The 72,089-nt window shown below is 39.2% G+C and overlaps 3 protein-coding genes across 10 annotated transcripts in view; 1 reads left to right on the top strand and 2 right to left on the bottom strand.

Moving 5' to 3' along the window:
- The first annotated feature begins 31,783 nt into the window (after positions 1-31,783).
- tecrl2a (trans-2,3-enoyl-CoA reductase-like 2a) lies at positions 31,784-37,433 on the top strand. The gene is made up of 13 exons (XM_077245050.1): positions 31,784-31,807; positions 34,339-34,389; positions 34,483-34,534; positions 35,136-35,180; positions 35,717-35,820; positions 35,898-36,013; positions 36,112-36,217; positions 36,426-36,498; positions 36,575-36,618; positions 36,808-36,865; positions 36,947-37,035; positions 37,122-37,167; positions 37,250-37,433. Exons 1-13 carry the CDS (start codon positions 31,784-31,786, stop codon positions 37,375-37,377), a joined length of 936 nt encoding a protein of 311 aa, XP_077101165.1. The 3' UTR covers positions 37,378-37,433.
- A 422-nt stretch (positions 37,434-37,855) lies between these two features.
- abca4a (ATP-binding cassette, sub-family A (ABC1), member 4a) lies at positions 37,856-70,134 on the bottom strand. 2 transcript variants are annotated; one of them, XM_077245048.1, is made up of 51 exons: positions 70,017-70,134; positions 69,397-69,508; positions 69,058-69,151; positions 68,598-68,739; positions 68,365-68,504; positions 67,428-67,555; positions 63,504-63,701; positions 61,192-61,281; positions 59,624-59,864; positions 59,383-59,522; positions 57,589-57,705; positions 57,038-57,235; positions 54,916-55,121; positions 54,522-54,698; positions 53,319-53,541; positions 52,317-52,538; positions 52,012-52,216; positions 51,852-51,932; positions 51,547-51,780; positions 49,865-50,042; positions 49,654-49,785; positions 49,419-49,558; positions 49,161-49,298; positions 48,252-48,442; positions 48,073-48,178; positions 47,789-47,994; positions 47,380-47,434; positions 47,173-47,247; positions 46,223-46,398; positions 45,908-46,032; positions 45,719-45,817; positions 45,453-45,642; positions 45,282-45,376; positions 45,164-45,196; positions 44,931-45,036; positions 44,445-44,519; positions 44,188-44,357; positions 43,897-44,074; positions 43,216-43,331; positions 42,489-42,636; positions 42,181-42,304; positions 41,087-41,216; positions 40,893-41,013; positions 40,749-40,811; positions 40,569-40,675; positions 39,912-40,053; positions 39,690-39,824; positions 39,511-39,614; positions 39,318-39,410; positions 38,951-39,200; positions 37,856-38,572 (listed from the first exon to the last, which is right to left on the bottom strand). In XM_077245048.1, the coding sequence occupies exons 2-51, from the start codon at positions 69,460-69,462 to the stop codon at positions 38,456-38,458; spliced, it is 7,020 nt and encodes a 2,339-aa protein (XP_077101163.1). In that variant the 5' UTR covers positions 69,463-69,508; positions 70,017-70,134; the 3' UTR covers positions 37,856-38,455. The 2 variants fall into 2 exon arrangements, with proteins under 2 accessions (XP_077101163.1, XP_077101164.1); XM_077245049.1 differs by lacking the exon at positions 47,173-47,247.
- Positions 70,135-71,413: 1,279 nt separating this feature from the next.
- Positions 71,414-72,089, bottom strand: part of arhgap29a (Rho GTPase activating protein 29a) — a 44,162-nt gene continuing 43,486 nt past the window's right edge. For all 7 annotated transcript variants that reach the window (XM_077245041.1, XM_077245040.1, XM_077245042.1 and 4 more), the window contains one exon: positions 71,414-72,089. This exon is cut by the window's right edge and continues 1,410 nt beyond it. The gene's annotated coding sequence lies outside the window, so the exon portion shown is untranslated.

The following is a 72,089-nucleotide window of genomic DNA, read 5'->3' as shown; positions in this document are numbered from 1 at the left end:
AAATGAAGGCTGTTTATTTTTTTCTTTAGCCTTTCACTGATATATTTTATGTTTGAAAAGTTAATAGAAACAGTCTAAGGATTCCTGGGAAACAAATGGCTCTGTTTTTGAGTAGCTACAGTTATTTGGGGTCCAGACTTTTAGAAGGGAGAAAATCATATTTGAGAGAGAGAGAGAGAGAGAGAGAGAGAGAGAGAGAGAGATAGAGATAGAGAGAGAGAGAGAGAGAGAGAGAGAGAGAGAGAGAGAGAGAGAGAGAGAGAGAGAGAGAGAGGAATCAATATTGAATCACAGGATGTATCTGACATCTCAATGCTCAGCCAAAGATTTGTGATGCAATGGATTTCTTAATGTCATATTATATTTAGCTATTTTATTCAACAGTTAAGTTTTATATGTAGGTCCTGTTAAATATACCATAATGTAATTTAGCTACCTCTTTAGACTATAGTGACACATTCCATGCGTTGTTGGACTCCTACAGGAAAAATTAGGAAAGTTGTGTCTGTATAAATGAAAACTGATTAGATATTATTCATAGCCTTCCTAAAAAATGCAACACAAACTGGTTGCGTCACTTTTCGGAAAGAAGTAATCACTCAGCTGTTATTTACATTCTAGTTTAAATTAAATTGTCCTCATAAATCTTAGTTTCGCCACTATATTTCCTACTGTGTTCTTTCGAAGCTTTAAAAAGTTGTTGTAGGGCTTTATTTTTTATGGATTTATCTTCATTGGAGAATGTTTGTGGGGGGTTCTGAAAATATTTTTGTTTAATATGCTTGAGTGGCTGGTCAGCTAATAGTAAAAATAAGTGCTAAACATGTCTGTATATCCAGGCTGTGAAGCACTATAAATGCAAATTGAGGGAACAATGTAAATACCATCACATTTGCATCAAAAGGCAGACTGAGCAAAGCACTTAATTGGAAAATTAATAGATACCACATGATCAGTTCTAATCAAAGTGACACCGTTTGATCAAGTGTTGTTCGAAAGAATTGCTGTGTACACATTACACATTTTTTTAAAGGGTTTTTTAAATGTCAGTTGCTATCACTGTATGTTGTTTAGGTGCTAGGGCATTGCTCTATGGTTTCTAAGGTGTGCCGAGTGGTTTTACAGAAGAGTGTTGCTAGGCAGTTGTTACTGTGTCCTATAAAATCAGTTTAATTTTTTCCCAAATTCCATTTTATTTTTGTCCAAATTCTTTTTTTGGGGGTAATTTTTTTTTTTTTTTTTACTCAATTTTAATGGTTAAATTATATTTTAGTAATCAAAAAGCATGTCTAACTAATTACATTTATAAAAACAAAGATTATTATATATAAAAAAATTATATGAAATGGTGGGGTTTTCTTTCAGAAATTCTGTTAAAAAAAATTCCAATCAAATGAAGGCATAAAACATTAATTTAATTGATCTCTTAATCATATGAAATGAACAAACTTTTTTTGTCAAACAAAGTGCTGCACAACAGAGCTTTAGTTTTAAAATTAAAACATGGAAGAATATTTTTGCCTTTTATATTTATACCTTAAAAAATAAAGTTTTAATAATAATTATTGCTATTATTAGTGTTAGTATTATTATTACATTGAGACATAGCTCAATTATACTGCACAACAGTAATATATTTCTGTCACAATTTTTTACTTTCACAAGTTAAACCAAACTTGTATTTTGACAGGTTTTATTTTGACTGTTGTCTGCGATTCCGTCCGGGTCGGGTCCTATAGTCGGGTCGGGTCGGGTCCTTCCGTAGGGTCCTATAGCTGCATTTGGTTGTTTGAGTGTTAATGTGTTCAGAGCAACCTGATTTCACAGGAAAATATAACTATGTTATGAGATTTTGTTAGAATTGTGAATGTGAATCGTACAAAATTGTACGATTATTAGAAAATAATAAGCACAAATGTACACCCCAACCCAAATCCTGATGTGTTGTAAGCAGGTTGAATGAAAATCTTACAAATTCATACAAATTAGGCACCAATTGGCCAAATGTAAAATAGTTACGAATTGTAAAAGTGCAACTTTTACAAGTAGAATATAGAGTGTAAAAAGCAGCAGTTGAACCTAGTTGGCTGACTACTGCACACAATCCCCTTATCATCCCTTTGGCATTGACTTACAATGGCAGCTTGCTATAAAGCGATGCTTAAAATGTCATTGAGAATAATGAGTCCAGTGCCTGTCTCGGCCTGCAACTCCAAACTCATCACTCCCATGTTGATCTCTCTCCTGGATGAGTTCCATAAGCGACTCCCTCGACTTGAGCAGAGCATCATTCGAACAAGCTCCCAAGGGAAAAAAAGCAGATTGCCAAGAGAAGACGAAGGAAATGTTGCAAAGTAACAGTGAATAATTGTTGCAGCTGCAATTAAGCCACTAAATGTGAAAATGCATTTTAAAGACGCCCATGTAGTGGAAATCAAGTTTCTAATGTTGTACTGTATGTGTATGTCTGGTGTTTTTAATATGCTTTCAAATAAACCGTGTGCAAATTCATGTCAACACCATTGCTGAGTATTTTCTCCTTAACAGTCCAGTGAACCAAAGACAGCCTCAAAACGACAGTTTCTGAGGTCACAAACTACCCTGTAACCAATCACGTCAACGTGCAGGCAGGCTTTAAAAGCAGGAGAGTCTTAAGAGAAGCCAAACCAGTGTATTTTTCTGTTGATATGAAAAATCGTGTACATTTAGCAATATAGCAGGTGAATTATGTATATGATGTATATTACGAGGTTATGATGAACTATATGCCTTTCTCCACTGACGTTCTATGATGTTCAAAGCATTTCTAAGGAAACAATTTTTTAGACGGCGGCTGTCTGACTCGGAGGTGGCGAACGGGAACATGGTTTGTGTAACATTAGCACATTATTAGCTGTTTGATTGCAAAAAGGTAATCATATTAATTAGTTATGTGTCCGACATTGTAAAGAGTGATACATTTGTGCAGGGTTTAGTACAGTAACTTGAGTAAAAGTCTGAGCTGGTGTGAGTGAGTGGAGGCGGGGCTAATTTGCATATTTATGGTTCCGCATATTCTAAATGAAGCAAGGGCGTAGAGTTACATTCAAGCTATTTTAAGGCAAAAATAATTTTTTTTTACAGGAAAAGGTATTATTTGCTTTGCATGTGAGGTCAAATGAATTCACAAAAGGTCTGCTCCAAAAAGACCATCCATGTTTGCCCTGAGCCCTTATCTTGTCCCAACAGAGGGAGATGAACATGCATGTTTGTGCAGGGACTGTGTTGTTTATTGACTGACTGTGTTAACATTATATTGTGTTAATGTACATGTGGTTGCCAAGGTCACATTTGCATGCAGTATGTTGGTCAGTTCCCATCTCGAAAAACAAGGTATGAACAAGATAATATCACTTGCACATATTCTAGACACATTGGTGCAAATGCAGGGGATGTTAGTTCAAGTATGGACTGTACAATGCCTGATCATGGATCTTAGTCTCTTTTTCATTAATGTCCAATCAAATACAGTGGCTACTTTTGACTGTGATGAGTAAAAGTACAGTTTAGTTTATTCTGTTGGTATATATGGGTCATTCAGCCCAAAAATATGTATCAAAAATACATATATATATTCTATATATATTACTGTATTCGTCATCTGACTGTATGCACCAAACCATGACGTCCATACCGTGATGGTTCGGGTCAAAAAAAATAAAATCAAAAAAAATATTATATATATATATATATATATATATATATATATATACTGTATGTACATAAAGCCCATCTAACGTCATAAAGCATCATTATTACTAAATGTGCCACAAAAGGGAGGACTTCAAATGAACATCAATAATTTCAACATGTTGATTTAGTCTCCTTGGAAATTAATTACCGGAGTCACTCACCTGTTTTTTCATTAGTGAACAGTTTGTATGGCATGGAAAATGTTCTTCGGCTCTGTAATTACTTTCCCCTCTATGCACAGACTTTAAACAAATTAACTTTTTGTTCCACGCCAAACAAGAACATGCGAATGTGTCACCGACCGCATGGTTCAGCGAGTGCCTTTCTTTGATAACATCATGTAATCTTGCTTCTCGTCCGAGAGAAACAGCCTGTGACATGATAGATGGGCCGCAGAGATGAAAGATGCTTAATCACGTAAGATGCTGCATTTCAAGGACTAGATGTTCAGTCTCTGCTACGATAAATAAACCTCATTCTGAAGTCCTAATTCTATTTTGCTGAAGCAAACGAGAAAGAGAGAGAAAAGGAAAATGCAGAAATGCAGTGGTGAAAAGGAATGCAGTAGCAAGGGCTGGCTGTTCATCTGCTTTGTTTTCTTCATTTTAGTTCTCATCAGACGGTCCTCTGGGATTGCTGTGTTCAGAGGAAAGGTCTGTGGGTCCGGCTTGACCTAACACGCTAGTGCCATGGTAACCGCCAGCTAGAAGGTGATGAAGGGCTTACCGAAAGCTAAAGGCAAGACTTTCTTGAAACACAAACATAAAAACACATCAGTGTGAGACTGTCCTCCATCACCCTTATGTAGTGCCCTGCTTTGCCTGTCTTTGCCTCAAAGTGTGTGTTGGGTCATATTGTGCCCACACTGTATTTCAGCGAATCACCCTTTTTATGCATTTATTTCATTTGACCTTATTTGTGCTGCTATTTTATTGCTTATACTTTTTAAACACAAACACTTTATAATAAGTATACGGTAATAAAGTATTTACAAATCAGTTGCAAACTATTAGTTTATAGTTAATTAATAGTTTATCAACTTCAGTTAATATATTAATAGACTATATTCAAACAGTGAGTTCCCTTTCAGTCGATAACGTCAGACGTAGTCGACGGTCAACTGAATGGGGATATCGCTAGAGAGCCTATCCTCTTCGAGTACTATTGAACAAGCCAATGTAATTGGCGTGCGTGATTCGCATCACACACTCCGCCCCCGCGGCGCGGGTATAAATACGGAAGTGGATGCATGCACTAGTTGCCTTTCGCTTCGGAGCCGATCGTTTGATGTCTCTGAGAGTGCTGTTGTCTACAACGAGCGAGTGTGTCGGTGTTCTTCAGGAAGACTCTCCCAGTGCTGGTGTTCTACAGTGCGAGTGCAGCGGTGATCGCGAGCTTTGAGCTCTCAACTGCTGTTTTAACAGCAACAAATTTCTAAATGTTTGTGTGTGTTGATGGCTGTTTAGAGGGCGGAAAAGTGAGTGCTTCACTGTTTCAGTTTTCTGTTCAGTGTTGCCGCGGTCATTCCCCTGTGTGCTCCGGCACTGGTGACGGTCCTATTTTCTGAAAGAGCAACACGGGTGCGTTTGCGTCTTTTTCAAGATGTCATTCCACCCGTGCGTTTCTGGGTGCGGTCGTTCCCTGTCTCTCTCTGATGGTCACAACTGTTGTGTCAAGTGTTTGGGCTTACAACACGCTGAGACAGCTTTTGTGGACAGCTCATGTCTTCACTGTGGGTGAAGTCATGTTGACTGTCGCAGTGTTGAGGGCGAGACTCGCCTTCGTTCGCGGAGAGCGAGTCCCCATTACCATGCCCCACCCTTGGGTGCTGTGTGAGATGGGTGACCGGAGGATAGTGTTGGATGTCCCGCCCGGTAACCATTCCCTGTGGGCTCCTCACTCCTCCCTTCCACTGCAACCACTGGAGCCTCCTGTGTTGTCTGCTGGTCCATCTGTAATGGGTGGGCCAGCGGTTTCACTCAGGGCTCCCCTGGAGGACAGGACACCGATTGCCGCATCGGAGGGTGAGCTGACTTCTAGAGATGATGACTCGGCTGCATTGTCTCCCTCCGGGAGTTCAATGTTGCCCGAGTCGGATCCAGAATTATCAGCTATGCTGAAACGGGCCGCCGAGGCTGCCGTGCTCGAGTGGAACCTCCACCGTGTCTCGTCAGTCTCGGTTGGAATCTGGAATTTGGTGTCTTGGGGCGGGCCGCGCTGGTTCTCAGCTCGCCGCCCCAGTGCCTTTCTTTCCCGAAATGCATAGAGAGCTTATCAGGTGGTGAACAGCATCTTTCTCTGCCAGAAACTGCCTGAATAGCTTTTCCCCCTCATTACCCTTGATGGAGGAACGGTGAAGGGTTGCGAGGTGTCCCTCCATTGGAGCGGTCTGTCGACACAGGTGCACCTGTGTCCGGCGGCCGCTGCCTTTTGGGGGGATCCTCGTCTCCCCCCTAAGGCCTGTGAGTTTTCGTCCGTTCCGACGGTCAGAGCTTACAAAGCCTGTGGGCAAGCCGCTTCCTCTTGCGTGCCATGGCGTTGCTGCAGGCTAGGGCACCCATGGCATGCACGAGGGTAATCCAGACTGTTGGTATGGTGGATGCGGACAAGGTTCGGTTCCTGGTCTCCCCAATTTCCCAGGTTGGGCTGGTCGGCGACGCGGTGGAGAACTGCATCCAACAGTTCTCTGCCGCTCAAGCGCAGACGGAGGTCATCCGGCACATCCTGCCCCGGTGGCCAGCTGCTGCCTCCACCCGCCGCCGGTGGCAGCTCCTCCGCCTGCTCGTCGCCGTGGGCGTTCCCCGGCCGCCGCTCCTGCTGGCCCTCCGCAGCAGCCTCCACCCAGGCCTCAGCATGAAGCCGGCCGCAGTACAGACGCCCAGCCCAGGAATGGATGAGATGCTCTTGGAGTGGCACGATCACTCCCTCCCCCCGGGTGAGGGCCGGGTGGAGCCTTTGTTTGTATGTGTGTCTGTTCCGCCGCTGGCTCCCTAAAAAAAAAAAAAAAAAGCGGAGCAAGCGGTACCCACACTTCAAAGAGAGAGCAATTTCATCTGTTCCTGGGTCCCAAGAGGGCCAGTCTGGCGAATGTGACCCTGTATAGCCTTACACCCCTCAGCTCCCCCTTGGTCGCCAGCAGGCAGCTTATCTTAACCTGCTGGCGAAGGATTTGAAATAGCCGCTCCTCCAGCCGGTACGAAGGCCAGTTGTAAACTCGTTCTTCGTGCTACTAGGTGGTGGGTCGTGACCATCTTGGCCCAAGATTGGTCTGCAGCTCCGACCTGAAAGACATGTGATTAAAAACAGATATCTACCTTCCGCACCGCAGGCCATCCTGTGGGTTGCGTGTAAGGGTGGAGTATCAGTACAGTGTCCTTCCCTTTGAGTGCTCCAGAGCCCGTTGGGTCTTCAGGTCAACTGGAAGAGAGTAATCTCGCCCACGGGCTGAGTATCTCTTTTTCAGTTTTGGAGATGGACTCGGTCTAACACGTCTCTCCAAAGAGAATGTGTTCAGCTGGTGTTTGAAGTGAGAAAGGGTCCCACTGAAAGAACTTTCAGAGGCTCCTGGGGTATATGGTAGTTGCAGCCATTGGCTTCCTCCATATGTGACCGCTTCAGCGCTAGCTTCATGATCGAGTCCCGAGGTGCCCGTGGTAGAGCAGCTCACCCTGTGTGACTATAGTTCATCCCGGTCTGCTGCCAAACCCTCTTCAACAGAGGGGCCATGTACAAAGGGCGTGTTTTAACGGGCGCCTGGGCGACCCTCGACTACACGGGCATTCGTTCCTAGAGTTGTTAGACATTGCGACCGTTGCGCAAGCTTCCCTTGCATGTCACAACTCACCCGTCACCTCCTCCTTGGAGTCAGAAGCTTCTGAGGACGCTTTGTTCCACTCTTCCCGCTCTACTCAATCGTACCGCCATCGAGCCTCACGACAGTTATAGCCAGGCCAAGTGGAGACTCCATCCACTGGGTCCAGCTGGGTCATGACCATTCCGGGGCCGCTCAGTTGCCCCTCCGGTTTCGTCTTCCCAACAGTGTTTGTACAAACCGAGCGGACTACCCTTGGACAAACACTGGCTCTCAGCTGCCCCAGGGGCCCGCAGAAATGCATTTAACCCCAGTTAGCCTTCTAAAAGCGACTGCGACTCATGGTCGTCTTGCGCCTGCTCAAGTCAGTGAATTCATCACACTTCATGTTGAGCAGAAATGCTCCTGAAACTCAGTGAAGTTCATCGCACTCAGGTGTTGAGCAGCAATGCTCCTGTAGCTCAGTGAGTTCATCACACTCAGGTGTTGAGCAGAAATGCTCCTGTAGCTCAGTGAATTCATCACACGCAGTGCTGAGCAGAAATGCTCCTGTAGCTCAGTGAATTCATCACACGCAGTGCTGAGCAGAAATGCTCCTGGTGCTCAGTGAAGTTCTTCGCACTCAAGGGTTGAGCAGAAATGCTCCTGAAGCTCAGTGAGTTTATCACACTCAGGTGTTGAGCAGGAATGCTCCTGAAGCTCAGTGAACTTATCACACTCAAGTGCTGAGCAGAAAATGCTCCTGAAGCCCAGTGATCTTCACATGTTGTGTTGAGCTATGCTCCTGTCTTTTTGCGCCCGTCGCTTGCACCTACGTGCCAAGTCAGGAGAGGAACAGGTCTCAATAGTTGCCCCTTATTGGCCCAACTAGACCTGGTTCCCATCGACAGCCTTCCTGACTTCCCCTGAAAACTCTTTCAGGGACGGGGCACGATGGCACCCGCGTTCTTCCCCCAGAGATTCCGGGCGGTCTTACATCTGAATGCGGAGGTTCAGGTGGCTATCACAGGGACATGTGATAGTTACCATCACTTCTGCGAGCACCCCCTAGAAATGGGTAGCGTGCTTACGCCTTTAGAAGTGGAACCTAGTCGTTGAGTGCATCTTCTCTCCAGAGGAGATCCTGAAAGCTTTCGATCACTTCAGTGCTCTCTTTCCTGCAAAATGGGTTGGAGTAGGCTGTTGTGTAAAAATCCGAGATGCAACATGTCCACTTAGGTGTTGAGCTCCTCTATGATGAGTGTAAAGTGCTCCGCCTGGGCATGATGATATGCTTTGCTAAACAAATTCCAGAGTTGGGGGCTGGACGACACCTAGTTGAACCGCTGCTTCCCGTGGGCTCCCTTCTCATGAAGCCAGTTTCACCGTGAGCCCGGTTCAAGTGTCGGCTTGCTGCGGCATTCCCCTCCTCTGGATTGGATACGTGCGCCTTTCTACTCCAGTTGAGTTTCCTTAAAATTGAACCCTGTTGAGTTCCTCCACACCCCTCCAACGTCGGACGTGCGGAACGTATGGTGTTAGGCCTACCACTCGTAAGCAGTGTGGAACCTGTGTTAGGCTGGGTCCATATGTCGCGGTCCCTACGGCGACCCCATATGTGTATTCTTCCACGATACGGCTCCCTGCGGCGAGCCCGTGTCTTCCCTCGGCAGAGTCTCTCTGCCGTCACTGTCCGGTGTGTATCCCCCCGTCTTAGGCTGGAGCCACCCCAGTGACATTCCATATGTTAGACTGCCCGGTTTCCGCCCAGTTCATATGTGTATTCTCCACGTTACCTCCCTCTGGGTTGGATGTGGCTTCCGCAGTGTCCCTTCCTTCCAATGTACGGGGAACGCTTTCCCAGTGGTCCTGTAGGAACAGCAGTGACTTCCCTGGCCTAAGCCCTGTCCTTCCCCGCCTTAACTTTGCGGGGGCATCAGGAGGCTTTGGTTTAGGCACTGGAAGGTGGCAGCGTTAGTGGCGTTTTCAAAGGTTATCCCCGTTCAGTCGACCGTCGACTACGTCTGACGTTATCGACTGAAAGGGAACGTCCTGGTTGCGTATGCAACCCACCGTTCCCTGAAGGAGGGAACGGAGGACGTAGTCCCCTTGCCACTACCGCTGGACCACCGCTGACCCCGGGTTACTCTCAGCTCCTCAGCGAAAAGCAACTAGTGCGTGCATCCACTTCCGTATTTATACCCGCGCCGCGGGGGCGGAGTGTGTGATGCGAATCACGCACGCCAATTACATTGGCTTGTTCAATAGTACTCGAAGAGGATAGGCTCTCTAGCGAGATCCCCATTCAGTCGACCGTCGACTATGTCCTCCGTTCCCTCCTTCAGGCTAATTATTATTGTTTATTAGCTCATATATAAAGAGGTAGATAATGCTTTGTTAACAACTTATTAACCGTAAATTGTTCTCACTTTAGATTAGGTCATGGAATGTCATTAGTTAAGTGCTTTAAACCAAACTTTATTGGACATTAATTACATTAATATTAAGAGTACCTTAAAATGTTTACAAAATTAACAGGCAAAAGCAGTGAAACTGCATGCTAGGTCAAAACAATACCGTTCAATGAACAGAACAAAATGAGGGACTTAAATATAAAAGGCTATTAAACTAAAATACAAACAGGTATGCTAATTATTAAAATAACGAATAATCATGGTAACTAAAGACTGGCGGGTCACTGAAGACAGGAAAGAGAAACAAACATGACAATTCCATGAAAAATTGAAAAGTCAATGAAAATTAAACTAAACACCAACTACAAGATAATCGGGCCGATTTTGGGCCGAATTCTCCCCTTCCGACAATCGTAGGTAAAGTCACGATTATCTTTATGGTTCTACAGATTATCTTATCAGATTTTGATGTGGTGGGATGTGTGTTAAGAGAGATTGAATCTGCTCGGAAGAAAATTACGATCTCTCACATTTTGAAAATCTGATAAGATTTAAAAATCTTAATGTGGGCAAGCCTTAAGATTGCAAGCTTTAACTGTGCAGTGTTTTATACCTTTGAATCCTGTGTACTTTCCTGTGAGCACACACGTGTCTGAAGGTTTTTTTATATGTGACATGGGCCAGTAAACAACCACCCAGTAAGCAGATTGGTATGCTATTGTTTTTTATTCAGCCTTGGAATTTCTCTTGCCAATGATCAGCAGAGGTAAGTTCAGCTGAGGTTATTTGCCTATATCTTTCTCATTCAGCACACAGCTCTGCCAGGTCCCCACCTCTACTGAGCTGAGAGTCTGGAGCCCATCCAGACGTTCAATATGCCAGGAGCAATGATGTACTCTGACATAGCAGGTGTGGAAGAGCTCTAGGTCTCTCTTGCTTTGAGTGAGGGATCCTGCCACGCTGTTAATAAGAGCTGGACTGTCATGGTTGACCAGGCTGGAACAAGCAATGACTTCATCATAAAACAGTGAGTGTGGACTGACCGAGAAAATGGGCCAAAAAGAGAAATAGAACATGATGCATTCAACCCTCGCTATTCATATATATGAATGAATGAATGAAACTAGGCTTGTAAACATCGGAAAGAATATCAAACCGGCACACATTTGAGTGCTCAGATCACTCGCGTCTAACTTCAAGTGGCAAAACCTGGTTTGTGTAAAAAAGTATATATATATAAAAAATGAATTTCATCATAAATTCATTAGGCCTATTATTTTCATATTGAAAGATTTAAAATAATAAAATACTGATTATGATATCGATTAATTAGATACTAAATATAAATTTGATAGCATATTTTGTAAAAGTGTAAAAACAAAAAATATAAAAATGAAAGAATTCATCATATTTAATTTCCTGCAGAATATAAGTCTAATACTTTAAAGCAAAATATTTAAAGCAATTAAATGCTGTTTTTAAATCACTGTTTTGAATATATAAGCATATTTTAGCTTAATTAAGTGAAAGAATATGTACATATAATGGCAGTACTCTAACTGAGATAGTATTGTTTTTGTGCCTAAAAAATATTGCTATCATTGTAAAAAGAAATTACATCATCTGTGGAGAGTATAATAAACTGCGGAGAGTATAATAATTTGCGGACGTAAAAGTGAGAGTTGAACCCTAAAATAAGCTTGTGGATCAGCAAAAAATGAATAATAAAAAAAGTCAAACCAAAACTACTGTAGACAAACCAGTTTGAACATTAAGGCTAGATTGAACGTGTTAGAAACCATGCATATTTTCCAAACAGAACAATAATGTCTGCAGTAGATCAGCATATGTTCAGCAAAATTACAATTATGGTTATATAATGAAATTTCCATCTGAAATAGCTGCCCATTATCCAAAATACTTCCCTTTTTTCCATGTATTTTATATAGTATTAAACTGAGCATGTTCTCTGCCTGAATCATTTTTAAGGGTACACAATCTAAAGTTTACTTTTAATTCAAAATGTTTTATTTTAAATTCTAAACTGCTAGGCTAACTGACAGAGCTCAGTTTGATAATCTGTTGGGTCCAAAAAGCTCACTTTAACTGCAGATGCTCATAACAGCAGCTCTTTTACAGCCCATCTGGAAATGCTTTTGCTGCAACACATGAGTATTGCTGACTCGCTTCACCATTTTTTTATCCTCGTCATGTGAGGTATATGTCTGCATGTAAACGCTAATGGCCACACAGTGCCCCCCAACTGTCACCCACCCATTTTATCGTATTGGGACTCAGATGCCTCTGGCAATAAATCTGATCACCACCAAAACACCAACAGCGCTCTACACATTTCACAGCGCTGGATGCCTCTGTGCAGTGCATGACTGCTCACTTTGCATGCTAATGCAGGTGAACGGAAGAAGGTGGGGCATCCAGAGAGCACCACAGGTTTTTCTATTGCCCAGCATGCTCACAAAAAGACCAAATGCCTGGGAGCACTCACATGTGAAACGGCGAAGACAGACACGAATGATTGGGAAAGATTCAGGAGTTTAAACGCAAGGTGTGTGAGCAGAGTAATTGGGTAATAAATCACCGGAAGTCTGTCTGGCTGATGCAAGTTACTGAAATAAGTAAATTATTTTAAAGTTGCAAAAGACTTTTATACTTGCCAGAATTCTGGATTTCTGTCAGACATAGTCAGATGAAAGAAAAGAGGTCGGACTGTGATACACGTCCTTATGGTTTTGGAAACACAGACGTGCCGTTGTTAGATAGTTTAGTGCAGGGGTGTCCAATTCTGCTCCTGTAACACACCAGAACCAGCTAAACAAGGTCTTAATATGCATACTAGAAACCTCCAGGCAGGTGTGTTGAGGCGGGCAGGAGCTAAACTCTGCAGGACATTGGCCCTCCAAGACCTAGTTTGGACGCCCCTGGTTTAGAACCTGTGTCAAGGAACGTTCTCAGAACGTTGGCTAAAATTCTAGCAAGGTTCTCTCAAAGTTATGAAGAAACGTTCTTCCACATTAACAGAATGTTCGTTCAAAGTTATCTGGTCTATAATAATGTTCTCAAAACTTTAGCACAAAACGTTATTTATACATTGTTCATGCAACTTTTCTGAAAAATTTTAGTTTGTCTAATGTTTTTTAAATGATACTACTACTTTTAGAAATGTTCAGAGAACATTCAAAAGTGACGTTCACATAATGTTAGCAAAAGGATCAAATGGAATGTTACCTTAACATTGACAGAAAAAATCAGAGTGTCTATTTACACTAAGTGCAAATAGCCTGCCTTGTTAGCAGAGGCTATTTACACTAACTCCTCCCACTGACGTCTGATTGGGCCAGACAACATTACGGATAACTCGCTCTACATCCTTTTCTCATTACATATGAGATCGGAAAGACATTTATTTGAAAAAAAATGAAGAAAATATTGGAAAAGTGGAAATAAAGTTTCTAACGTGTTTAATAATAAAGTGTTTATCATAGTGTTAGGGTTAAGGGTAGGTGTAGGGAGGTCTTTATTGTCCCAATAAGGAGGCATCCATTTAATAATTGTAATAAATATAATTATTTACAATCAATGTTATTATTGTATACCGTTTAACGTACAACAACACTGAGGTAGTAAATAGTATCTGCTAATATTTAAGTATAAATAGAATCGCTGTTTTCACTTAGTGTAAATAGAATCTATTGCTATTTAAACTTAGTGTACATAGCATCTATTGCAAAGAAAATGTTATTTTCACTTAATGTATATATAATCTAGTTGATTCACACAGTGTAAATGGGAACATTAGCAAAACGTTCTTAGAACATTTTAGTTAGCTAGGCTCTCAACATGGTTTTTTTAAATGAGAGATATTGAATACATTTGTTTACATCCTCTCTCTCTCAAAAAAAAGAAAGAAAGAAATGTAATGCTTTAACGACATAAAAATCTATAAAAATCTCCCTAAAACAAGGAACAAGAGGGATTTCCCTGCTGTGCCAGCTCACTAACATTCATTTACAAATTAAGTTCAGTCACTTGTACTGAAGAAGGGAAACTGGCATGAAGCACAACGGTTGCTTTTAGTGCCATATCAGCTCTTTTTATTCACGTTAGTCTCGGTGACATTAAGATGAGGCAGCAATTAGCCTTCTTCTGGCCCTCCATGAAAATTTAATTTAGCGCTCCATCCACTGCAGCCAAAAACGCACCTACCAGGAAACACTCAGCACCTCAGATCTATATGGATTTTCTCTAATGAGCCATCTTAAACCTCACGATGGAAAGCAGACAGATGGTGAGGGAAGCAAATGAACAGGTGTTGGGTAGTTTGGAAGAAGCCTGTATGAGTTCAGGCAAAATTACTAGTGATACATAAAACAAAATACTTAAGAAGTCTCGAGATTGGAATCCTATCAAAGACATCACAATGGAGAGAAAGACATCTCACTAAAATCAAAGGGAATACCAAAGAGCATAGAGTTCATGGATATGTAAAAAAGCCATGGGGTAAAACAAACACTATCATACGCATAAATATCAAATTACAAAAAAGCAGCACCAGCACAATACATGGTTAAAATAGATAAAGTGCCAAAAACGTCTCGGTTACATAAGGTAACCCTCGTTCCCTGAAGGAGGGAACGGACACATATGTCGTGACCGACAAATAGGAATCTCGCTAGGGAGTTCAATCTACTTCGAGTGAAAGTAAACAAGCCAATGTAGAGCTGCAATCGGGCCTTAAAATTTAGGTCCGAGCCCAAAAGAATTTGGCCCGAGCCCGACAAGTACAATTTGATTGACAGCTCTTTAAAAGCCCGAACCCGTTTACAGCCTGACATTATTCAAATGTGCGCACGCACACAGCTCTTTTGGCTTTTGTCAATAAAAAGTTATTTATACATTTAACATAATTTATTCATGACTAACGTAGGCTATAGGCCACTTGGAAGTTGGAACAAAGAAATTAAATAAGTCCTCTGTAACATCGTAACTGTCACAAATCAGAATGACACAAACAGGTAAAGTTAACAAGACGTTTATTTGAATGCACTCAGGGACAGATACGGCAGGTGAGTAGCAGGTTTGAAGTCAGATGAATATGGATGGTAGCGTTATGGTTGATTAAGTCTATTATCTGATGCAGGTAGTAGAAGATCTGGTCGAAGGCTGATGGAAGACTGGCTGAAGAAGGCCCGGACTGGAGAGGAGAACTGGATCGAGGTAGCAGACGGGTAAGTATCACAGCAGGTAGGTAAACAGCAGGTTGGAAGGGTCCTTGATAGTGAGTCAGGTTTGTCGTGTGGATAGACGAGACCAGACAACTGGGAAGGTTAACTGGTGTGGCTTTTGAGCAGTGGGTGAAGTGAATGTGGATTGCAGACAGGTGGTGATGACAGGTGCGGATGATTAGAATTCGGGTGAGGCTGAACGAGTGGGCGGAGTGTAGAAGTCTGGCGCTGAAACTGGTGTACCCGTGACAGTAACATCTCAGCACTCTAAATAGGCCTAGGCATACACTTAGCCTATAAATAGGCCTACGGGCCTATAAAAATATGTCTTTCTTAACTAATTAAATCGAGATAAATTCTAAACTAAGATAGGTATTTGGCAATAACGAAATAAAGTGAAAAGTTACATAAAACTGAGTTTAGTCCTAAGACAAACGAAAATGGGACTTGCTTGCGGCCGACTCTCTCCACAATATAAATATGCCAACGCGCGAATAAAAAGGAGTCTAACAAATTAAATTAAGATAAATTCTAATTTAAGATGGGTATTTGGCAATAACGAAATTAAGATAAAGGCTCCGTGGGATTCTTTGCATTTCACATACCAACTGGCTCATTATTCTCATTATGCACATGGTCAAAAGTTTTCCACACCTCAGACTTTGCTTTCTTTGCCGGTGCAACCAAAACGTGCTCGCCAGAGGCCAGACTCCGTTTCACCTCCTCCGCATCCATTTTCTCACTAATCGAAATGCATCACCTGACCACTCATTTACCACGCAACCCGGAGCGCAAGCTCGTGCCCGGCCCGAGCCCGTGTAAAATGCTAGAAATTAAGAGCGAACCCGACCGAACCCATCGGGTCCCGTAGGGTTCGGGCAAAGATCTTCAGCTCTAAGCCAATGCACATTGGTGTGCAATCATTTGCATCAGCTGTTCAGCCTCGCAGCACGGGTAGATAATGAGCAGCAGGCGCGATTGCACTTCAGTTTTTTGCTGAGCCAAGCCTGATAAGCTGGCCGCCCCGGCGGGCTGCAGCAGATGTGGCAACGGGACGTATGCCATCGTTCCCTCCTTCAGGGAACGAGGGTTACCATGCACTCTCTGCATACGTCGTGACCTACGAATAGGAATCCCTACCAAAGTGCCATTTGGTAGCGTCCCATTCCAGTGCCCTGTGCAAACCTCTACCCCTTCTTGCCTGGGAGGACGACAGCAGAGGGTTTACACAGAGTGTATCTGTCACTGTTGTTCCGTGATAACCCATTCAGTGAGATATTGGATAATACTGGGTGTTGGAGCTATATTTTTATTTTTGTTTATTTTGGGCTTAAGTTAATTTATAGCTTAATTTATTTCTTTTCTTTTCTTGTTAAAGTTAATTTGGTTTATTTTGTATTTATGTTTTACTTGTATTGTCGTTTATTGGTCACATGGTGTTATGTTCATTTGCATAAGTAGGTCAAGGTGGGAGGTACTTCAGGCACGAGGGCATATGGTTTTTTACCAGCGTGAGAGAGGCAGCAGAAATGTCTGTGAGCTTGCTTATGTGTGTGAATAAACCTCCTCAAACTCAATCTTGTTATGGACATCACTTTGCTTTGGTACCTCTGAACCTGCGTAAAGCCTAACCATGACGTAGCCTCAAGTGGCCATTTGAGAAGTTTGTTATTATTTGTTTGTTTAAGTTTATGGACAAATAGCCACTACATTAAGTAAAAAACCCGCCCTGGATATATCGTTGGTTTACGTGGATACTGGACTTGTCGTTTGCTGGATTACCGTTTCGAAAGTGGATTACTCACCTGGAACCGGGAGACAAACAAAGGAAAGGGCCTAGGAGTGACGGAGGCGTGGGCTGGATACAGTGCAAACATCGAATAATACGACCCATCCGACAGTGTAAAGTTTCCCTGGACACTGTACTGGATAACGGTGAAGCAACTGGAGCGCTGGAGCTGCACTACGGAGTGGAGGATATTATTTGCTGTAATTTGAATTCGCAAAGGCCCAAAGCCTTCACAGGTGACGCGCACGGCCGCGCGCAACAACAGCTACTGCGTGCATTCAACTCCGTGTACAAAGGCAACCACCGCAACAAACAAAGTTCCACAAGGTATGTTCTTTATTCAATCTTTGCAAACAACTGTGTGTGTACATGACCGACATCAACAAAGGGTAAAATGTCTGACGTTGCATCTAAAGCCACAAGTGACACGGCGCTTCCTACAAGAAGACGCACAAGTTTTACTGCTAAAGGAATGATGTTTTTTATGCAAACGTGTCAGGAAAAGAGATCGATGCAATGCAGACGAGCCAAATCGTACATGAATCAGATGGATAAGTTGATGCATTCTGCAGACAATATTGATGCAGTCAAGTCTCTTTTGGATCAAATAATAATATGTTTTGATGAGGCAAAACAACATCATTTGTCATTTGTGTCACTGGACATACCTCAGGATGAGAAGGAGAAACAAGATAAATATTTTGAACAAAAGGAAAAGTGTTTTTCAAGCTTTATTGATGACGTCAAAGGTTGGTTATCAAACACAGGCCATTTATATGAACTTCCAATTAAACCACCTGATAATCCAACTGATATTGGGCCTGAGGACAGTGTATCCAATAAAGGTTCTGCAACGTGTTCAAAGACTGGTTCTAAACTGTCAAAGACTTCATCCAGTGCATCTGCAAAAATATTAGTGCAAGCAGAAAGAGCAGCGTTACAGGAACGCATGGCTGCTCTAAAACAAAGGCATATTTTGGAGGATCAGGAGGAACAAATACGACTTGAACAAGAGGACTTACGGAAGAAACGGGAACATTTAAGGAGAGAAAAGGAACAACTTGCTTTGGAGGCAGAATTAAAGGTGACAAATGCAAAGTTGGAGGTTATGGAAGTAAGCTCAAAGTGTGGCTCTAAAGTGTCAAGATGTGCATCTCAAACATCAGATGGCATGAATTCTTACTTGAAAAGGTCAGAAATTCAAGGGACATATGAACTAAATCCGAATGCTGAACGCTATGTGCCCACCAATAAAAGCTCTGAACCTACCTCCAGTCGCTTGTTAAATTCTGTCCCTGTTGGTGTTCAACCCAAACATGTTGTAAAGCAAATACCCATACCTAATGTCATTCCTGTGTTTCAAAGGCAAGGTACGCAATCACTGGGTTTGCAAGATGTTTGTGACGATAATCAATCCACCAATTCTCCGGACATTTTGAATATCATGCAGCGTCAAAATGAAATAACTGCGCTGTTGGTCCAACAAAACACAGCCTCTGTTCTGCCTATGAGAAATATACCTGTATTTGATGGTGATCCCCTGTATTTCAAATCTTTTCTTAGAGCCTTTGAAAATTGTATTGAGGATAAAACTCAAAATTTCAGTGATTGTTTGTACTTTTTAGAACAGTACACTAGGGGGCAACCAAGAGACATTGTAAGAAGTTGTCAGCATCTGCCCGCCGAACCGGGTTATCAAAGAGCAAAAACACTTTTGATTGAACATTTTGGCAGTGAACATAAAATCTCTTCTGCTTACATGGACAAAATCAACAACTGGCCCTCAATAAAACCTGAGGATGTTAATGCTTTGCAGTCATTTGCTTTGTTCCTTCGAGGCTGCTCCAATATAGTACATCATATAAAGTATATGAAGGAGTTGGACATGCCAGCTAACCTCAGGACGATCCTAATGAAACTCCCATACAAGCTGAGGGAAAAGTGGAGAAATGTGGCATGTGACATACTGGAACAAACTGGAAGCAGAGCAGTGTTTGTTGATTTTGTGAATTTCATTGAAAAACAAGTCAAAATTGTTTCAGATCCTCTGTTTGGAAATATTAATGATGTTTCTCCAGCCAGCTATACAAAGCTATCCATGCAAGTTAAGCAGAAAAGGAAAAGTGGTACATTTGCCACCAGCATTAATGCACCAAAGGATGGACATAAAGAAATGGAAAACTTGACAGCTCACAGTAACCAGCTCAAATGTATGTTCTGCTATCTTACCAATCACACTCTGGAAAAATGCTTTCAGTTTAGAAGAAAGACACAACAGGACAAGATTCAGTTTCTAAAGGAGAAGGGCATTTGTTTTGGGTGCTTGAAACATGGACACACGAGCAAAGACTGTAGGAGTCGTTTGGATTGTGAAGTGTGTCACAGGAAGCACCCATCTGTCCTGCATGTGGAGAAGGAGGATACTACAAGGATAACCTCCAAAGAAACTGTGAGCACTGTATCTGGGAAGCAGCAGACTTGTGGTCATATTGGGGCTGGTGAAGAGGATACTGCTGTTTTTTCCATTGTGGCTGTGCAGGTGAAAAGTCAGAAAAGTAATAAAGTTGTGCATACTTATGCTTTCCTAGATCCTGGGAGCTCTGGTACCTTCTGTACTACAAGTATGGCTGAAAGGCTGGGAGTATCAGGAAAAAACTGTAATGTAGTGTTAAGGACAATGGGGCAGACTAAAACCATTAGCACTACTATAGTAACCGGTCTGGAGGTGTCTGGATTTGACACCGATGACTTTATTGAGCTACCATCTGTTCTGACACAAACAAAAATGCCTGTATCTAAAGTCAATGTGCCATGTCAGGATGATGTTGCCAAATGGGCGTATTTGAGCAGCATTAGGCTACATGAAGTAGATGCAGATGTAGACTTGCTCATTGGAACCGACTGTCCTAAAGTTTTGGAGCCATGGGAACTGATAAACAGTCAATGTGGTGGACCGTATGCAGTGAGGACCAGAGTTGGCTGGGTCATAAACGGGCCTCTTCGTGCTGGAGCCTCTGAAGGTACTGGTGTCAAATCAGGATGCATTGTTGTAACTGCTAATCACATATCTGTGGAACACTTGGAAAGTATGTTGATGCAACAGTATAATCATGACTTTACTGAAAGAACCAGTGATGAACAACTTGAGATGTCAAGAGAAGACCTTAAATTCATGAAAATTGTGGAGAGTACGACAGTGCTTAACAATGAACATTATTATATTGACTTACCTTTCAGAGTTGACGATCCTGTTTTGCCAAATAATCGCTGCATTGCACTACAAAGACTCCAAGGCCTGAAGAGGAGATTTAATAGAGATATTTCATTCAAGGCTCAATACGTTGATTTCCTTAACAACATGTTAGAGCAAGGATATGCAGAAAAGGTTCCCATAAATGAGCCCACTCTGGAACAAGGAAAGGTGTGGTACATTCCCCACCATGGTGTACATCATCCAACCAAAGGAAAGTTGCGTGTTGTGTTTGATTGCGGCTGTACTTACAAAGGTACATCATTGAACAGTCAGCTCTTGCAGGGCCCAGACTTCACTAACACGCTAATTGGTGTCCTCCTTCGGTTTAGAGAAGAGCCCATCGCTGTTATGGCTGATATCAACGCCATGTTCCATCAGGTCCGGGTTCCATATAAGCACGTTAACTTCTTGCGCTTTCTATGGTGGCCCAATGGAGACGCTACAGCGGAGCCAGAGGAATACAGGATGTGTGTGCATTTGTTTGGAGCTGTATCCTCTCCAAGCTGCTCAAACTATGCACTGAGGAGAACTGCTGAGGATAATGCACTGCAATATTCACCCGATGTCCTCAGTACAATCAAAACAAATTTCTATGTGGATGACTGTCTTAAGTCCACGGCGACAGAGGAAGATGCAGTGAAGCTCATACATGGATTAACATCTCTCTGTAAAAAAGGCGGCTTCCATCTCCAAAAGTGGGTCACAAATAACTCAAATGTGTTTGCACGTATTCCTAGCAACATCAGAGCGGTGGGTTTGAAGAACATGGATTTGGACAGGGACCAACTCCCTGTGGAAAGAGCTCTGGGGATGCAATGGTGTGTTCAAGGAGATACGTTCAGCTTCAGGACTGCAGTGCAGGAACGTCCACACACTAGGAGGGGCATCCTTTCTGTGGTGAGCTCTCTTTACGACCCGCTGGGTTTTCTGTCTCCTTTCATAATCCCTGCCAAGTTACTGTTACAGGAGCTGTGCAGAATGAACTTCAAATGGGATGAGCCAGTTCCCTGTGATGTCTCCGAACATTGGTCTGAGTGGCTCTCTGAACTTCAACATATGAGTGGATTTAAAGTGGAAAGGTGCATTAAACCCAAAAATTTTGGAACACAAGTGAAAGCAGAACTGCATCATTTTTCAGATGCTAGTCAAACAGGATATGGCACTGTTTCATACTTGAGATTGGAGAGCACTGACAATGTGCATATTTCATTTATCACAGGTAAAGCTCGTGTCGCTCCTCTAAAGCAATTAACCATTCCACGCCTTGAGCTTGCTGCAGCTGTGCTTGCTGTTCGAGTGAACACAATGCTGTTGAAAGAGCTACAGTTGCCATTGCAAAGGTCATTCTTTTGGACTGATAGCACTACTGTTCTCAAGTACATCTTTAATGAAACCAAGCGCTTTCACACATATGTTGCCAATCGTGTCAGCACCATAAGAGAATCCACAGACAAAGATCAGTGGAGGTATGTAAACACCAAAGACAATCCTGCAGATGAAGCTTCTCGAGGACTAAGAGCTCAGGAGTTTGGGAAAGGAAAATGGCTAAAAGGACCGGACTTTTTGCACTTGCCCCCCACCAGGTGGCCGAAACTCGACTTGGACTCCTCTTCCATTCCATCTGATGATGCAGAGGTGAAAAGGGACCTTAAGGTGAATGTTGTTACAATACACAGTGACAATCCCCTCAGTCAGCTCATTCACTATTTTTCATCCTGGAGAAAGCTTAAAACATCAGTGGCCTGGCTGTTGGAGCTGAAAGAAAGACTTTTACTTTTGAGCCGAAAGAGAAAAGAATATGTGGTCAACCAGAATGAGAACGTGGAAAAGGAGATTAAAAAATTCAAAGCCACACTTGGAAAAGCCAGCTTGACACCAGAGCGCTTGGAGGAAGCCGAAAAGGCAATAATTCAGTTTGCGCAAAACCAAAGATTCAGCACTGAAATTTCCTCACTAAAACATGACCCAAAGACTGTTTTTAAAGACAGTCCTCTGTATCGCCTCGACCCCTTCGTCGAAGATGGCATCCTCAGAGTTGGTGGACGTCTGTTTAAATCTGCACTGCCGTGGGAGGTAAAGCATCCTGTGATTCTGTCAAAGGATTTGCATGTTTCCCAGCTCATATTGCGTTACATCCATTATCAACTTGGACATGCTGGACGCAATCATATGCTGCACAGATTGAGACAGAAGTATTGGATTATAAATGCCAACTCTGCGGCCAGGAAGATTCTCTCACAATGTACAGTGTGCAGAAGGTACAGAGGAAAGCTTGGAGAACAGAAGATGTCCGACTTACCGGAGGAACGAGTTGTGCCTGATAACGCACCCTTTACAAATGCGGGAGTGGACTATTTTGGACCATTGGAGGTGAGGAGAGGTAGAACTGTGCTGAAGCGATATGGAGTGATATTTACCTGTATGAGTAGCCGCGCAGTACACCTTGAGGTGGCGCACTCCCTCGACACAGACTCCTGCATCAATGCTGTGCGAAGATTTATCTGCAGAAGGGGACCTGTGACAAGTATAAGGTCAGATAACGGCACAAATTTTGTTGGTGCGAAGAAGGAACTGAGGCAGGCATTGGCCGCTTTAAATCACTCTAAAATTGAAAGGACTTTTGTGCAGGAAGGAATGACGTGGAGTTTTAACACCCCAGCTGCATCTCACCAAGGTGGTGTTTGGGAGCGTCTGATTCGCTCGGTGCGCAGTGTACTTGCCTCCGTTGTTGGACATCAACTGCTGGACGAGGAAGGCCTGCAAACGCTGTTTTGCGAGGTGGAAGCGATACTCAATGACCGGCCAATAACTAAGGCTTCAGAAGATCCCAATGATTTAGAAGCGCTTACTCCAAATCACATTCTCCTGTTAAAAGGCAAGCCCATTCTGCCATTAGGTATGTTCGAGAAATCTGATCTGTACATTAAGAGGAGATGGAGGCAAGTGCAGTACGTTGCGGAGCTTTTCTGGAAAAGATGGACAGCGGAGTATTTGCTTGTAATGCAAGATAGGCAAAAATGGACGAAGCAAAAGAGAAACTTTATTCCAGGAGATATTGTCGTAATCGCTGATGCCACAGCTCCAAGAGGCTCATGGATGATGGGCAGAGTTCTAAGCACCACAGCTGACTCCAGAGGACTGGTTCGCTCTGTGAAGGTCCAAACGAAGACCTGCGTCCTGGACAGACCAATAACCAAGCTCTGTCTTCTCTTGGAGGCTAATAATTGACTATATAACTCATTCTTTCTCCTATCTCTGTCTTCCATCTGTTTGTTTCTTTCAGATATGGAGAATCCGAAGATGTGAAGATTCCAGTTTAATGCTTAAGCTACAATTAGAAAATAGCTCCTTTGTGTTAAAGCTAAGGTTAATTGTGGGTAAAGTACCGTTATAATTAGGGGCTGGGTTGTTGGAGCTATATTTTTATTTTTGTTTATTTTGGGCTTAAGTTAATTTATAGCTTAATTTATTTCTTTTCTTTTCTTGTTAAAGTTAATTTGGTTTATTTTGTATTTATGTTTTACTTGTATTGTCGTTTATTGGTCACATGGTGTTATGTTCATTTGCATAAGTAGGTCAAGGTGGGAGGTACTTCAGGCACGAGGGCATATGGTTTTTTACCAGCGTGAGAGAGGCAGCAGAAATGTCTGTGAGCTTGCTTATGTGTGTGAATAAACCTCCTCAAACTCAATCTTGTTATGGACATCACTTTGCTTTGGTACCTCTGAACCTGCGTAAAGCCTAACCATGACGTAGCCTCAAGTGGCCATTTGAGAAGTTTGTTATTATTTGTTTTGTTTAAGTTTATGGACAAATAGCCACTACACTGGGAAAGCGTGCCCTTTCTGTTAGGAAGGAGAACGCTGCAGAACCCACATTCTTCCCTGAAGTAGTTATGTGGCGATATACATATGGACTAACCCGAAGGTTGTACTGCAAATGAAATACTGGGTGACTTAGCCCAAGGGAAAGACAATGGCTTCCGTTTAGGAGGAGCCACGGAAGAAATACACATATGGGATCCCCGCAGGGTCACATATATGGGACCGAGCCTAGACCCGGTTTTCAAGGATTCAACGGATAAAGGCCTGGCGCCGGACGCTTTGCCATGTCCGGTCCGAGGGTGTTGGAGAACTCAACAGATTTTTCACTCTGGAGCAATAAGGGTGCACAGTAGGGTCTAGCAAGCTGACATAGCCGGGCCTCTCAGTGCTTCTACCCATTTAGGGTGTTGGTTCCCCGAAGGAAGCAGCTCACCATAATTCTAAGGTCTCCCATGTCACTGCCCGAAGCAAGCCCTTGGGGAGGGTTGGATCGAGGCAGAGGCACGGGGACTCCGCACTTTTGCAGGAACGAGATTCTCAACCGCAGCTCCGCGATGGTCACAATGGGTGCATGACTCATCCACAAAAGCTGCCTCAGCGTCTTTGAGGCCCAGACACACTAGGCAGCAATCGTGACCATGCCGTGACCCCAGGTAACGACCGCATCCAGAAACACACAGATAGAAAGTCATTTTTAAAAGATGCGATCTATCTGTGTAAGCTCTTTTAGGGACTGCTCTTACAGGTGCAGCAGGGGAACGGTCACCGCGTACACAAATAGAAATGTGCACCTGTCTGTGCGTTGTCTCTCTCTCAATGGCAGGATCTTACCAGCTGTAAAAACTGCTTTTGAGCACTCTCACTGGTGCACCTTACCAGCTGTTAGAACAGCCTTCTTGTTTGCTCAAAAAAGCAAAGGAAACAGAAAGGAGAGAGAGAAAAAAAAAAGACAGCTTGCGCTGCTGTGCTGTCATGCCCGCACCAGGATGGAGAGGTCCAGGAAAGCTCGTGGTTTCACCTTTAGTAGTAAGTGCTTGGCTCCAAAGCAAAAAGCTGAAGTGCAATTGCACCTGCTGCTCATTATATACCCGCGCTGCAACTAGGGCTGTGATGGTATGGAATTTTTTCTTACTGCGATGAAGAAGCAACAAATCTAGCGGTTTGGCGGTTAACCGTCAATCTTCCCCCCGCCCCTCCCCCCCCCAAAAAAATCACCCGCGGCCGCATCACACACTGCAGCGCGATCAAGAACGCATGTAACTTGTAAATAACAATGGAAATGAATAATTATAAAGTAGTATTCTTCATTGACAAATAAACAAATTAACATTTATATTCAATTGTAAATATTAATAATTAATTAATTAGGCTAAACTTAAACAACCTTTTTAAATAATTCTAAAGCAGTTTTCTTTATTATTAACAGCAAATTAACATTTATATTAAATTGAAAATATTACAAGTATCTCGCGAGACGGATACTTTTGTGCGACAAATATGGCATACTGGCTCGTCCAAATTCACCGGCTGCCCCTTGTCACCTGCCTCAAAGCCAAAATTTGCCCAAATACAGTATTTGGCTTAGACACTAGATTCGTGGCCATTTTTTGAATAATGTCATTCGAGTAGCGCCGTCAACTGTTATTGCCTATACCACATAAGAGAAGTTTTGCTACTTGCAATTAAAATCTAACTCCAACTGTTTACGTTATGCTTTTGTCTTTTATGCCTGTGTTTGTGTGTATTTAATTGAACATAATCTGTAAACATCACAAGTACTGAAACCTAGCAGTTAATTAATAATAATCAGACACAAACAAAAAATAAATCCCCCATATGTTTAATGGACTGTCCCTCCCTTGCGCTTGAAGCGTTTTATTTTCTCCAGAAGCCTTTGAACATATGACTCGCAGAATACAGTAAATTATAAGCAAAGATGAATGTGTTTATAGTTCATATCACACACCATATGCACTCCTGTAACTTTCAGCAGAAAAAAAAGAAAAAGTGCGGTGATGACGTCACACTGCGGTAGGCATCTCATTAACGCAATATTACGGTGATGCAGTTATCGTCACACCCCTAGCTGCAACGCTGAACAGCTGATGAATTGAAATGATTTCACGCCAATGTGCATTGGCTTGTTTAGTTTCACTCTAAGTAGATTGGCTTCTCTAGCGAGATTCCAATTCGTCGGTCACAACGTACGCCAAGAGTGACCGACTGATAGGGAACAATATTAGAATATTACAAAAAGCAGCTTTCTCATATTTTTTTTTCTTGGATTTTCAGAGAAATGGTTTTCCCATGTATGAAATACAGCTAGATATTATTCAGAATGATGAAAAGAATTATTGAAAATGCACAAGTTCAAATGTCAGCTTCACAAAGGCGTCACTATTACAGGCTTTAAAATTATATTGCAAGGTTATTAAGTTTTCTATTATTTAAGATAATCAGGGTAGATTTTAAATCAAAATTGATTCCTTACCTGGGCAACTGAAATTGGCAGTGCTTTGAGATGCTAAGCAGATAATAAGCAGCAAAAATCAAGGATAGAAAAGAAACATAATTAAGATGCAGACCGAGTAGACTTACAGGTTCAAGGGCAAAACTCTTGACTGCTGTGGACTGAAATAATAATTTTTTAAATAATGAATTAATTAAGCCTTCAACTAAAGACCTAAATGTTTATTTTCAAGTTGCAGAACACTAAAAACCATCAGAAGGCCATCTTTAGAGTTCTTTCAAAGGTGAAGGACCCAAGGGTTCAGGGATTGGCTGATTAGCATGGCCCAATTAGTCCCTGTTGATGCTATAATTACACCATCTAGCATGCATTCACAATTAGTTCTGCATCAGCCACATAAACTGCCACTGGGTTAACTGAAATGTTATTCAATAGCAGGTATTAGGTCAGCATATCTTCAGAAGGCCACTTTCTAATGGTATGGTATGTTCAAGTCATTTAGAAAAGATTGCAAATACCAGTGGGAAGCTTAGTAACGAGTTGGGGACGTGTCAGTAAAAAGAACCATTGAGATGAACACAACTTTTATGAATTTTGAAACCTAAATGCAGTAGCCAGGAGTAAAAAGCCAAATGCTATAGACCTTATGTACCCACGCCCCTTTTCAGCGCTGAGCTTGTTGTCTTTTGACTTCCGGTCTGTATTTTCACAGCGATTTTGCGTAGCTATGAATGAACGGCTCGTTTAAAAAAATTCCAAGGTCCATTTGTTAAGACATATGCTTTATAATGCTTATGATAAAAATTGCAATGCTCATGATAACTTTCGTTAACTCTACAATAAGTAAATCCACTTCACCAGCTAATTACTCCTGGACAGCGATGCCATAGAAAAATCCAGAGCAACCGCAAAAACGGAAGTTCAAAGAAAATATTCTAAAGATGGCGGCGCCCTCGTTTCTCTGGTGCATAAGGTCTATAAACGAACTACACCACGGTCTCACGAATTCAATGTCACCACCACTAAGCTTCACACAACTCTTTTAGTTTTTATCTAAACAAACAAACATTTTCCTATAAAGTTTAAGTTTGCATAGTTTATAAGAGCACAATTATAAGTATAACGTGGCTGCAAAAGCATACAGTGGGGCCAAAAAGTATTTAGTCAGCCACTGATTGTGCAAGTTCTCCTACTTAGAATGATGAGAGAGGTGTGTAATTTTCATCATAGCTACACTTCAACTATGAGAGACAAAATGAGAAAAAAATCCAGGGAATCACATTGTAGGATTTTTAAAGAATTTATTTGTAAATTATGGTGGAAAATAAGTATTTGGCCACCCACAAACCAGCAAGATTTCTGGCTCTCACAGACCTGTAACTTCTTCTTTAAGAAGCTCTTCTGCCCTCCACTCGTTACCTGTATTAATGGCACCTGTTTGAACTCGTTATCTGTATAAAAGACACCTGTCCACAGCCTCAAATAGTCACACTCCAAACTCAACCATGGCCAAGAGCTGTAGAAGGACACCAGGAAGAAAATTGTAGACCTGCACCAGGCTGGGAAGAGTGAATCTACAATAGGCAAGCAGCTTGGTGTGAAAAAAATCAACTGTGGGAGGAATTGTAAGAAAATGGAAGACATACAAGACCATTGATAATCTCCCCCGATCTGGGGCTCCATGCAAGATCTCATCCCGTGGGGTCAAAATGATCATGAGAACAGTGAGCAAAAATCCCAGAACTACACGGAGGGACCTGATGAATGACCTGCAGAGAGCTGGGACCAAAGTAACAAAGGCTACCATAAGTAACACACTACGCCAGGAGGGACTCAAATCCTGCAGTGCCAGGCGTGTCCCCCTTCTTAAGCCAGTACATGTCCAGGCCCATCTGAAGTTTGCCAGAGAGCATATGGATGATCCAGAAGAGTATTGGGAGAATATCATGTGGTCAGATGAAACCAAAATAGAACTTTTTGGTAAAAACTCAACTCGTCGTGTTTGCAGGAAGAAGAATGCAGAGTTGCATTCCAAGAACACCATACCTACTGTGAAGCATGGGAGAGGAGACATCATGCTTTGGGGCTGTTTTTCTGCAAAGGGGACAGGAAAACTGATCTGTTTTAAGGGAAGAATGAACGGGGCCATGTATCGTGAGATTTTAAGCCAAAACCTCCTTCCATCAGTGAGAGCCTTGAAGATGAAACGTGGCTGGGTCTTCCAGCATGACAATGATCCCAAACACACCGCCCAGGCAACGAAGGAGTGGCTCCGTAAAAAGCATTTCAAGGTCCTGGAGGGGCCTAGCCAGTCTCCAGACCTCAACTCCATAGAAAATTTGTGGAGGGAGTTGAAAATCTGTGTTGCCCAGCGACAGTCCCGAAACATCACTGCTCTAGAGGAGATCTGCATGGAGGAATGGGCCAAAATACCAGCTACAGTGTGTGCAAACCAGGTGAAAACTTACAGGAAACGTTTGACCTCTGTCATTGCCAACAAAGGTTATGTTACAAAGTATTGAGTTGAACTTTTGTTATTGACCAAATACTTATTTTCCACCATAATTTACAAATAAAATTCTTTAAAAATCCTACAATTTGATTTCCTGGATTTTTTTTGTCTCTCATAGTTGAAGTGTACCTATGATGAAAATTACAGACCTCTCTCATCATTCTAAGTAGGAGAACTTGCACAATCAGTGGCTGACTAAATACTTTTTGGCCCCACTGTACCTTTTCGCTGTGATGTTTAATCTCCTCAACTGCCTCTGTAGTCCTATTTAGCACGAGTGGGGTAATACTAATGTATTTTATGTCATAGAATAAAATGTAAAAGCATCTTGAGCTTGTGTTAAAAGTGCTCTAAGCGATATCGGGTGACGTCACTTCTTGTTCAAAGTATTGTCAAACAAAATGGAGGCTAGCTAGACTCTCCCTCCTCCTCATCTGCGCACTAACCCCCCAAATCCTTCTTGTCGGTTATTGGCTGGAACAGTTTGTTATGTTTCGTGGTGCGGGTCAGCCCAGTTTGTTCTTGTTGTCATTTGTGGAACATGGGGTGTCTTCAGAGACCGTGTTTTTTTACAGTGTGTTCAGGAGACAGGCAGCTAGCGGATAGTGAGGAGGTGTTTGCTGTATGTGACGACAAAAATGTTGGCCTAAAAAACGTGTGACATCGCTTACAGCACCTTTAACCACAGACCTTTTTTCAGTCATTTAACCAATAACCCACTCAAAAAATCTATCGACTTGTGATTATGGAACCGGAAGTGCTAAAATGCTAACTTCTAACTTAAAATGCTAATGTCATACCTGCACCACAATATTCATAGTTATTTAGCAGTGACATTGTCAGGCTTTTGTATTTACAACAACATATGCTAATTCCCTGCACAAAAATATAATGGCATTGTAATATTACAATAAAAGAGCCTATGATGAAGTTTACAGTGACTTCATAAATTAATTAAAACATTAAAAAGCAAAACACGCCTTATGCACTTTCTTTGTTCTTCATTTTCTGTAAGTAGAGTTTAACCTCATAAATCCAAACTCCCCAGGAGGACTTGAAGTTCCTGTTTCTCCACAGTTGAAGGATTACAGAAAATACAGATGTATTAAGAAGATTACAGCACCCTCTAGTGTCAAATTTAATAAGCACTTTTAATGTCAAACAGTGATAAAAAAATATTTTCCTGCTCACCTTCCTTGTTTTGAATAAATTCACTAATACCTTCACATTTCACGCTATTTGTCAGTTGGACACTTATGAAGTTGTTATACAGCCCTTTATCATATAAACACTCTCTGTGCTGTACTTGTGTGCTCACGCTGAATAGGAACTCTTTCTGTCAGCTGACTTCCTGTTCACTTTCCCTGAAGTGGCCCTAGTGCCTTTGGCAATTCAGAGTGTCTCTTCATCTGAATTTCACATCTCAGTGGCTGCTGGGTCAAAGATTCGGAGAGGGGGATTGCTTGTGAGGCTGAGCAACCACAGATGTGGGAAAAGATGAGAAATAGAGGATTCCCATCATGATAGGGGAGCCAGTCTGACCTTGAGAGATGTCACACGACATCTGAAGAATAAAAATGATTGTATCTATCTGTCTGTCTATCTATCAGTGTGTGGTCGTTATGAGGTTTGTTCAGAATGGCAGCAGATGCTGCATGGACACTGATTGTGGTCAGCACAGCAGATTTGTGAGCTCTCTGAAGTGCAGGCAGCTTTCTGAATACATGCTTTGCACTCATGAGTTTGCTAGGCTGTGACCAAGGGCCCTTTGCCTCTGCACTCCACTTGAACAAAGAGTGAAGCTTCAATCACCATATCTAAGCCACTAGACGTGACCAGACTCTATATATCTATATATATATATATATATATATATATATATATATATATATATATATATATATATATATATATATATATATTAAGCTCTGTAGAATAAAGTCTAAAGTCTACTTTGTTCATGATATATATATATACATTTACATTTATTCATTTAGCAGACGCTTTTATCCAAAGCGACTTACAAATGAGAAGCAGTTATACTAACAGTAGGACAACAATACATAAGTGCTATAACCCCTCTCAGTTTAATTTTAGTGCAGTTTTTTTTTTTTTTTTTTTTTAAATAGAATAGAAGAGAAGAGAAAGTGTTAGTATTACTGAATCAAGTGCTGCCGAAAAAGATATGTCTGCAGCAGTTTCTTGAAAGAGTAAAGCTCAGGTTTCCCAAACGAAAACATATGTTGTCATAACTTATTGATCATATAATCTTTTACAGTGTAATTACTTAAGTATTACCAAATCCTTCAGAAGGAACAGCATTTTAAAGTAAAAAGCGTGTTAACTCAAGTCATAAGATTTTTAAGTTTTTGTAAGGTTTTGGATTTGGATTTGGTAACACTTAAACTGATTATATTATACTTATTGATTATAAGTGGTTAAATGCTAATTAAAGTGGTGGTTAAAATCAGAAATCACCAATTCACATTAGGTTAAAATTGAGGGCCTACAGAAACACTGAGGACAAGATAACAGACCAAGACAGGTTTGAAGAACGTATGCTCTTCAAAGAGCAAGACGAGAGAAAAAAGACAGTGAAAGCAGAGGCAGTAGGAGGGGGTGAGTGTGGGAGGGGAGATGAAGAGTGAAGGACGAGGGTTAGAATGGAGAATTAACACTGACATTACCACAGGAAAGGACGGAGCTCCCTGTCCAACTCTGGGGGAACGAACATTACGTCAGACAAGGGCCTCGGAATGAGCAGGACAATATTTTTTGAGGTAAGGCATCAAGTTAATTTACAAGATTACATGCTTTATGTACAAACTTTAAACTATGGGTTTCGAGGGCCATTCATTTCTGTTTCTAAAGAGTAAATAGCCTCATACAGTACATTCCCACAGAAACAATACAAAGAGGAGGAGAATATATATATATATATATATATATATATATATATATATATATATATATATTTGGGTTTGTTCATGAAATTAATTTGAACAATCCATGATCTAATCATAAATATGAGTGACAGTAAAAGTGATTAAATATTTTAAATGTTTGGCTAATTAAAAACAATCACAGCATTTTTAAGCTGAAAATTTGTCTTACATCAGTCCTCAGTTCCTCCAATCGGGTGTCATACTGTAAGAGCAAATTTGCTGCACGCTGGTTTGCTTTAATTTTACACTTGCTGAACATAAACAAGTAAATATAATTTAGCACATAACTGACCGGCCTGTCAACTGAGTTTTAATGACCCTCTCATGCATTGCCACTGCCTATGTAAAACACCACCAGAGACTGCTGTGCTATTGATTAGCACACACTCTACTGTATATAAACAACTTTAAAATCAAACATTTAAATGTAATGTACAGAACTGTTTACTGTCAGCAAGATGTAAGCAAAGAGAACGACAAAATCGAGGTTACAGACTGGGAACAGAATAATGTAATGTTTGAGCCTGGTACACTCCTCAACATTACTGCTGTATTTACAGTACTGGGGGATGGGTATAACAGAAGCAGGACGTCCTGTCAATAGCACTCAGAAATCCACAGACTGGTTTTATTGATTACTCTGCCTGATTGAAAACAGGACGATTTTACTGCTTGGTCTTTATACACGAGCATTACGGTGAGTGAGTCATTTAGTTCTCTAAAACTAAAGGCAGAGCGAAAATACTGTATGCTGAAATATCAAGAGTCCAGACACTTTATATGAAAAAAAAAGTTTCAGAATCAAATAATCAAATTTGAGCAAATTTAGTTATGAATCCAATTATTTAATGTATGTGATAGTCTGAGCGATAATAGAGTGATGTTTGCTTTATTGAATATTTATATATTTTATTTTACTTAAAAGGACACACTGCTCTTTTTTTTAATGATAATTATGTTTTCACTGGAGATACTCTAGCTGCATTTTCAACAAACACCTTCCGTAGAAAGTGTAAGGGGTTAGAAAACTAGCTATTGAATTTAGACAAGGACATCAATTCTGTAGAACAACTTCAACCACTCCATTGGGATTCTTACTTTAAGTTGAGCATTAGGCTAATCCTATGTGTCCATTAGAAGATTATTACACTAGCCAGTATAAGAGCAGTTGCAGGGTGACAGCTCTGCTGAGCTCCACAATATGTAGTGCTTTCAAGGCAAATTGCAGCAGACTCACTCAACTCACAGTACTCTGTAGATCAACGCTGACACCTTTTAATTAAGATTAAAAATATCCCGTAGTGCAAAAAGATGCATCCCCGGAATTCAGAGCTCAGACAGGTCGGAAACAGACAATGGAAGAGATTGTTGTTTTGGGGTGATGAAGTGAATACAATGAGCTAAACAAGGCCAGATCTGTCAAAACATAAGCTCTGATCAATAAACAGCATATGGACTGTGCTGCCCTCATTAGGTGCTCATTCACTTCAGCGATAGCCTACACAAAAGCTGTGTCAGAATGAATTTGGATATTCACTTCACAGCACGTTTTTTTGCAATCACTCAAGGGGAGACATGTTGCAAATTATTCCTTAAACTCCTAATTTTCTATTAATATGAAACTATGTAAACAGCTAAAGATGTGATTGCTTTTCTCAGTTGTCAGTTATGTGATGCATCTTTGAAGCATACAATTCTGGGAGAAGTGATTGACAGCTTCACCCTGAGGCCAGACCTTCACGAAATTAACTTGATTTATGTTGATTGAATGGAGAGAAAAAAAATATGCTTCACACAGTGTCTGTGCCATGGAGCTATAGACCTTATTTAGAGGGAGTGCCATGACTGAAAGTGAGGCTGTGAGGGATAGAATTGGCATGAAAAAAATTTGTATCACTTATAATGTTATCAGGTGTTTTTTTTTTTATAGTGAAATATCTTCGAAAGATATTTTTTCAGTGTTTCGTCAGCAGAACAATCCAAAAACACATTACATAACACGTACTTGTTACACGTTATGTACACGTACATAACACGTACATACACGTACGTAACACATACTGACACAGACATGGAATATATACACACACAGATCTAACAAGACTAACAATGAACAGCTGGGACAATGATTACAGGGAACAGCTGAGTGTAATGAACAGTGATAAATGAAGGACAGAATGCTGGGAATTGTATAATGTGAAGGACACTGTGAAAACGGGGATCTCTAGTGACACCCGGGGAAACACAAACTAGACACTGTGACAATGTACACCCAGGATGACTTGAGGATGGGTAAATCATTGCCTAATTTAAATTTTTGGGTGAACTATCCCTTTAACACAGCTAATATGACTCTAATCTTTCAGGTCGAAATTCTAGATTCAAACACCAAAGAACAGCTCTGTTTTCTTGACAAGGTAAGCAGATTTCACAACTAACAATCAATGACAGTGATTGCTGCACTCAGCTAAAACGTTAAGGTAAATTATTTTATTTTGTTTTTAATGCAGGTTGATCCCCATTCAAGCATAGGTGACATTAAGATTTTGTTTCACAAGTCATGTAAGTTTTTTTTACCCCACAGTGTATTGTAGGTTATTATTGTAATTTTGTCCTGTCATGTATGTCACATTTTACCTCCGCTCCGCCTCAGCCTCATCACCCTGTCCAGGTTTATTTAATAAGGAATTTATGGTGGGCATTTCAATTATTAGAAACAGAATGCACTCCTGAGGTTGTGCGGTTCAGTAGCCTACTCACCCTGTTGTTCTAATGCCGTATCAAAGATTTTTCCGTATGCCCTCCTTATTTCACATCGAATATACGACATTAAAAAACCTTGATGCTCTGTAAAAATATATCCGCTGAATGCCTCGATTGACCAATCAGAATCAAGTAGGCTATTCCAGAGCGCGTGATGAACACTACAATAATTTGAAAATTATATAGCAGGACAGGTATTAATAATGTAATATGTAATATGTTTAAAACAGAAATGTTATTTGATATGTATACTATTTACATATCAATTATTCCATTATTGAATTATTTAGGAATTAAATGATCCTTAGCCTCTTTTTATGACAGCATTGTGCTGTAGATCTTAATATTTGATATACGATAAGTAGGCTATGTAATATTGTATGATTTTTCTGTCTGTCAGATCCCAAATGGTATCCAGCCAGACAAGCCCTAAGGCTGGACCCCAGTGAGTATGAGGAACTCATAATACATAATTTATATATGTATACAAAAACATAAACGTCCAGATGATATCCTTACAGGGGGGATATGTTTATATATATATATAATCCATAATTATAACCACAAACATTCGTATTATGTCTTTTTGCTTTTCTCACCTCTGTCTTTAGAGATAACAGAGAAAATATTTCAGGCTTATTCCTTGGGTAGAAATGGAATCATAAAAATTCTTTAATCTGCTCCATTTCTACCAATTGCTAAAGCCACACATTGAATTGAGGGATATTATTCATCTATGTTGCTTTAAAAACTGACCAGATGAAGGCAACTTAGTAGACAGGATGTTTCTCAAATATTGAACTCAGATGTCCCTTGATCTCTTGCTGTAGTGCTTTTGAAGGCAGCATATTTCAGGTTTCAGAAAGCAAGATGAGTGCTATCTGTTGAGAGCTGCTATGATGCAGCAAGACCAAAAGCCAAACTTACCCAAAACTTTAACATTAGCTGTATCAAATCTAGTTCTGCATTTGTGGTTTTTAGAAGGGAAAGCACTGAGAGATGATGATGTACTGCAGAATCTTCCTGTTGGGACCTCGACGACCATGTATTTTAGAGACCTTGGTCCACAACTGGGATGGACGTTGGTAAGAGTGCTATAGATTTGCAAAATGTAATTCTGACAGTATCAAACATGATCTTTAAATACATAAATGCTCTGTAGGTTTTTTTGGCGGAGTACATTGGTCCCCTTCTGATATATCTCCTCTTCTATGTCCGTGTCCCGTACATCTATAGCGACAATTACGCCTTCACCTCGAGCTCTCATACTGTGGTCAGGTGAAACAAAAAACACCTTTTGTTCTCCATTGATGAAATAAAGTCATATGGATTTTGAAAGCCATGAGTAAATAAAACAATTTTAATTTTCTCTTTAGTTTGGCTTGTGCTTGTCACTCCTTTCACTATATCAAGAGGCTAATTGAAATAATATTTGTGCATCGGTTTTCTCAAGGCACGATGCCTCTTAGAGCCATCGTAAGGGTGAGTGTTTGGTCACACTAGTCTGGTTTGCTACTGTAACAAATAAAAACTAGTCTTGAAAAGTAATTTGTCACCCTTGTTTACTTCAGACACGGTAAAATGATCATTGAATACAGTTCAGACATTTGCTGAGCAATTTTACAATTTAAACAATACAATTATGATTATGTCGAATCCTCTGTTGATTGGTGATTCTCTGAATTCACAGAATTGTGCATATTACTGGGGTTTTGCAGCATGGTTAGCTTACTACATCAATCATCCTCTCTACACACCACCATGTGAGTACCAGAAGAGATAATAGTATTTAATAGTTTCTTCAGTTTGATACATTAAACATACCTTTATGTTTTACAGCATACGGAGAGACACAGGTCAATTATGCACTAATTATCTTTGTGGTACGTGATGTTTCTGGTTTAATAAACACCACATAGGTTACAGTGTGATCCAAAAAAGTCTGGTACCACTTTAAAAGTCGAATATATAAATCGAAACAAAAGTATTTTCATTAGTGATCTCAGATTTTTGGGTCACATTTTTTATTAAGGCTAAATTAACAAACATGATGTGTATTGTTTGTGTTTCAGTTATGTGAGGCAGGTAATTTCTCCATCCACTGGTCATTGAACAGTTTAAAATGTGAAGGTGAGTGCATATGTCAAATTTCGACTACTTTGCAGATTATGACCCCATGTATGATCCTATTTTTTTATTTATTTTTTAAAGGTACAAAATGTCGGAGGTTCCCACATCCATCCAAAAACCCTTTTACATGGCTCTTTTTCTTTGTATCATGCCCCAACTACACATATGAGGTAACAGCAAAATATTTATATCTTCATAACTCAATTTCTACTACCTTTGCCTGACCCATCACATCTTTGGTTAAATTTTCCATCAGGTAGGTGTTTGGGTGGGCCTGTCCATCATGACCCAGTGCGTTCCAGGTGAGTAACTGTAATCAAACAGCTGTCAGCTTTGTGATTATGATATATCTAATATACACTGAGCTACTTTTTTTTTTTTTAGTGGCTCTCTTCACACTTGTAGGGTTCATTCAAATGACCATCTGGGCAAAAGGAAAACACAAAATTTACACCAAAGAGTTTAAGGACTACCCAAACCTCCGCATGCCAATCCTACCCTTCATCCTCTGACATTCACATATACCAACTTCAGGTCAAAATGCAGAGATATTATGATTTTGGCTGAGACATCTGAACAGCTGCATGTAAATGAAGCTGATTTATGACACCCTCTGGACAGGATTGTGAAAGTTAGATTAAAACTCTTTTCAAAAATATCTCATGGTTATCGTGCAAGATGAAGTCGCACATTGCTGCACTTACAATGGTATACCACTTGGGATTTGAAATTAGCAGATTTGTGGGAATTTTTGTTGGTTAAATCATTACACCAATCATCCATGTGCAATATACAGAACTCTACCTCTTTAAACCAACTACTTCAGCATGAATGAAAATTGTTTTTTTCTTAAACACAGGGCAACACTGAGCTATATAAGGGAATTCAAAACTATATTTATATGAGAAATGTCACACCATTAAACAAATATGTCTGGATTGTATTGAAAATAGTTATGTTTTACTGATTAATTCTTGACAAGGTTCAAAGTGAGTGACCACATACCCTTTTAATAGTATTATTTTGGTGAATTTTTACAAAAGGAAAAAGAAAATCAACTTTCTATAATTCCCTGCTTTTCCAGTTATATCTAGTAAAAAAATTACAAAACTAAACATATATTATTTAGTCCATTTACAGCAACTGTTTGTATGCTACTCTTTTCTAACTTGGCAAAAAAAAAAGCTGTGACTTGCAATGTGTCACAATGCAATATGCATTTCAATAGCAATAGCCTTTGCAATAAAATCTATTGCATCATTTGATTTGTTTTTAAAACAAAATTCTTTGTAAAAAAAAAAGTGATATTAATAATAGATATCACTTTTGATAATAAAGTGCTACAGTATTCATAAGACTAACTCAGTACAGTTCTGTCTGTATTTTGTTGTATTTTTCCGATGCATTTCTATATAAAAAAAAAGGCCAATCAAAAAAGGTGCGGAAAGCTGTTACGGCGTAAACTATCAAAAGTCTCAAACTGAGTGTTTTGTAAAGAAGAAAAAAACATCTCCTTTTCTTTAATGACTCTTTTGTGCGACCCTGCAAGATGACTCCAATTGACCTGCTCAGATGACCCTCTTCAAGCTTTCAGGCTTTCATTTTCACTGGAAAGACTCTCATGTCCCGCCGGGCACCGGCTGCCCTCGGGTGCAACACAATGGTATCATCTTCTCCGGATTGGTGCTTGGCGAAATTCACAAACACCTACAGGGAGTGAAACATAGAGAGCAAGACTACATGAGGAGCCAAAATGCCCTTGTTCCAGTGCATTTGTCACATTCAGGTATGGGAACAAATGGTGGCGGTCACAAGATGGATGAATGCTTGTTGCAATCTTCTGACCCTGAACTGGACTGTTCTATTCTGCGCTTCTCTAGTTTGACACATCATGTCTCAGAAGTAGGAGAGCGCATAAACTGATAATAGATCTCCCTGTTTTGGACTACATAAAGGGAATCATACATTTTTCTAAGTTAAATGTCTAACATAAGGATATACTGTCAAATATTTTTACTAGTTGTCATTTCATTTAAAATTGAAATGGTAAAGGTTTATCTAGGCCAACAGTATCATATGAAATACCTGGTCCAGCGTTGTTTGGGAAACCGAGTAATCTTCGATATTCAGCATTTCCTTGTTGGCTAAGACGAGCTGGAAGATTTTGGCCAGAGAGTAAGAATCGATCTCGTACTGTAGAGTATTATAGTGTTTCTCCCTCTGAATGCAGCCTGGAAATGTGCTCTCCATGAATGCTTCAGCCGGGTTCAGATCTGGGACTGTGCCTGTTTTGGCCGCTCTGATTTTCATGGTGACCACGTATCCATCACCAAATCTGCAGGAAAATGATTATAAGAAATGTTTCACCGAATAGCAATGCAAACAGAAAGCTATGAGACTGCAGAAAGTGTGTAACTGAAAATTTTCATGTGAATAAAATTTGTGATCTTACTTGTATTTGAGGTGCTGGATTGTTCCAAGACACTTGAACGTTCCGTTCACCATGATGGCCAGTCGTGTGCAGAGAGCTTCACATTCCTCCATACTGGAGAATTGTAAAAAGTAGGCTATGACATTATTATTGCCTATACCTATAGTATTTATAATTAGCACTATATTATGCATGTGCTTTGTCGTGTTCTTGCCTGTGTGAGGTAAGGACCACCGCCCTGCCGCCCTGAATCACGCTCATGATGGAGTTCCAGAGGAACCTGCGAGAGTGAGGATCCATCCCTGTGGTTGGCTCGTCCTGGCACAGGAAAAACAACATGTTAGTAACAAAGCTTATCATATTCTGAGATAATTCACACAGAAATGCTCTAACCAGGAGCAGAAGAGCTGGACAGCCAATCATAGCGATAGCTGTTGAGAGTTTACGCTTGTTTCCACCGCTGTATGTGCCGGCACTGCAGCCTGCATACTCAAATAAACCCAATTTCTGAATTCCCCATTCAGCCACCTGCATCAAAGGAAGATAGAAGTCTCTGACAGAAATCCCCAGAGAGAAATAAATAAGAAGAGATAAGAAAATGGAATATCGTCTCACTCTGCTGATCTCGGATTCCGGGACTCCTCTGAGTCGAGCGTATAAGTGCAGGTGTTCTCTTCCAGTTAGAAGATCATCGATGGCATCAAACTGAGGGCAGTAGCCCATGTTCTGGTGCACATCCAGGATGTTGGTCAGAATGCTGGAGCAACATAAGAAATCAAATTGATGAACAAAATCTAAATGAGTTTGTTGAGGAAAATGTGTAATTTTCAAACTTCACTAGCAGCACCCAACAAAATAGTAAAAATAATTGTTTTCAAACTGCTTTCCTAAAAAGTCCTATTCGGTGTTGCTAGGGTGTTCTAGGTGGTTACTGGTGTAAAAATAGTTATTGTTGCAAAAAAAAAAAAAAATTTGTAAGACACGTTCCTGGATTAACATGTTAACATACCCATAACTTATCCCTAAAATCAGATTGAAATGATAGGTGAATAACACTGATGTAGAAGCACCTAACCCTAATTGTAATCCTAAACTTGACATAAACTGTAAACCTTAAATCTGATTGGTTGTTTGGAATATTGTTCCAGGATCAACAAAGATGTTCATCCAGAAACATGTTGTACTTGGTGAAATCACGTTCACCATCCTAGCCATATTTGTATTGTGTTAGCAGTCAGAAATATACTTTTACAATTAGCTAGTTAAACAAACCTGTAACCAGTCACAGCAGCTTCCCCTGAAGTGACATCTATGTCTCCTGTCAGCATTTTGAATGTGGTAGTTTTCCCAGCACCATTCACACCCAGAAGTCCAAAGCACTGTGGGGGGAAAACAGTTCACGCAAAGCTCATGGAGCTTACAACACAAAGACCAAATCCATCCATTTATTACCTCTCCTGGTGACACTCCTACACATATCCTGTCCACTGCTGGCCTGATCGTTCCCATGTATGTCTGTAAAGAGAAAATGCATTCATGATCTCTGTTGTGTGAAGCAATGCCCATCATGCACCACTGTAAGGTGGACAGACTAGCCTTTGATAGGTCTTTTATCTGGAGGATATCGCTAGGGCTTCCTCCTTTGTAAATCCTCTCTCTCTCCTTGGCCACATCCACATCTTCATCCGTTACTGGTGGCTTCTTGAAATCTGACATCCTGTTGAAAGAGACAGCTTATTTATTTATGGAAACCACTGGATCTACTCAAGGCTGAATGTATTTCTTCTTACCAGTGATCCAGGAAGAATCTGTACTGTATCAGAACATTCAGGATGAAATAGACGAACCCCTCTACTGCCATGAACGTCACATTCTTTCCCACAAAGTCCCAGCTGAAGGGATCCAGACTGAAGTCCTCACCTGAGACGTACATGCGATGTACAGTACATGAACCTCACACGAAGTGTCACCAAAATGTACATGTTCAGTATGAATTATAAGAACTCTATACATGTAGTTAAGTGTTGCTATGCGGTTGTTAGGGTGTTCTGGGTGGTTGCTAGTGCGTTGTTATGCAGTTGCTATAGTGTTCTGGGTGGTTGCCAGGGTGTTGCAAGTGTGTTCTGGGTTGTTTCTAGGGTGTTGCCAGGTGGTTTCTAGGGTTTTAAGGCTGATTTCTAGGGCATTGCTATGCTGTTGCTAGGGTGTTCTAGGTGCCTGGTATGCTGCGATGCGGATCCTTGAGTGTTCTTAGTGGTCTTAGAGTGTTCTTAGTTGTTGCCAGGGTGTCCACAGGAAATTCTGTGTGGTAGTTAGGGTGTTGCAAAATGGCTTCTATAGTATTCTGGGTGATTCCACTATCTCTGATATTTGCATGCAAGTCGCATTTTGCTCCTAGCGGCAGTCGCATGGAACTTTCAAATTGGTCGTGAAGCAACCGTTACTCTCCGCTTATTCACCAAGGTAAAATAAAAAAAATTGAACTTGGCAGAAGTTCAAATATTTCAACGCACCCGAAGCTCAAATCGGATCCGAAAATTCCGCTCCAGTACTACTCTCCATTAAAAAAGAAAGACTTCCGGACTCTCGCTTGTCGTTTGTCGAAGACAGTGGAAAGGCGGCTTGAGTCTTTTCCATTTTGGCAATCTAAAACAATTGTAGCTTTGAATAGCCATCAGATGCAATGTGAATTTTCAATGAAGACACGGTTGGCAAATGTACGGTGTTGTATTTCCATCATGTTGACATATAGATTGAAGCTCAGTGACTCTTATGGAGGTCAGATCACAGATTCCAAACCCTGCCAGGGGCCAGGCTAGGGTTGCTTGCTGCAACCTCAATACGACCGATTGAAATGCAAGGTGGGGAAAGGAGCAGGACTCACCAAAGCGTGCATACACGTCCATCACGGCTTGGTTCATTGCCATGTCAATGAGCCCACGGCCCAAACAGAAGTGAGGAAAGACAAGTAGAGCTTTCTTCAGCACCTGGTTACACTTATACAGAGCCTATGCAAATAGAGACAGATTGAGGATGAAATGAACTTTAACTTAACACTTGAACTTTCGGCCTAAATGACTAATGCATTTAGTCTGATTAAAATTGTAATGAAATTGAAATTGGAGGGTTGTTTAAAAGCTAATAAATTGTATCATTTTAGACTAAAATAATTTGAAGGGTGGGATGTTTCACCTCTGTACTGTCGAACAGGTCTAAGATAAACGTGATGGCACTGCTGTTGATGCCAATGAAGAGGTTGATACAGGACAGAGAGACGTACGCTGTGCTGGGCACGTTAAACACATATGACATTGGATACATCATGGGAGTCACTGACCAACTATTTCACAGACGAGAAAAAAGACAGATTAGTATATTTTAAAATATTCATACATACAGGTCAGATTTATGGAGACTAAAGAAATACAAATCAGCATTAATACAAACATTATTATCTTCAGAAACAATTTCCACGTATTCCTTTGAATGCATGAATCATTCTAATTCTGTCACGATATGCTTCATTAATCAGAAACAAGATTTTGTCTTCGGAGTAAGGGGTTTGTGCTGGGGTGTCTGGATTGGTTTCACACTAGAAGATTCATTGAGCAGAGGAGAGTCTGAGAGACATTTGGCTTTCAATTGCACTGCCTGTGTTGATGTGATCAAGGGCCAAATTAACATACTGGGATATGGCAACATAAATAAAACATTGACAAATCACCTTTCAAAGCTTTCAGTTGGGTCTACTCATGACCCTTCATCTCTCAGACCGCGTGTTAAAGGTACTGAGGGTGACCTTTTTACACGGAGAACTTCTTGATTTCAACACACAAATATAATAAGACACACCTAAATATACCTAGAATGGCTGTTCTGCTAAAAGAAATGTTAAAGGATCAATGAAAGAAGACATTACCCATAAAGCATCAGTAGAGCTATCAGGGCTTGTAAGTTGCCAGGCGAGGTATAGCATTTTTTATCAAATGCAATAAAAATCCCCACAACCATTGCCGCACTGACGGCATAGTTTATCTGAAACGACAGGACAACAGTAAAACTGAATTCTAAGACCATTTTAGAGTAAATAAGACAATAGAATAAATACGCTTCTATATTTATTATACACTATAAAGACACTTAATGGTCAAAACAACATATAGTTTATTAGTATTTAACTTACAGGGCTCAGCAATAAGGACGTAGTTGCAAATTGCACTGATTTGTCAAGATAATGTTTTCTAGCTGGCTAACAATTGAAATTGCAAAAATGATTTGCGATAGTCTGAAAGCGTAAGTAAGATTACCAAACCAATAAATAATGTTTTGCAGCATATGGCATAATCTATTTTTTAGCAAAAGTGTACCGGTATTTAGACATTTATGGCACTGGATATAATTTCCAGTTTGTCTTTTTGTACAAACAAAATAAATAAATTGATTTAAATAAAATAGTTTAATTCAATGAAATCTAAAAATACATTGCTAACTAATTTTGTTTTGTTGTTTGTTTGTTTTGTTTGTTTTTTTTGGGGGGGGGGGGGGGGGTGCAGTAAACAAGTTGCCAAGTTATGGTAAGATGTGCTGTCTTCATACTCACCATGTCCCAGAAGAAGTTAGCAGTCCAGTACACAATAGGACTGACCCCACTCACAAACTGCAGGTGTTTAGCCTGCGTCACTCTCTCCTGGATCAGATACAGCACAAAACTGGCCGGTACGAAGGACATGGCGAAGATCACGCAGATGGCAACCACTGCATCCACTGATGTGGTCAGTCTGAGAGAAAGAATAAGTAAACAATACTTACATACACAGACATTTTACATACTTAACCAAGACTGATTTGCAAGTAAAACAACTTTGTGATGTTCTGTGAGCATTACACTCACACTGTGACCTCCGACAGCTGTTCCTTGGTCAGGTTTAGTGGATGATTGATGGCTGTGATGCCGTACTCATTTAAATTGACACCAGGAGGCAGGTTGGCTCGAAGGATGGCGTTATTCGCCACGTTCATGAAGGCCACCATAGCGTGCCAGCCTTTGTTATTGAACCACACCTAGAGGAGATAACAAATGGGTTATTTATCTTGAATGGGACGAGCTCAGTAGACTGTGACAGGAAGTGAAGCTGACAGAAATCTCACCTTGACATTGTTTTCAGTCTCCATATACCTCAAGAAAGTACCAAACTCCTGCAGAGCAAGCTTTGAGTATCTGCCCTGTAAATGATCACAAATTGATACTTAAGCCAAATTAAAACTATAAAATGTTAATATATTAAAAACAAAAACAGTTTATAAAAATAGAAACCTTTGACAACCAAGAGGTGTCTAAATAAGTTTTTTCAATATATCTATTGTTTTACCATTTAAAACGTAGGTTTTGTCAAATTAAAGTAATATTTTGTTTATAAATAGACTAAATAAATAGACTTTATTTACAGTGTACCCTTACATTTTAAAGCCACTGTAGAAAACAAAATGAATAAATTAAATATATATAATAAAAATATATATAATTTAAAAAAATAAATCATTTTTTAATCATAATTTTTATTTACAACTTGGGTTGTTTTTTTTTATAAATATGATTGCATCGAATTCACAATGAAAACAATATGAAACATTTACCCCTGTGACATTTAGCAGACGTCCTATCTGAGCAACTGCATTCTGGATGCTTTTAGGATCCACGTCGAGAACAGGAAGTCGCCCTCCGACAGAAATGCCACCATACCTGAAGGAAAGATACCGCATTCTTCAATTCTTCCACACATTTAGATCATTGAACGCATAATGTGTTCTCTAAGTGTCCACAAGAGGGAGTCGGTGTATTTTCTACTGCATGTTTAAGACACCAATACCTTTGTTCATTCACCCAGTACTTGCTCTTCAGGCTGAAAACAAAAACACAAATGAGATGAATACCTGGAAACAAATGAACTATTTAATGAACAATTTGTCATAAATTGGCCACAATACCTTGTCCGTATTAAGTTTGGGTAAGTCTTCACCAAATAATCAGAGATGTTCCTTCCAGTCAGATCCATCAACATGTCACCAGTGGATTGAATCCTCTGAAATGCAGGAATCACATCATTATACAACATTTTAAGGAATTTGCAGTGTCATACCTATAGTCGAGAGACAGACCTGGGGAGGAGGAAGACCCCCTGCACCTTTTGGACACACAGGTAACATGGTGAGTATTTTAGGGGTGCTGCACTGGCAGCTGGGAGAGGGACTGGTGTCTGTCCAGTCAGAGTTATCCAGCATCTCAATGAGTGTCGGATTCACCAGGGGCATCTCCCACTCTGTGGTTATGTTATTACATGGATAGTCTCTGTGGGAAACATAAATGGTCACAGTAAGTATAGGACAAAATCCTCTGGATATTCATCCATATAATGTACACGTACTGTAGAGGTTCATCCACCATACAGCGAGTGCCAAATCCAGGTCTGTTTAGAAGAACCTCGCCAAAATACCTCATATCTCGGTTTTGCATCTCTTCATTACTGGAAACAGACATTAAAAACGCGGTTTTTAACTTCTCAGGTAACGTTACATTGGATAAATGAACTAATCGTGTTCCATCGTAAATGTACCTGAAGAAGGTGAACTGTCGGCCGTACATCCATGGGCTTAGAGTAAGACTGGGATATTCTCCGAATGGAGGAACAATCAGCGTGAACATCAGGGAAACCAGGACAAAACTGGCGGGCAAAACAATCTGAAGAAGAGAATATCAACACTGTAAAAAAAAAGTTGCTGCCTTAAATTTACAAGTACAATCAACTTATATGTTTAAGTCATTTCAACATAAATTACATTAAAAAAATGAATCTTATATAACCTATATATGGACTTCATCACTGTTGTTACAAAGCTAAATGTTTACAAAGCAATGATGCTATTCTGACCTGGGCAAGGAAGTCTTTCCCTGAGCGTGTGGAGTGATGGAACCTCTTAATGAGAAGAGCGAAAAACTGCTTTAGGACCAGAAAGATTCCCTTCACCTGTGGGGATCCTCTGCACTGTTTGCTGGTCGAACAGCCAGAGTTTGACTGTCCATTAGCACACGCAGACCCGACTGTATCTGCACAAAAGATTAAACGCTGTCAAAAGGTAATCCAGAACAAAGTTTTTTATATTGTTTTTGGTCAACTAATACAGGTTTTCCAAAGGCTGATACAGATATCTAGAGAACAGCATATAGACAAAATGTAATAAAAAAAATGTACATTATTATTATAGGTTGTACAAAGGAAGATGATGGTTCAAATTAAATTAAATTAAATTAAATTAAATTAAATTAAATTAAATTAAATTAAATTAAATTAAATTAAATTAAATTAAATTAAATTAAATTAAATTAAATTAAATTAAACAAGGGTTTGCTTATACAGAATTTCAAAAAGCTAAAATATCATTTGATGATTTATCAATAAGCCTGGCTGATATATTGCTCTATAACTAATTTTTAACTATAAAAAATAACTAGAGCTACAATTATAAAAAGCGAGCTTAACCCTTTGATGAAATAATTTTTAAACAACAAAAAATATATTTTTATAATATATTTTACATTAATATTTGAGAGTTACACATCTGTCCAATAGATAATTTCATCATATATCATACAATGTATTCAGTCAAATAAAATATATAACCATTAATAACTCATTAAGAATTATAAGAGTCAAAAGAAATCACTCCATGCATCAAAGAGTTAACCTGTACCATGTGCACTATTAGCATACTGTTTAGCGGCATGTCTTTGTCCATTTAACTCTGTGTTGTTTTAGCAAGGCAGCTTTAGCTGAAGTAAGGAAGAAGCATTATAAGCCTGACAGACTAAGTTAGTCGTCACCTTCTTCTATATTCACTTTGACTGCGGTGTCTCTATACAGACTTGCAAGAGATTTCTGTTGCAGAATTCTGATGTCTAAGGGGTTCAACCACAAATATAGACATCACCATCACAATATAAAAGACTCACAAGCACCATCATTTGACATATGCACAGTATACACTGTACAGCTGAGATTAAATGAGAGATAGTGTACTGAAATCTTACCAGATGCAGTGTTGATGTGTGCAGCCTCTCCATCAGTTGTGACTTTCAGAAATATCTACAGGACCCAAGAGACAAAACTTGATTTTAACAGACTGTGCAAAGTAGGTTGAAGAATTTTAAAAAGTTGACCACCCCCCCCAATATATATATATATATATATATATATATATATATATATATATGAAAAAAATTAACCTTATTATTATTGAACAAATGATCAACACCATTATTTCAGGTTGTAAACAAAAGGGGGATGATGGTTCAAAAAATAAAATAAAACAAAATAAAATATCATAATGGAAAACTGTTACATTTATAACTGATTAATTATTTTGGTTTTTAAATGTGTTTTGATGTTCTCGTTCTAAAATAAAATGATAGTAAATGAGCCTGTTTGTGCATGACAGACCTCCTCCAATGAAGTGTCTGACACTCCAAAGCTGCTGAGCCCCATGTCTGCCAGCGTCTCCTCCAGCTCTCTGAACAGGCTGGCGTAAGAACGATGTTTGAAGCCCCGGCTGGGCAGCAGGAAGGTCAGCTCCTGCCCTATGACCTCTACCAATTTGGCCTCTGGGACATGATGGTGGACGAGGGCCGTTATTCTCTCTATGTCCCCTGAGAGAGCGAGATTATACATCCTAAATCATTGCAGTTTGATTTCATTGATTTGATATAAACATATGAACTCTTTACCTTCCATCTGCCTTTCTGATACTCTGGGCTGCTCTACGGTGCTCTCCTTAAATTTGGTACAGAGTGAGCACTTACAGGAGCAGTCCTCAGTACAGTCACACTGACCCTGTGAGAACCACATCAACCATGAGAGTCTAGCTGCTTTATACACTCTCTGTATTGGATGGTAAAAGTCTCACCTCTTGAATGACATGGGGCGGCTGGTCTTTAATGCGCCGCACCAGAGTGAGGTAGAAGCCAGCGCCCAGGCAGTTCTTCAGGAAGAGAGGAGAGCCACAGCAATGCAGACGACCCTGAGAGATGATGGCCACACGGTCACTCAGCAGGTCAGCTTCATCCATGTGGTGTGTGGACAAGATCACTGTACGACCTGAATAACACACAGACCCTTTTACACCCAGAAATGTATAGAACAAAGTCTGTTAGACAATGCTCAATTTTACAATAGATTCATTAGAAATATATATATATAAAATCAAATAAATGTATAAACTATTTTTACACATATCTTGATAGATGGATATCATTTTTATATAAAATATATAAAAATATGAATTATATCAAATAAAATAATTTAAAAAATGGACGGATGCATAGAAATAAAAAAAAATATATAATAACATTTAAATTTATAATTAATTAAATATATATAATAATGCAATGTATTTGATGGACATATAGATGAATGGAGTGATATTCTATATAAAATATAAAAATTTTTATAAAAAATAAAATATCTCAAATAATATTAATAATATATATATATATTTTTAAATAATAATAAAAAACTTTTTTTCACATGGTAATAGATGGATGGATGATATTTATTTATTTATTATGTAATATTTTCTATATAAAACATAAAAATATGAACTATGTAAAATAAAACAATAAAAAGTATGAAATGTGAATAAAATATAGAAATAAAAAATATTAAATATTAATATAATAATAATTAAATGTATAAAATACATATGAAAAAAAATATATTAATACAATTTATTAGACAGAAATTCTAGTGTGTGATAAGAACTACGTAAAATGACTTATTTGAAGTGTAATTGTATTTTTTAGTTTGGCTCATATACCAGCACGGTATTTCAGCAGAAGGTCCCAGATAGAGCGCCTAGAATAGGGGTCCACTCCTGATGTAGGTTCATCCAGAAACACCACTTTAGCACCACCAACAAAAGCCATGGCAACGGAAAGCTTCCTCTGCATACCACCTACATAGGAAGACAATATCCTCTTTTTATTCCTCAATTCAGTCTTACAGTGTTACAGAACAGAACTGAGTTCGTTCTGCAGAGGAAAAGATTTTCTTAAAAAGGTATTTATGATCTAACCTGACAGGTTTTGTGCCTCCTCATTCCTCTTGTGAGGGAGACCGAGATCTTCCAGCATGTTTTCCACCTCTAGCTGGGCTTCAGGCAACGGCCTACCCTTCAGTAGAGAGTAAAACAAGATGTGCTCTGCTACCGTCATACTGTACAAGAGAAAGAGATCAGAACAAATCAGCATTTTATATTAGCAAGTGAATCAACATCCTTCCAATGGAAACCACATGAGGGGTTTACGAACTGGTGAAAGATGATGTTATGTTGGGGGCACATTCCCAGAGATTTACGAATGGCATCCATGTCTGTTCGGATATCTTTCCCATAAATATAGGCCGTGCCAGAGGTGGGAGGGAACATGCCAGTGAGAATAGACCTGTGGAAGAGAGAAGAAAACTGTGTATGATGTTCCCGTGGGTAAACAAAGATCCATTTCACTGGTTTTGTAAACGCACATTGTAGTGGTTTTTCCTGCACCGTTGTGTCCGAGGAAAGCAGTGATCTGACCCTCGTAGAAGGTGATACTCAGACCGTCCACAGCAGGTCTAGAGCCGCCACTGAACACCTTATACAGGTTCTCCACACACACTCCAACCACCAAACCGGATGCTTCGGGCTCGAAAAAGTGCCTCCCTGGAGATAAGAGATCGGAAGGTGATTAAGATATTAGATGTTTATTATACAGAAACACTTCAGATCCTTTTAAAATACAATTATGTGGTGTGTAAAAAGACATAATTGTGTATATATTTGCTTGAAAGTTCTTAAAGTTACTTAGACTTCTTTAGGGTCAAACATAAAATAAAATAAAATTAAAACAATTATATATATAAAATTATATAAATTTATAATATATTTTAATTATATGTGTGTGTATACAGTATACAGTATATACATATAAAATGGACATAAAACCAGGAAGTAACTATTATTTTGTTTGAAACCATGACTACCATGGTAAACTTTTTGTTAGGAAAAGGTGTATATACACCTTGATCCGTGAGACGAAAGGAATGTCATTGTCACAATGATGAAATAAACATCTTTAACGACTCTAATATACATTAACCGGCAATACGATAAACACAGAAACCTGCATTCCAACCTGCCAGCCAAGCAAACAGACGCAAGGCCACCGGGTTCCCACAAAGGGCACCGACAGAGATGTGTTTGTGCATCGTTTTCGATTATACTGGTGTACATGTGTGCAAGTGCACACATGCCTGGCGCCACCTTATACAGTGCGCTTGAACTTAAGACAGAACGCTGGCAAGTGCTGATGGATAAAGCCAGCGAAGCTAAGACTGAAGTAATTACTCCCATGGGGCTCCATCAGTTCAAAGCCAAAAAAAAAACCTGCTGGATGCCTGCGCTCTAGTCAAGCAGATAAGCCTGGTTAGGTCTTTGAATACATCTGATGGGATCTTTTCCAGGAGTAAGAAAAGAAACACCACCTTCCTGTTTGTTGTAATAGGTTCTTTCACAAAATACTGTAGAATGAAATGTTTTCGCTGATAATAAAGCCCACTGGAACCACAATATATTTCTGTCAGGATTTACATGTAAAATAGTTAGTAATTCAGTACTACATCCACCATGTTGTTACTGTCATGTGATCTACTAGCATCAGTTGTTTTGCTTCAATGTGATTCATTAATCCTCTCTTGTGGCCTCATGGGATAGTAAAGTGTCCATCGAGTGTGCACTTCAGTATCTCACCGGAAGTACTCATTCAGGGACTTTTCGCCTACTGTTTTTCAAATATGTATTCGGACATACTACTCTTTTTTGGCGTACTGTTTTTCACATAAACTATATAGTAGGGAATTATTCGATTTTGGATGCAGTGTGTGACCAACTAGCAGTTCCTTTTCAGGTTCAAATTCATAGCAATCTACTTTTTTCTGTAACTTACAGTACATTAAAAAAAAGTTTCGACCAGTCCAAAAGAAAAGAATTTGATGACTAAATTGTATGACTAGTCTGTAACCAGCCTGTGATGTTCAGCTAGTTTACCTGGTCAGGTTATATGGATTAACTGACTAAAATGTCTCCAAACCTGGTAAACTAGACCTGAGGGACCAGATAAGACCAGCAAACCACCTATGACTGGTTTAAGCTGTTTTTTCTCCCACACCTGATGAGTCTGTGCTCATGCTGTGATTGGCCGTCTCCTCTTCATCGGGACTCTTTGGTTCTTTCTCTAGTTTATCCCGTATATCTCCATGTTTGCAGGACCCTGGCTGCTCCGGAGGTTTTTCGGGTGCTGTATGGTTCTCGGCCTGGTCATCATTGTGGTTCTTGGCCTGGTCATTAGTGTTGTTCACCAGATTATCAAAAGCAGGTTTCGCTACTGCTGATTTTCCAGGAACTGTGTGAAAAAGATTACGTGTTCATAAAAAGCTGAGGCAACCACTTATAATAAGCTAAAAAGCCACTCACCTTGTTTTAGAGGCTCAGGTCGGTTTAACCAATAAGAAGGCTGGATTGGAAAGTAACAAGGCCGACCAATACCATACTGCCCTGATGATATACACAAGATTTGTCACTTATAATCCTCTGATAGGCTTTTTATCATCAAATAAACCTGAATATAGTTTACCTGGGAAGACATTATCGAGGTACCATGCAAGAATGGCATAAAGTACCGTATCTAATGCCATCATGATAATCGAGGTGAGAAAGGAGAACTCGTCCCCCTCCAGAAGGCTGGTCTGGATGTTATCCCACTGCAGGCCAAGACCCTGCTCCTCGTAACGGGACAGGTACTCCGTCCCAAAGCCGAACGCCACCTGGGACATCAGACTCTGACACACAATATAACAATCTTAGAATCAGAATATTACATTTAAGTTGCTTTTCCGTTCTGAATTTGTTCCGTTCAGTAGTGAGTTTTATCATGCATACCGCCATGATTTTCATATCCTTGGTAATGCGGTCCTGCCAAGCGAAGCAAACTATATGAGGCAGATAAAGAGTGAAGTAAATGATTCCACTGCAGGCTGCCGCCAAGTTCGCCTTGTTGAAAAACACGCTCATGAGGAAGCACTGCATGATGGTTGCCGTGGTGAAAGTGAGCAGGAATAGGAAGAGAATGATGGGATTGCTATAGTTCAGCACTTTTCCTCCCTGTGAGAAAACAAAGATGAGCTTTTATATTCTTTACAACATACATTTGGTTGTACAATACCGCTCATAAGTTTTAGGGTCGATAAGATTTTGTCATGTTTTGAAAGCTCTCTTACACTCACCAAGGCTGCATTGTTTTTTTTACAAAAATGTAGTAAAAACAGTAAGGTTTTCATATTTTTAAAGTGCAATTTATTATTGTTATGACAAAGCTGAATTTTCAGCATCATTACTCCAGTCTTCAGTGTCACATGATCCTAATATGCTGATTTGATGCTCCAAAAAATATTTTTATACTCCATGATACTTTTTTTCCCCAGGATTGTTTTGATGAACAGAAAGTTCACAAGAAAATCATTTATTTAAAATAGTAATCTTTTGATCAATTTATTGTTCCTACGCTGAATAAAAACATAAATTTAATATATATACACACACACCGTGTGTATAACTAGTCTAAATAGTAGTAGGCTACATATTCAAATGTCTCTTATGATGGTAGCCACAAGATGTCAGTATAGCAAAAAAATGAAATCTGAAAACGGAAAAAAACACTTGTGAATTTTGCTCACACTTTAGTTGAAAGGAACCTAAAATAATATTTCACAGGGACAGCACCCTTTTTTGAAAGTCATGGATCCCCTTTGGGAAATGGAACCAACAACCTCGGTTCTGACCAGATATTTAACCACTATTCTTCTGAAGAAAAAAACACTGGTTTACTGGTCTTAGCTGGCCTTGCTTGCTGATATCAGGGGTGTTTTGGACACAATCTCTTACCATGATAATAAGAGTAAGCAGGGCTGTGCTAGACGCCATCATGAAGAATGTGTCGATGAACCATGTGCACCAGAGCACACGGTTAGTGACACCCATGGCCTTCAGAGTCTCTTTCAACCTCATCTCCTTCTCCAGCACGATGCTCTTCACCGTCATAGAGACAGAGTAGACCCAGGCCAATACCATGAAGATCGGAAAGCAGCGGTTCAGAGTCAGCATGAAGCTGTGTGTCGTCAATGAGAAGAAGATGGATTATTGATTGGAGGATAAGACTGACGATATGCAACAATATTAAAATTCAGATAGGCCTACAAGTAAGTCGTTAATCATTTTCATGTTACGGATTATAATCGATAAATTGGATACTTAATTCAAATTGAACTATTTTAAACTTTTTTAGACAAAAAAATAACAAGTGTACATAACGGCATATGTTTTTGCTGAGTATCATATTTGATACACCAGGCTTTAATGGCTCATATTGTATGATATAGGAGATTATGCTCAAGGAGGAACCATTTTATTCAGAGACCCAAAGTGAGCAAAAATATTGTGCAGTTGAAGTAAGATGAAATTCTGATACCTTGTAATGTAAATCCTTCAGATCTTTAAAACAGTATAGTAGATTTACATAAAATGCATATATATATATATATATATATATATATATATATATCAGGCGTCATTATATCTTTTAACAATATATCTTAGCAAGATGATATTTAAATGGTTAGTTTTATGATCAAAGCTCTGTAGTTTTTATTGTGGGGGACAAAACATATAATGCAATGCAATACAATAATGATTGAGATATGCACAGATAAATGTTGTATCATATTTGATACTTTAACATGATTTTTCTAAATAATTATGTATGGATAATCAGATAAACCTTTAGTCCAGTAACTGTTCATATTACAATATAAATATTAAAAAAAAACAGTAAAGATTTTACAGCCAAAATACATGTATACCACGACCTGAAGGAGAACATTTTCATGATACAATAGACTTTATGGATTAATGTTTTTAAAGCGAGTGTAACATGACGAAAAGGTAATCTAAATTTGAAAATGTGCATGCACAGTTAAATATCCAATGAACAAAATAAAATATGATCAATTAAATATCTCATATTAGCAGATAGAAATAGGTCTAGAAATATCATGCATAAATGTTAAAAACACTGAGTGTGATACTCACAGGTCATCCACATAGCAGGGATAGGGCATCTGCTGCAGGTACACTCCTAATGGCCATTCCTTCCCTGTGTGGCTCTTTATTATTCCATGTTCTATCATGTCCTGCAAGTATGCAAATCCTCCCCATATATAACGCAGATCATCCATTGGATCAGCCCTTGGCCCTGGATCCCAGTATCTGATCGTAGAGGATATATATTGGAATAAATGCAAAGAAAATCAAGATTTGGGGAATGACTGGGGCAGTACCCTTAAAAGGACAACTTTGTACCTTATCTACTCCTAAAATCTGCATTTTAGTAGTAATATGTACCCTTTAAGGTACTACTTAGAACTTTTACAGGTAAATAAGGTACAGTATTTGTATGTTTTTTTCCGAGAGTGAACAGACAGACCTGTCTTTGATCTTGTTGGTGCGCTCTACGACATCAATGTCCATACGGATTTTGAATTTGACATGAGGGGGCATCTTGGTGGTCCAGGAGTACATGTCAACAAATACCAGCCCTGCCCAGAACTTGGTCTCCCCTAGAAGGTCCAGCGCTCGATGGGTCAGCTGGTCCTCATCAGAAATGCCGGAGAACTTGTCCAGGACAAGACACTGTAAACAGATGGGGAGTATCTAAGTATATCATTTCACCTTAATTCTACTTTATCTAATCATTGGTATACGTATGCTGAAAATATATATATATAGTACCCGTCAAAAGTTTGAAAACACTACTATTAATGTTTTTAAAAGAAGTCTCTTATGCTCATCAAGCTTGAATTAATGTGATCAAATTTAAAATAATGGTTTTCTATTTTAATATACTTTAAAATATAATTTATTTCTGTGATGCAAAGCTGAATTTTCATCAGTCATTACAGTCTTCAGTGTCACATGATCCTTATAAAGAACCTAAATAAAGAAAACAGTAAGTAGCGTATAATATACCCTATTAACTGTTTACTGTGAACCTGAAATATTATTTACTATTTTATATATAGAAAATATATATATAAATACTGTATATATACTGTATATATACTGTGTATATATATATATATATATATATATATATATATATACTACTGACTATTTTCTATATGGAGAGCTCTGATGCAAAAGCCTCTAAAAGCCACCTATGCCAAAAATGAGATAATAATATTGAGTGAATGCTCTCTGCACATAGTATACGTTCATCAAATACTTTCACTTCAAACTCACTAAATCCCTCCCTCAGCCCTTTTAGAAATGTCGGTACTTAGGTAGAAACCTATACATAGAAGACTGATAAAAATGTTAATATTAAAGAAAAACATTAGACGGACTCAGAGGATGTCAAACTGAATCAGATCAAGTCGTATTAGTCCACTGTATTAGATCTGTATCAGAATTCAGCACAATATTAGTATCCAAAAAGACTCATTCAATGTATCTTCAGTTTAATTGAATTGTTTGCTGATTTGTTTTCAGCTTGACATAAGATGGTGGGGATGTATTAGAGATCTTGGAGACATTGTTCTCCGTGTGGCCGGTATGCACTGCAGTAAACTGGCCTGCACTTTCTCTTTGTGTAGGTCGAGTAGACTGACAGCTGTATCGAATCGGACTCATTCGTTGGGTTTGTCTGTCACTCCTCAAGTGTTGCTAGCTAAGACAAAAACTAAAAGACACATGGTTTAGATAGCAGAGGTCTTGCTCTCACTGGCACAGGCTGCCTTAAGCTCACCCTGATTTGTATTGAAAGCATTCAGCATTGAGCTCTACCATTAAAGAGCTCTTCCACACTGGCAAACTCTCGGTGAGAAATCAAACGGTTTTCTTTGTTCTGCTTGACATCAGAGGCAGAGCCGGCTGAGAGTGACCACTTGGTTTTCACCCTCCTGCTTCTGAGCAGATCTGGGTCTCTTTATCTACACTGAAATTCTAAATGACGAGTGAACTTAAAAGTTCTAGCTTATCACCAATAAAAGAACTTACAGTGTTATAAAAAATATATTTTGAATTTCAAAGGCTGTGTTTTATGGAATATGGAATATTAAGGAATATGACCATACTGCAGACTGCACTGTATATGTTGTATACTGTATAGCATACTATTTATTCCATTCAAAATTTGGAAAGAAATTAACTTTTTTTTCAGCAGACACTTTAAACTGATAAAGGCATTTTTTTATACATTTTTACAAAAGATATATTTTTTAAATAAATGCTGTTCAAGCATTTTCATAAGAAAACAACTAATATAAAATGTATTAAAAAATCCCAAACTTTTGATATATAGTATATGTACTGTATATGCAGAACAGAATGCAGTTTGCAACATTTCAAAAACCTTTTTTGCATTTTAGATCCAGTTTTGTTAAAATAAATAAATAAAAACTAGTTCATCATTCTGAAAATGGAAGGTCAGTGCATTGTGGGACACAACTCAACTTCACTCAGCAGTACAGCACATTTTGCATTTCATTGTTCACCATACGAGTAGTATCATTAGTATGAGTAGTATTCTTGTTGCTAGTATTTGATACCTCTCCGTATCTGTTTATGAGGCGAATCACTTGGTCAGTCAGGTTAAAGATGTTTCGCCAATCAAAGTTAGGCATGTCCTGGGCTCGATCCTCCTCAGGACCGTTGTACAGGAAGTTGAGGATGTGTTGGCCAGTAAACTGAGTATCCTGGAGGCCTTTGTTGATATAATTCATCACTGTGGGGTTTCTAATGGAGTCCTGAGAGATAAGGCACAATATTATGGAACTGAAACCTTGCATGAAATATGGTTGCCTTGATTTTGCCAATTAAGACATCCTGGAACGATATTCCTATAGAGGTGAAAGGTGAATACGATTGGTGTACCCAATTGCTGTAAGCCTAAACTTAACATTAACTCTAAACCTATCTCTTAAATCTGATTGGTTTATTGGAACACAACAAGGATGTCAATCTAGGAAAACGTTCGAATTGGTGAAATTACGTTCACACTTGAAATACTGCGCTAAAGATGAAAGGATCTCTTTCATCATAGATGATCTCTTATATATTGGTGTAATTTTTCAAAGAATCTTTAAGAAACAGAGCTTACCCGAAGCATGTTCATCTGTATTCCATCCTGAAAGAAGCTCCACACCTGTGGGCCGACCTCCTCCCAGGCCCGACCCATGTTCCTAAGTCTTTCTAACTCCTCAAAGGTAGTGTTTGCCTGGGTAAACACACACAAACACACAAACTTACAAAGGTTAGATGCATTCAAATAAAAGTAAGCACAAATTAAATAATTTTGTTTAGTTTTGTTTAGCATTCAATGGCACCGTCACAAAGACAGAACAATACTCAGGTGGTGGCAACTGGTCGTCTGCTTAGCGTTTGACCACAGAATGACTGAATTCCCACCAGGAGCAGTTTACACAGTCCCAATGAAAGCCCTACTGCATAAACAGAGAAACTGAAGCTTTCTAAAGCTGATCTGATGGGACTAAAGCCATGGCCCATTGCCCAGGGCAAGCATGTCCTCACCTAAGCCTGTCCTGCACTGGAGCTCTCTCCAGGGGCAAAACCTTACCTCCCTCCTTCACTCAAATTCTTTGTTTTTTGCTTCCACTTTACCAATTTGAGAGGCACCAAGGAAAGATTCACAAAGAGCTGCATTTACACAAATGAATTGTTTTTATGTTCTGTTATGTTGCCCATGAGTCCTTGTTTGTCCAGAGCAGTTAAACTGCCCACTGTACTTCAGAACGATCCTCCAAGTCCTGCACATTCTTCGGTTTTCTAGAATCTTCTGAATATTTCAACCCTTTCCAACAGTGACTATACGATTTTGGGTTCCATCTTTCACAATTGAGACAACTGAGGCACTCATTTACAACTATTACAAAAGGTAAAAACATTCAATGGTGCTCAAGGAGGCAGCAGAATGCTTTTTGAGCCAGGGGTGTAAACTTTAACAAGATGATGTCTATTTCTTTCTTATTTTGATTTAATATCACATTTTTCATTTAATATTGACCTTCAGAAGCTACATAATATATTCACATGTGGTAACTTTTTATTTTGATAGTTCACTTCTGACATTCTACTATAAGTAAACTACATGTCATATTAGTCATTAGAGTATTAGTCTTTTTAGTTAATATCTAGTAACACTATTTTGATGGTCCCACAACCGACATTCAACTGACTATAAGTAACTTTGCAAGTACATGTCAACTTATTCTACAAACCCGAACCCTAACCTAACAGTCAATTAATACTCTAATGAGAGTTAGTTGACATGTAGTTGCAAATTTTGTTGCAAAGTTACTTATGGTCAGTAGAATGTCTAAAGTGGACTATCAAATATAAGTGTAACTTTACATGTTTCCCAGAAAACAGTTACTCTGTTACTCAAACAAAAAAGTTGGACAAGTAGTCGTTTTTATGCATTTGCCAGTCTAAGACTTTCAGATGCCAGATGTATAAAAACAACTACCTATTTGAAGCAACTTACCTGTCATTTAAGGTATATTTTATCAGTTGCCAATGGCATTCTTGACTTTTTGAGGTACAGGAATGCTAAGGGTATGCTATACGTGGAAAGAGAGGAAACTCATTTACAAAGCACCCAACCGAAAAACCTGCAGTCCTGCTTACATAAGAATCGGAGGGAGCAAAAGCCAGTCAGCTGGTCATATGTCCTGAAGTGTTCCTAAAACACACATAGCCTCTATGGGAAGCCGTCAGTCCTGCGTCATTTCCCCTCCGGCTAACCCGCTGACATGTCTGCAGCAATGTGTTGATTTATCTGGCAGGCCCGGAGCAAGATTAGTTGTTGCATTAATACACTCATCTACTGTTGTTCCAGGTGTTTGTACAGTCAATGAAGAGCTGTTTCTCTTACATTTTTAATGATCTGTCTGACAGCAGGGGAATCAGGAGCATACAGAATTTTGCCCATCAGGAAAGGCTTGACTGAACTCCACACAATCCTTGTGACCGGATTGGACTCCAAATCCTTCATGAGGTCATTACAGAACGGAGCTGAAAGAGATACAGAGTTATGGGAAACACAAGAACATTCTCTTCTCCTCTTTTCCTCTTCATCAGTCTAAACTAAATTCTGTGTAAAGTACAGTACTCACTGGCCGTGTGATCGTAGTTGTACTTCCCCTCTCCCCTTGTGCTGTTGATACCCAAAAAGGCTTTGTAGTTGTTATCCTCGTACCAGTTGAAGGAGGTGACCCTGGAGAAGGCCCCTTCAGTGTAGCCACAGAACAAGCTGGAGGTGGCGGCCATGAGTTGGCTGAAAGATGGAGTCTCATGGGACTGAAGCAATAGAGAGACCACTTGCAGGAGGTCTTTAGAGCTAGTTCTGTCAAACAGCTGTTGAACAAGGAGTATAGGAGGTTTTTTTTTTCAAATATCAAAATGAATGTGCACTTTTTAATTTAGCTAAAGAAACTAAAAAGCAATCAATGATTTGAGAATACAGTGGCTCCAAAGAAGTATACAGACAGTTAAGTCACATTTAATGCATGGATGTCATTGCGTTACTCATAATATCAAATATTCTATATTTCTGTTTTAAAGCACAAGCTCACTTATCAAGGAAAAGATTTCATAAAAACGTTTGGCTCAAAATTGGATAGTTACAAAATATGCTAAAAAGAATTTGGATACTTTCTGGTTGTCTAACTTAGAACATGAAGAACATTTAATTTAATTTCAGTTGGTTAAAAGTCATGTCAAATTTTTGTATTTAATGCAATATAATTCATATTCCGTATGTGTGACTTCAATGTCCAGATTGGGGATCCTTGTGGATTTAACTACTTCCAACTTACAGAACAATAATAAATCATTAATTGTACTAAAATATTTCTGATTTGGTTTGTGCCGAAATCACCGTAATCTGCACATCTTTCAACAAAGTAAGGAGTTAGAATTTAATTTCTGTCATGGAGTCAGAAGGCAAACCAAATCTTTTGGCACCAAACTAAAATCCCTCTGGGTGGGAAAGTCCATTATCCTCTAAACTCAAACACATCAAAGCCTACAGACACAGGACAGATAATCTGAGCCTCTGGGGTCCACAGTTCTACGGCAGGTGAAGAGAGAGAAAAAACAGCGTCTAGAGGATGTCAGATAACAGCAGTCCATAGATTCATACAAACTCCTTCAAACAAAAGCCAGCAAGTTCTGTAAAACACATTTTGTTTCCTCACAAGTTAATAAAAAGGGATATTCTTGGAAAACAGGAGACAGTAAATTCCTGGATTTTTCATTATGTTGTCCTTGGTACATCTGGCCCAGTGGTATGGAGAACATGATGAAAAAGGAATTCGGAAAATTAGTAATTGGCGTCAGGGTCCCTAGCCCGGCGACAGAAAAAAAGACCAGCCCCACCGACAGGAAGTCCCTGACTTGTAGAGCTGCAGGCACACTGACACACTTTAACCAGCAGACATTGACGTATAACATCCGTGCTGCGTTTCCCCCTTTGCAGCAGGGTATAAAGTGCCCTCAACTGTCAACTAACCATTTACAATGAATCGGACTGAGCAGTGGCTGAAATTAGCTTTCCGCACACACACCAATGATATCTCCATATCCGTATTCTTGTTGTAAAAAGTCACGCAGAGGAAATCGTGATTTCCTGATCGCTAAAAATACAGTTGAACTTTTGTAGGACCCTGAGGCCCATACGCACCGCTCTCAGCTTCTCAGACACGGCAGGCAGAAGTCGGGCCCAGAAGTGCAAGTCGACTCCATTGGAGTAGTTATCAAGAACTAGAGGAAGCTGGGAATGAGAAATGAGGACCATCAAGTTATATTGCATAGACGAATAGATATACAGTGCATTCAATACATTCAATACATTAACAGTCCATGGGGCAGATTTACTAAACATCTGAATCATTGATATACTATTATAGTTTTTGTTAATATTTTTTATTTTATATATTTTCAAGTAATTTTTATTTTTAATGTCTGTGTCTATATAGTTTTTATCATATATTTTATTGATCAAGTTTTTAGTTTATTTAGTTCTAATTATTTAGTGCTTTAAATTAAATTAATCAAAAAAGAGAAATGCTGCCTTGGCAACTAGCTGAAATTAATTTTATTTTCAGAAAACTTTTATTTAAGTAATGAAAATGTTTTTATGGTTTCAGTTTTAGTAATAATTAACAATAATAACACTGGTTTCAGTTACATTTATGTATAAAACATATGTATAAAATGAAATTAACATTTTAAACGGTGTCCAAATCATTTTAGCTGAAGTAGCAAAGCAGGGTTTGGGAAATGCGTGTATAGCTCACATCCTGTCTTCCGAGATGTAACACTTCCAGAAACAATCTTTCTTCTACAGTATCCAAGCTACTTTACAATGGACCAGGAGGGACCAAGTTCAGGAAATGCCATGTATGTGTGTCACAGGAGCAACCTCAAATATGAGACATCCTTCCTATCAGCCTCTCAATCTATCTCTAATGCTAAAAGTGACTTATAACATGTTCATATGGATCCAGCCATCATTGTTTCCATATGACTGACAATTAGAGTCATAATACTTGCAGTGTTCAAGTGTAACGTGATGCTAACAACACATGAGTGGCTTTGGATAAAAGTGTCTATCAAATGAATAAACATTAATGTATTTATGTATCTGTTCAGAGGGGGAAGCTTGGATAAAGTAGTCTTTAGTACAGTCTATCATTATTAGTACAGCAGAGGTGTGTTGACTGTAATCTAATTAGTGAAATAGGCCAAGTCAGTTCCCTTCACTAACACTGATCGGGTGACTCAGGCTAACGCCCCTCTGTCCTCTCCCCACGCTCATTTAGAAACCATAAACTACCAAGAACAACCAGGAAGGGTGTGTGGAGCTACTAACTCTACAAAAATTTAGGAGCTATCATCAAACAGGAAGTACAAAACTTGCTGTTGCTATAATCAATCATTAATCTTCCTTTGTTCCATTTCACTTACAAATGAATGAACTTGAAATAATGAAATGATAATAAAAATGAAATTGAAAAGGGTGGGAAAATACAAAAATACTTTTTTTAAAGTTTTTAAAAATAACTGCATAATTTTTGAAAATGGGTTCACAGTCTTTTATAAATAAGCCTAAGTTAAACATTTTATTCTTATTATAAATGTAGCCCTAAATGATCCCCATCAGGCTTCTTATTTATTTTAACCAGGCCAAAATGTCCTTGGTCAACCATCTTTCTCTGCTTTTTTTCTGGTAATCAACATTCTAGACCATCATATACCAGCCGAGACCTACATGGAAATTCATGCAGGCTTAGGGGCTTTTCCCACAGAACATGTTTTTGCATTTCATTATGCTGCTTTTCCATTCTTTTTCTGTAAGCATCCACTAGACAAACATGTTTGGGATCTCATGTCGCGTCTTTAGCAGTGCATGATATGGAAATGTAAAAATGCAATACTCAAATTAATTTAGATTTAACTTAACAGATTTTTTAACACAAAACTGTATTCGTAAATGGCTCCTTAAAAGGATTTTAAAGTATTGCACTCAAAGATGAAAATGCTGTCATCATTCATTCTGTTGAACACAAAAGAAGATATTTTGAAGAACAGATATTTTAACCAAACAGTTTGGGTTCCGATTGACTTTCATTGTAATTTTTTTCCAAATGGAAACTATTTTTTTAAATGTCAGAAACGTTAAAAACATTCCTTAAAATATCTTCTTTTGTATTCCACAGAAGAAAAAAAGTCATACAGGTTTGGAATGACAAGGGTAAGCAAATGATGACAGAATTTAAATTTGGGGGTGGACTATCTCTTTAAGCTGGTCTTTTTGGTGTATACTACATTCTGAACCTTAATTCTTTGTTGCTTCCACCCAAAACATGAGCTGATTTGACTTCCCTCATGGTGGGCATAGCTATCTGTGTCAGCACTTCCTCTACACCCAAACCCATTTCCAACATTTACAAATGATATTAGTGATTTTATTGAGTGTATGAGTAGACTGACCAAGCGGAAAAGTTTGAAGAAGTCGAGGTTAGCATAGAATTTGTCCTCAATAATCTGAAGACGCTGTGGGGTGAGAACGCACATGGCATTGCGCACAGTATACAGGCCCCAACGGCTCGGGAAAATAAGGAAACGCTCAAGAAGAGTCTGACTGCAGGCGATGTCATTCAGATGGAGATCAGGAACTCCATATGCAAACTGAGAGAGACAGACAGTGAAAAACAGAATGAAAAGATTAGGAGTGGAGGGCAGTTAATACTTTGTTAGTCTGAGCCGGACTTAAACATTCAGCAGTAGTAAAATGTTTCTGGAAATAGATAAAAATAGATAGTTCGAGTGATCTCTAAAAATATCTGTCATGTATCAGTCTGTGATTGACATAGAACATATCAAAACCGCAACATAACAAATCAGTTTTCTTGCTGCAATGTTTTAGTAGTGTTGTTTTAGCACATGGAGTAAGACACTAGCACCCATAACACTGAAAAAGAGACATCAATGCAAATTTTTTTAGCATCAACTATTTTTTTTGGTTAAGTTGAGATTTTTACTAGCTAAAGTTGCTATGCTAACATTCTCTATAAAGACATATTAGCATTAGCGTTACTAATGCGACAAGAATACTTACTATTTCTATGAAAAAAATACTGGTTTATTTATAATTTTAATACATATTTAATGAATGTTTTGAGTACACACAAACTCATATAGGCCAACGGTATGTTATAATGCTATCTACATTAGCACAATTCACAGTATTGATCAATGTATCACAGAAAACAATATGGTAAACATTTGAAAGACATACAAATGCATGAGCAACAAAAGAGCCCATGTGTTTTAACATTAGGTTTGAAAATGAAAATGTGCAAAATTTTCTCTCATAGTGTACAACATGCACAGGTTAAAAGTCAAAACAACAGATACACATGCAGATAGTCAGCCAGACTCAACCTGTACTCAACCTTCATCAAACATCTATTAAGAAACACCACCAGGTTCCCCATGGAATAGCATTTCAACTCAAGGAAGGGGCACACAAGAGGATGGCAACAAAATTGGAGGAAATCATTAACATCCTGGAACAGCTTTAACCATCAGCTTAAATCACAAGAAACACATCTGAGGTGTTGCTGCCTGCTACCATTAGACAATACAACATCTGCTATTTATATACTATGACATAATAGTAGCTACAACATGTATGTTTACATAATCCTTATGCTTTTAATTTATCTGTAGGTGTGTAAAATGTAGATATCACATATTTGATATACTGTATGTGACATTGTAAATCATTTGAATAAAAATCAAACCGTTCAAAGGTTTGGGAAATTAACTAAATTAAAACTAAATTCTAATTTTTTTTTTTTTTTGAAATTAATGTTTTTATTTAGGATGCATTAAATTGATCAAAAGTACAGTAAATACATTTACAATATAGTGCTACAAAATATTCATTTCAAATAAATGCTGTCGATGCACTTTCTATTCATCAAAGAATCCCTAAAAAATTATCGATGTTTCCACAAAAATATTAAGCAGCGCAACCATCTCCTTCACACTTGTTTCCCTTCTTACTTTGAATTTGTTTTATGTCTGCAACTTTCATCATGAAACAATCAGGGGAAAAACAATGGTGACGTGTACAGTATCCGAGGTATGTACAAGCAGCTAACAACAATATTCAGACATTATAAACAACTTCACTGCATCCGAAATCGAATACTTCCCTACTATATTTAGTATGCGAAAAACAGTTTGCTAAAAGAGTACTATACATATATTCGAAAAACAGTAGGCGAATAATACCTGAATGACTTCGGCCAAGATTCTGAAGTGTGCATTTGATGGACACTTTACAATCCCATGAGGCTGTGGGAGAGGATTTATGAAAGGAAGTGAAACAACGCAACTGATGCTGGTAATTCACATGACAGAAACAAAATGGCGGGTGTAGTGCGTCCAAATTTCATTCATAATACCCATCTTCATACTGTATATTTTTTTAACGTTGACAAAGTAAATTCACATTCAAATGTAGTACCTACTCCGACAGTACGCGATTTTCGTACGCAGCGCTTGTGTGTCTTTGCCTCAACAATGGGCTACACCCTTGGATGAAACATACATATAGATGCAAGCCCTGGCTCAGAACCAGTGTGCAAAAAAACAACAACTGGAAAACCTCCAGCTTCATGCATCCTCTCTAACTAGCTTCCTCTCTCTTTCTCTATTTCATTGGTAGCTAAAGACTTATCCAACCAGGACATTCCATCTTCTTCTGTACGCCCCTGCTGGCTGACTGGCAGCACCTCTGAGAAACCCTTCAAAATGCCTTGCATTCCTCTCCCTTACATTTCCATATGAAAGTGACTCGGACCCTAATGTTCTTGTGTTCATGCAATCACTTCCTCTAGACCTGCTCTTCTCTTTGTCCACATCGCTGCCCTCAAGATCAAAGGAGACAGGTTCTCGTGCAAATCATCATCGGTGCTTTGTTCTCACTGGAAAATAAACCCACAAAGAATCTCGGGGCAGGGTAACATGGGGGCGATGTTCAGCCAGAGCCGTTCTGCCTTAGGTTGGGGGTCTGATTACTCACAGGGCCATGGGATGACAAATATATACATCACAAAAGGTCTGTACAGAGAGCTGAGAAAGCCAAACATGCAGTCTGATGCTGAACAAACGGGCATTTTGAGAAACGGCCAAGATTCTCTCGGTCTCAAACAGAGACATTCAAGTCCAGCAACAAAGCAGCAGAGAAAGCAGATGAATTTTTGTCTCTGCGGCGAAATCATCTTTGCATCATTCACGATTAAATTAGACAATCACAAAAAAGGACGGTTCGGGTTAGTGACCTCTCTGAGTTTTGGAGGCTTCAAGCTGAACCCTTAGCTGTAATGTAAATAGATGCAAAGATATTCTGGAAGTTACAGATTAAAATGACTATTTTCATATTGTAGGCAGTAAATGGATGATTTTTATTATCTAAATAAATGATGGCTGTTTTGTGTAAATAATTTAAAAACAAAACTCTAAAAACTAAAATGAACTGTTCCTGTTATTACTAAAATATACTGCTACAAGTGTATTTAGGCATCACAACATTATAATGTACAGCATTAAAAATGGATATTTTTATTTTGAGATTTGCTAAAAGATTACATTTAACATTGTTATTAAACTATAAGTGTTTTTTAAGATTAACTTTAAGGTAGTGTTAGATGACAGCAATGGTCACAAAATGTAAAAAATAGGTGAAATGAGCATGCACTTATAAATATAAAAAATCTCTAATATCACCCATATAGCTAATATTGGTATTAATATATCGTCCATTTCCAGAGCCAATTTCAATTATAATGGCCTAAATATGAGTTTAACCTTAACTTTTCTACTCATTTTGCATGCAAAGGCTAAGCAATCTTATTACATTCTCCTCTGGAATATTTCATTCTAATGGATATTATAAGTGTTAAAGGTACAGTAGCAAAAATAGTTTAATTCTAAGGGAAAGAAATCATATTCTTAATGAGTTTTTTGTCTTGTTTCCAGACAAAAATGTAAAAGCACTCAAAAAAAATGTATTTACTTGATGGGCAACATAGCAAAGATTAAGACTTTTTTTTAAAGATTGTGTCTTTAATATAAGTGTAAACAAGTAAAAAACTAAATTAATATTTTGTTGTTTCTTCTCAAGTAAACTTATCTTCTTTTAATTTTTTTTATTATTATTTTACCTGGAAAACAATCCAAAAAAAAAAAACAGTTATTGAAAACTAATTAAAACGCATACCGTATTTTATAGTGTGGTGGGAAATGGACATATGAAAAGTAAATGACAAATTATTCAAATTATTCCAATATTTATATTGGATATTTCTGGATCACATAATTTCAGCAGTCAACGCAGTTTACCTGTTCAGGTCGGATCTGTGAATGAACCAGCTGATGCACCACAGATTCTGTTAGAGGAACATCTCTGAGCAGATATGAAGTGAGAGTTTCGTCATCCTTCAAAATGTCCTCCACTTTCACGCCTCGACCTGCACACGGAGTGAACAAAATGTGTGACAACAGGATTCCAGAGTGAAGAATTTCAATAGGATGAAAAAATGTAGCACTTCAACACTTAAGAGATGCTCAGCTGGAAGGATTTCAGCAGCATAACTATCATTCTAATGAGATGAACAGATAAAAAACAGCTCTGGTATGCCAGGCATCCATGACCTGCTGAAATATGGCCAATATATCGCTCTGTTTATGCTTATTTTTGAAAGAAAGTGTAAAGAGGATGTGATAAAGGAGAAAGATTACGGCATGAATTAGTGCCAGGAACCTAGAGGAGCCAGAGAGCCAGTTTCACACAAGACAAAAAACAAGTCACGGACCTTTTTTCTCAAGGGCCACGAAGCTATTAGCACTTTGAACGCGAGCTGCTGCACGTAGGACAAAGCTTAAGACAGGTTCTTCTGCCAGGAACCAAAAGATCATTCATTCCTGCCCTCACCATAATGCACTGGACAAATATTCAGTCAATCACCAGAGAACAATCAATCACATTCCACTGAAGGCCATAGACATTTGTTTTTCTAGCGAGGAGAGGCCAATTAGAGCTTTCAGCGAAGGAATGCCAGACTCAAACCCAGACAACTTCTATTTGTGTGTCCCGTCATGAGGTAAACAAATGGAAGTGCTTTCTCTAAAAATAATAGTATGGAAGGAGCATAAGCTTCTTAGCATTCCCCATGAAAGAACCTCTTCAAGGCAGATTGAGCATGTGATGTAATCTGAGAGAGTGGTGTAAACAGTGAAGGAATGGCTGGCAAGCCGAGGTGACGTGAGGTTTACTGACCTGCGATCAGTTCGGGATTGGTTCGGAGAGTGTCCATGAAGTTGCTCATGGCCATGAGTTCTCGCCATAGCCGTCCCAACTGCAGGAACTCTGTATCTTCAAACAGCAGCTCCTGCGCGTCCATCCAAAACCGAGCCAGTCTGAACAGAGAGGGGTGCGTGTGTATTGGAGCAATGGAGGACTAGATCATCTGCATCATTTTTTTCATTTGCACATGAAACAAATCAACTCACATTGAGCTGTTGTAGTTAGACACCAGGCCTGGAGACTCTCCACGGGTCGAGTGCTGGAAACAGGGGTTGTTGGCATTGCAGAAGATCCCTTGGATCCATGGAAGGATGCCAGTGGAGGGCATGGCTTTGTTTGGAAAATGACCTGAGATGGAGCAAACTGGTCATTAATGCCAACAACATATGGATCACAAACATCAGCGAGAACGGTTGCTTTTTGAATGTGACTAGAAATACTGTAATACAGAATAAAAAATGGAATTATTATTAATATGATAAGATAATATTATCTATTATTTTTCTGTAATATATATATATATACACAAAAATGCACTAAATATTTACTACTTTTACTAACTTATATATAGAGTATTTTTTTATTTAAATATTTTTTTTATGAAAATAAAATGTTTAAAAATGTATTTAATTATAAACTATTAAAATCATCTTCAACCATTCATACATTCATGTTGGCGGTAAAGAGGGTTAGCTTTTCTCAGCCAAACCAGTCCAATGAATAGCACCACAGGCCACATAATCTCCATAAAGAGCCGTGTCTGGGGTTAAAATACAACAAAAATACATTAGAAAGGCTCAAGAAGAATTGCAGACAAAGAACATCTATCCTACACAGTAAATATACAAAACTTTTGAGCTGTATATATTAGATGAAGTTGTTCAGGTCCTAGTTCAAATCTTAACCCATATTCATTGCATAACATGACTTGAATTCCCTTTTGCTGAGTTAAATGTAGTAATTTCCAGCTTTACTATGCGTATACTGAAGGAACAAGCTGATCACCTTCTGCCTCTTTCGGATGGTCCAGTTTTTCCAGAGGAGCAGCTGCACTTGGCTGTTGGTTCCCATGATTGCTGCTCTTCACCCCAACAGGGGTCACGTACAGGTGACCTACCTGGACAAAACAATGGGAAAAAAGACACATTTTATCTCCATCAGACATTTAAAGATGTTTATAAGTCTGATTAATGCAACAAATATATGAGTTAAACGCAATGGTCTAATCCCATTCTAAGAATACATATATGACTTCATGCATTTAGTTCCGAAGCAGTTTTACACACAGAAAATAGTGGCTTGCAATCCTCCAGTGAGCAACCCAAAGGCAGCAGGGAAAGATGAGCAAGAAACCAAAGCAACCAAACTGTTTCTGTCTTCGACCCCTCAGAAAAGTACAAAATAAATACGCTGCGTCTAAATCATAAGGCCAGTCATGAGACATAATGAGATGAGAAATGATTAGTGTGGGCTGTAAATACAGTTCAGCATATTAGAGACAAACACGGTGCTCTTACGTAACAGGCCTGCATGCTCCTTTATGCAACACTCAATAACCATTCATGCATTCATGCGGAAATGGCTAAAAGACAGATGCAAAAGATAATTAAACAGAAAGAACTCACCTCAGGAGAAGAAGGCTCTTTTACGCTTACATCTGCTGAAGCTCATGGCCGTCTTTACTCGACTGACTGTAGGTTTGGTGCAGACACTAAGCAGGTTTGTAATCTGATTGATTTAAGCTCCTTTCACCAGTGTGAGAGCCGGTGCTCTGAGCCCAATCTATGCTGCGTTGGACCTGTGACCTAACTAACAGTAATTGGTGATGAATAGGAACTCTTATAAATTCATTTTCATTTACTAGTAGTAAATAGGCCTATATATACTGCCCAGCCCCACAAAAAAGGCGCTGTTTGGATTTAAATAGGCAAATGCATTAGAGTCTATGATTGGATCATTATTGCAGTGATTATTATGTTTATAGCATGTTATATGTTTGGCAACAGTTCTTCTAATCCTAATTGATGGAGTGCATAGCTTTTCATTTCTTAAACAACCTTGTAGGAAGACACATCATGGCCATATTCCAGGATGTCAATTTTAAGATTCAACAGGCTCAAATTGTAAAAGAGTGGTTGGGAGGGAGGATAAAGAATAATTTTCAAACATGAATTGGCACCTCTGCCGATAAGGTCCAGACCTTAAATTCAGTGAAAGTTGTGAAGGGTGTGCTGGAAGAGACTTTACAGAGTGCTCACCTCTTACATTGTCAATACAAGATCTTGACCAAAAATTGATGAACCTCTTGATGGAAATAAATGTTGTGATGTTTTTTTTTTACTCTTAAGCATTTGCTTATTTAAATCCAAACAGTGACTTTTTTGGGGGGCTGGGCAGTGGAGACCAGGGATAGTTGTTGTCACACCTTTAAGCCAGTGAATATATCAAGTATTTCTGTATAAACAAATACCTTAAATTCTGGCTTCAAAAAATAAAATCTATTGGACATTTCCATCGTCACTGCACGTGAAAAAAGTTCAGTAAAAGTTCGATCTTTTGTGACAACATGCCCCAATGGTGCACACAATGGCGGAAACTTCCCTCCTGCAAATAAATGTAGTTGCCGTTCACAAAACGTTTCAATGTTACCTCAGTTTAGTCTTAGCATTTTAAAAACTTAGTTACATACCGTACATAATCAAAATTAGCTAACATTTTTTTTATTATGCCTAACATAGCTATTTATATCAGGATGCAATACTAATATCAAGATGCACCACCATCATATTAAATGAGGATAAAACAACCAATAATAAGTGATAATAATTTCTGAACAATTTCTTATGTTACAATAATCATTGTCATTCACCATAACCTTTCTTTCTTCTTAAATTATCATATTTAATTTTGATTACATTTATGGCTGGGGCTTCAAAAACATCTTTCTATGCACACATAATGAGGATAACACATTCTGAGAAGTACATCAGAACAATTTCAAGTAAAAACATGAACTCAAATATGACATCAGCTGTGGGTTTTAATAAGTTACAAGTGTGTATTCTCACATGTACCTGTTTTTACACTTGAGGGAAGATAAGACCTTGAAAATGCTGTAAAAGGAATCAGTGTATACAGAATAATCACATCAGATACATGGGTGCCATTTACAAAAGCCACTGATTGAGTGTTGAGTGGTAAAATGTAGTTTAGACCAGCTAATTTGTGTTGGACAACCAGTCAGTGGACTCTCACAAATGAAGGCACTTGCTTTGGCTTGACTTGCTTGTTTTGGGAATACTGACAAGTTGTTGTTGATATGACCATTAAAAATAATAAGAAAAAGGAAACTTTGTGTAAACTGTTACAATAGGTTATGTACACTTAATAGAGTGTGGGCCAAATTGCATTTCTGAAAGCTCTCTATTAAAAGACTTATAATAATTAATATCGGGATTTTTTGTATTAAAAAAGAAACAAGACAAAAAAGAAAATACCTTTGCACTCTTTAACAAAAAACAAGTGTACATCTCTCAGACAGGTCAGATTACATCCCTCTGTTGTTCTTGAAAAACAAAATTAACACTGCATGTAGTTTAACAATTCAGTAGCGTGAAATGTGTGGTTCCAAAGTCTAATAAGTGCATTTTATGATTATAATAAAGTGACATTACTCAACTGTAACAGATTGGTCATTT

Source organism: Siphateles boraxobius, unplaced genomic scaffold (genome assembly GCF_051911475.1).
Source record: "Siphateles boraxobius isolate OS27281-9 unplaced genomic scaffold, OSU_SipBor_1 26, whole genome shotgun sequence".
In the NCBI taxonomy this organism is placed as follows: domain Eukaryota; kingdom Metazoa; phylum Chordata; class Actinopteri; order Cypriniformes; family Leuciscidae; genus Siphateles; species Siphateles boraxobius.
This window is presented reverse-complemented; position numbering and strand designations above follow the sequence as displayed.

What these genes read in the sequence shown, in the direction of transcription:
- abca4a (XM_077245048.1), bottom strand. Translation starts at nt 69,462, where the DNA reads ATGGGAACCAACAGCCAAGTGCAGCTGCTCCTCTGGAAAAACTGGACC. An exon ending in GCAGGAAAAACCACTACAAT is followed by an intron (nt 49,786 to 49,864) that starts GTGCGTTTACAA and finishes TCTCTTCCACAG; the next exon opens with GTCTATTCTCACTGGCATGT. An exon ending in ATCAGAAAGGCAGATGGAAG is followed by an intron (nt 47,995 to 48,072) that starts GTAAAGAGTTCA and finishes TCGCTCTCTCAG; the next exon opens with GGGACATAGAGAGAATAACG.
- tecrl2a (XM_077245050.1), top strand. Translation starts at nt 31,784, where the DNA reads ATGAGCAGGACAATATTTTTTGAG. An exon ending in TCCTCTCTACACACCACCAT is followed by an intron (nt 36,499 to 36,574) that starts GTGAGTACCAGA and finishes TATGTTTTACAG; the next exon opens with CATACGGAGAGACACAGGTC. An exon ending in CATGACCCAGTGCGTTCCAG is followed by an intron (nt 37,168 to 37,249) that starts GTGAGTAACTGT and finishes TTTTTTTTTTAG; the next exon opens with TGGCTCTCTTCACACTTGTA.